Raw genomic sequence first — 72,089 nt, 5'->3', positions numbered from 1 at the left:
TTCTTGACAAGCCTCAAAATTAGAAGAAGGAGAATTAAAGAGATTACACAGGTCCGAGTTCAAAACCTATACAAGTGTAGAAACAATGGGTGAGTACCAACAACACGGTACCCAGCAAGCAACCTAATAAACAAGGCATCTAGCTAGAATCCAGTACTTCTTACACTCCAACTGAACCTCCTCAAAAAACTACAACATACACAAAAGTCATCCAACCTAACAGTTCTATAATACATGACTCACAAGGCCCAATATTCGCAGTTCAAATAGTCACAAATCAACAATCAAGTAAGTCAATCTCAATGTCAAGTGAATCAGTCGCACACAATAGGTACATCAATCACAATTACGAGCAATTCACACATAAGCATTAAATCCATCAAGTCACAATAATTAATCTCTCACTGGAACTATTTTCATCGGCACAATATCACTAGCCGCAACCATTTCCCATCGGCTTTATATCAGGTCACTAGCTGGAACTATTTTCCATCGACTTCATATCAAATCACTACACGAAATCAATTCCCATCAGCTTTATATAAAATCACTACCCAGAACCATTTTCCATCTGCGTTATAACAATATCTAGAACAATTTTCTAGTGGCTTTATATCACTCGCCGGTAATGACCTCGGCATCATAAACACTTGCCGAAAACGACCTCAGCATCAAACTATCACATGTCTCATCTTAGTGTTTAATAATAATTGCACATAAGCAATATCACACCACACGAAAGAGACAACAATTCATCCAATTCAAGTCCTCATTCATGTTATCAAGCATTTCATCAATCAATCAATAAGGGTCACAACAAGGTAATTCACATCATCATGTTTATCGCATGTCCTTTCCAATTTCAACCCCTTTTTATTCATTAAGATTTATCATGTGGTCAATTATCCCTTCACCTCATTTGCATTACTCTCAACACGCAATACAACGAAGAGAATACACGAATTATCCTAGAATACAAGGTTTAGGAGATCACTTGCCTTAAATCAATCAATAATCACTCCAATAGTTGAGTCTTTCCTTTTTGAATCACTTCCAAAGCCACACAATCTATATACAAGCAAATATTCACAATCACTTCTCAGAAACAACAATATCCACATCATTTACTTTGAAAAATGGGTTAATCAACTCAAAATTCAATTCTAAAAATAAAGTTTGGATTCAAAACTTAATGCTTCAAAGCATTACTCAAAGCTTTAGGAATTCATTGGGGAAAATCATTTCGAAAAAGGACTCAAAATCAGTTTAGTTAAGAACTTGAGTTCTTGAAAAACCTTGTCATTTACCAATCAAAATCCAATGTTTTGTTGTTAGAATCATAAATAACTAAAGGAAAATGAAGGTTTAGGACCATGAAAGCTTACCCACATAATTTAGTACAGGAAATCCTTTCAAAAAATCATCATCAAAGCTAATATCAAAAATTCAAAATGAGGCTTAAATCTCAAAAATTGCAGGTCAAAACCCACTCTGATGTCGCAAAAGCGACTCTGGGTTCACAAAAGCGAACCCTGCAAAAAGGCGTCTCTCGCAAAAGAGAAGCCCCTTCGCTTTTGCGAAGCTTGCTTAAGCAAGAGGCTTTTGCTTCTGTGAAGGTCGCTTCAGCGACTGACCTTCGTAAAAGCGAGACCTGCACACACCAGCAACTCTGTCAACTCTCAAAACATCAAAAAAACCCTCAGGATTTATTTGGAACCTCGACGTTCCAGATTCAATCATACTGTCAAAACATGAATCTAAGGTCTCCTTGACACGACATCTGTGGAAACCACAGGAAACTAACTCAACACCTAGAAGGGCTAAACCAAGACCTCACCTAGGCCTAAATTATCCCCCGAATCCAATGAAACTCTCGAAATTCTGATTTGAGCATCCGAATGCCGAATATTTGCCAAAGTCAACCCAAAGGCTAAATTGCCATAATTTTACAACTTAGGACCTCAAATCCTCAAATAGACTCCAAATCAGAAACCAATGACTCTCATTTATCAGATTTGACATTTTGGGACTATGAATCTTCGAAATTCTATTTCGACACTCGAAACTTCAAAAGGCACCGAAAATCACTTTCTTAACAACTTAACCTTTCAAACTGAAAGCTTACAAAATTCTCAACATTTTAGCTCAAAGTTCGAAACCAACATTTCAAACCAATCATAAAAGACTCGAGGGCGATATCAGGAGGGGTAAAACGGTAAACTCATAAAATTTTTCAAAAATGACCTACTGGGTCATTACATTTATTTATTTGATTTTATTTTCCTTTCTAAAATTGGGTAACACATCTTAAGTGGTTTGGATAGATAAAAATAATCACTATTAAAAAATTGCTAAAAAACGACGAGCAGTGTCGCTCCAAAAAGCGACACCATTTGCCACACTGTCCATCGCTTTTTAATAAAAATAATTATTTTACAAAAAGCGACGGACAACATCTCTTAGTCCGTCACTTTTTTCCGTGGATTTTTGCGCCAAATATATATAAAATTAATAATTATTTATTTAATATAAATATAGACGTTGTCCGTCGCTTTTAATTAAAAATAATTATATATAAATTTAACAATAGCCACGCCGTCTGTCGCTTTTGAATTATTTTATTTTACTAATTATTATTTTATGAAAGCGACGGACAACATCTTTAGGTCCGTTGCTTTTTGGTCAAATTATTTGATCAAATATTTTAAATAAGCGATGGACAGCGTCTCTGTGTCCATCACTTTTTGGTCAAATTGTTTGGTCAACTATTTAATGAAAAGCGACGGACTTAAAGACGTTGTCCGTCGCTTTTCAATAAATATCTGATACATATAGACATGATTCCCCATTCTCCCCCATTTATCATTTCTCAAATTCTCTCCTCTCATTCTTCACTCCGTCGAGCCGTCCGTTCGTTCTGTGCTGCTGCCGATTGGAGTCGATCGTGAGGAGTTGTCGCCGCCGCCTCACCTGTTAGAGTTGCTGCCACCGCCTCTTTCCCCTCTCTCTTAATTCTCTCTTTCTCCTGTAAGGTTAGGGTTTTATTTATTATTAAAAAAAATTCAATTTGAGCTCTATTTGGTTTTTTTTAGTTATTTAATTGTAATTAGTTTATTGATTGTTAGTTTGAATTAGGGATTATTTGATTGTTAGTTTGTGCTTCTTGATTGTGAATTGAAAATTTTAATGTTAGGGTTAGTTTGAATTAGGTTATGTTAGGATTTGTTTGATTTTCGGTATTTCTTGAATTAATTAGTTTGATTTTGAAATTGTAAGATTAGTTTGAATTAGGGTATTTAAGAAGTTGTTTGAATTTGGGTATTATTTGAGTTAGTTTGATTTTCGGATTTTAGGACTAACTAGAGTTTGAATTATTATTGAAATTTTAGGACTAATAGTTTGAATTTGGGATTAGGAATAGCTAGCTAGTTTGAATTTAGAATTTTAGCACTGGTTAGATTTTGGGATTTTAGGATTAGTTTGAATTTGTAATTTTAAGACTAGTTTGAATTCGGAATTTAGGACTAGTTTAACTTATTATTGAGATTTTAGGACTACTAATAGTTTGAATTTGAGATTTTAGCACTAGTTTGATTTTTGAATTCTAGGAGTACTTTGAATTTGTGATTTTAAGACTAGTTTAAATTTGAAATTTAGGAATAATAGTTTGAATTATATTTGATATTTTAGGACTAATAGTTTGAATTTGGGACACTAGCTAGCTAGTTTGAATTTGAAATTTTAGGGATTTGAATTACAACTTAATTAGAACTTATAATTAATTATAACTTGAATTTACTATAAATTGAAATTAATTAGGAATATGAACATGAAATGTTGTTGACTTTAATTTATTAAAACTTAATTTTTATTCTTATTAGAACTTGGATTTTATTTGAACTTAATTAGAATTTTGTAGTACTTGAAAATCTTATTGACCTTAATTAATTTGAACTTAATATACATTAATTAGAATTTTATTAAACTTAATTAATTTATAATAACTTGAAAACTTAATTAGGAATTAATATAAACTTAATTTTGAACTTAACTAGAACTTGAACTTAATTAATTATTATTCATTAATTAATTAAGCTTTAACTTTGTAGATCTTGAACTAATTGAACTTAATTAGAATTTGAATATATAACTATTATTGGATTTGCACTTTATATATAATTAATAACTTTTATAATATGAACTTGAATTTTGAACTTATTATAAATATATATTAACAATGAATTAATGTAGTAAAATTATTATTAAATTTAATTTATAATATAATTGAATATCTATATTTTTGTAGATGAATCATCGTTTGTGGATGTATAATATACATTATGAAACTGGTGCTGGTTTGAAACCTGAGTTTATTGACGGTGCTAGAGATTTTATTGAACATACAATGACACTTGACATTTTCAAGAATAATGGATTGGTTTGGTGTCCTTGTATTGCATGTAAGTGCTTAAATTTTTTTTAAACCAGATACAATTATGATTCATTTGTACCGTAATGGATTTAAGCCTAGATATTTTGTATAGATTGATCATGGAGAAAGAGATGGATTGAATGGTATATTTTATAATTCGATGGTTGTGGATGAATATAATATGCTTGCACCACATGATCAAATTAGGGTTGAACATGATAGGGTTCATGAAATGATGAATGATGCTTTCGGGGTTCAAGGTGGGATGGAACCCGAACAATATTTTGATGAAGCTCCTAATGAAGAAGCAAGACGCTTCAATGATCAATTAGAAGAATCTAGTAGTCCACTATGTGAAGGGAGTCCGCATTTTGCCTTGTCAGTTGCGGCTAGATTAATGAATATTAAATCAGATTGAAATGTTCCTAATGCGGCTATGGGCTCAATGGTTGAATTTTTGGGTGAACTAGTTAATCTAGAGTTTAACATACCTAAGATCTTCTATCAAGCAAAGCGTTTGGTTTCCAAGTTAGGATTGACGTATGATAGAATTCATTGTTGTGTTAATGGCTGATGTTGTTTTATAAGACAGTGAATTAGAAAATTGTAAGTTTTGTGGGTATGCTCGTTATAAGAGAACTCCGGTTGGAAAGATGGTCCCAGTTAAGGCGATGCATTATCTACCTCTTATTCCTAGGTTAAAGAGGTTGTATGCATTGATGAGGTCTGCCCCACATATGAGATGACATCGTGAATATAGAAGGTCATCGGGTGTCTTGTCTCATCCATCTGATGGTGAAGCATGGAAGCATTTTGATAATGTATATTCTGATTTTGCTAGTGAACCAATAAATGCTAGATTGGGGTTGTGTGCAGATGGCTTCACACCATTCTCTAATGTTGTTGCGCCTTATTCATGTTGGCCGATATTTCTTACTCCATATAATCTTCCTCCTGAAATGTGCATGACCAGTCCCTACATCTTTCTAAGTTGTGTTATTCCAGGTACCCGTAATCCAAAAAGTTTGATTGATGTCTATCTACAATCATTGATATCTAAGCTTAAACAATTGTGGTTTAAAGGCGTTTTGACTTATGATAAATAAACTAAGCAGAATTTTTTTATGCGTGCTTCTTTAATGTGGACTATTAATTATTTTTCCTGTATACGGTATGTTGTCTGGTTAGATGACAGCTAGAAAGCTAGTATGTCCGTATTGCTTGGAAAATAGTAAGGCATTCACTTTAAAGCATGACAGAAAAAATACATGGTTTGATTGTCATCGACAATTGCTGCCAATGGACCATGAGTTTAGAAAAATGAAAAATGCATTTACAAAAAATAAGGTTGAAAGTGACTACCCCCCACCTCCAATACTCACAGGCATCAAATTTGGGAGAGAGTTTCTCAATTACATAAAGTTACAGAAGCTTCACCTTCTAGGCTTCCTGGATATGGTGTTGAGCATAATTGGACCAAACAAAGCATATTTTAGGAGTTTCCGTATTGGAATGACAATCTGCTACGACATAATCTTGATGTGGTACACATTGAAAAAAGTTATTTTGACAATTTGTTTAACACTATGATGGATGTAAGGGTAAGACAAAAGACAATTCAAAAGCTAGAATGGACATAAAGGAATATTGTAGGAGAAAAGAGTTATGGTTGCAAGAATTACAGAATGGTAAAATAGTTAAGCACAAAGCTAGCTTTTCATTCATATTGGATGAGAAAAGTGAAATTATTGAGTGGGTTAAAAAATTGAGGATGTCGGAGGACTATGCTTAAAATTTAAGAAAGCGGGAAGATATGAATGAAGGAAAATTGATAGGTATGAAAATTTATGATTGTCATGTGTTCATGGAAACTTTAATTCCTATCGCTATTAGTCATCTACCCGAAAGGATATGGAAACCAATCACAGAGATCAGTCTTTTTTTTTAAAGATTTGTGTTCTGAAAAGTTGTTGGAGAGTAATTTAGACAGGATGGAGGAAAATATTCTTGTTACTACTACTAGGTTGGAGAAGATATTTCAATGTGGTTTCTTTGATGTGATGGAGCATCTTCCAATTCACCTTATACAAGAGGCCCGCTTCGGAGGTCCGATTCAAACAAGACGGATTATCCATTTGAGAGATATCCATTTGAAATATTCACGAAGTTATATATATTCACCAAGTCTTTTATTAACATATATCAGTTGTTCAAGGTTATATAAGGAGAGAAACTGTTGATTTTTATTCTTATTACTTTGGTGATGATGTGTCATGTAGGAGAAACAGGCCCAATCGCAATGATGAAGGCGATATTGATCCTTTATTTCCACTGATATCAAATTTTAGTCAAAATTGTCGAGGATCTAAAAAACGTGAAAAGCGAGACTTCACTGATATGTAAATGCAATCAGCTGTGACACATATTTTACTTAATTGTCCAGAGATTCAACCATATGTCAAGTAAGTGTTAAAAATATGTTATCAAATTACATACTGATAAGTGTTCATTAACTAACGATCAGCTTGTTCGTAAACACATGGGGTAATAAAGCCATATATACAAAATTTTCCAAATGGCTGAGGAACTATGTAAGTGTGCAATCACTAAGTGTTTAATAATATATTCATGTTATACTAAATTATATTACTTGAAATAACAATCACGTAGGGTTACAATGAATACGCAAGTGTCCAACATTTGCAATTAGTGAAAGAAGTAGCACTTGGACCTGAATCTTAAGTACTGACAATGAATAAGTATTGTGTCAATGGTTTTAAGTTTCAAACTGAAGAAGTTTCTAGGAACAAGAAAACAAATAATAGCGGTGTCTACATACAAGGTGATGTTGATGTTATTGGCCAAACTATTTAATATTATGGTGTCATTCATGAGATTATTTAAGTGAGGTATTAAGGTTGGCCTAACAAGAAGATTGTATTGTTTCGGTGTGAGTGGTTTGACCCATTACATAGAGGCACAAAGGTGGACCATCAACATAATATAATTTAAGTTAAGCACACCAGGAAATATAGAAGTTATGATCCTTTTATTATTGCACAAAATGCTAAACAAGTGTATTACGCTCCATATCCATCGTGTAGAGACAAAGCTGATTGGTGGGTTGTTATAAAATGTAAGCCTGTGGGAATAATTGAAATTGACAATGTCTGAGATATGGCGTATCAAAATGATGTTGTAATTGTTCAACAACAAGTTGATGTTGAATTGGAAACCACACTACAACATCCTCATCACATATTAGAAGAAGTATCTGATGATGAGATAATGAATATTGAGGAAGAAATATCTGAGAATGAGGAAAATGAATCATTTGATGACGAAGAATGGGATGATAATGAAAATGAAACAACTGAGGAGGAAGAATGATGGAATTGAAACAAGCGAGGATGAATAATGTAGAATGTATATATAATATATGTAAGTTAGTGTATTTTACTAATTTTATATAATTTATTATATATATATATTATACATATAAATTTGCATACAGATGTCATCAGGCGGTGACGGTGATGAACATCGCGAGCATCTTGGAGTTAGCCAGACTAAACAAGCTAAAAAGAAGAAGTCTAGGAGACCCATAGATCCCGAGGATATTGCAGGATCTATTTCTTCTGTACCAGAGCAGATCAACCATAATACTCATATATTTGTTGTTCCGTTTGGTACGGCGAATCCTTGGCAATATTATCCTAATTACCGTCGACGAGTCGATGCTTCCTCTACTTCATAGGCATTACCTCCATGACGCTACGAGAACCTACCTTTACAGGCTATTCGTCAAGCACGACCCTTATCGGCAGGTACTCCATCTTCCACAGGTACATCTCCTCAGTTATATGCCATGAGAATTGAAGATTCTAGTAGCGAGCAGTCAGATGCTATGGCCGGTACGCCTCCATTGACTCAACGTTTTGTGCATCCTGATGTATAACCTTCATCTATAACTAGACCTAGTGCTACACCAGAAGATGACATGTTTGCTCTAGCTCTTGGCCAGAAGAGCAGACTTAGTAGAGTCATGATTGAGCCAGATGGATCACTTAAGTTTGTTTTGTTATCTATTTGTTAGTTTATTTTATTTATTTCTTATACTTTAATATATTATTCATGAAGTAATATATTTATTATGTGTTTTGCAGGTGGCATCTTGCAAAGGATGCTGCTCGGGCTTTTAAAGACTGTGTGAGAACACTTTATACACAGGTTTATCACTCTTAGATCGAGATTCCAAACAGTATACGTCAGATGATGTTTAATGAATTCAAGATATATATTTTTTAGTTAAGTTTAGTATACTTTACTTTTTTATACTATCGATCTAATTAAAGCTATTCAAATTTTTTTTTCAGACTATGTGTACTTAGGAGCCGAGGTACAATTTGGTCATTACAACCACATTTGAGAGGAGGGCATCCGCCAGATTGTCTAGCTGGCTAAAGAAAGTTTGGAATAGTGATGAACGTCCAGATTGAATGTTGCCTCATGTTTTTAATGAACTGCGTCTATATTGGAACACATATAAGTTTAAGGCAATGTCAGAACAAGCCAAAAAGGCTAGAGGCAGTCTTAAGAGTGGCTCATTGCACGCCGGAGGTACAAAGACTGTTGGAGCAATTGCAAGAGAGATAGTAAGTTTTAATTCAAACTTTTAAATAAATAATTAGTTGATTTATATATATCGTTATAAATTTCAGTTTTTATTTATAGTAAAAAGATTTGGGGCGCACTCTCCTAGGACCGGAGGTTTTCAAGAAGACTCATGTCAGGAAGAAAGAAAAGGAGTCGGATCCGGATGTGTTGGTGGAGGAAAGGGTCGAACGAACTTTTGTAAGTTATTTAATATGAATAATATATATTAATAGTGAATATATTTATGATATGTATATATATTGATGTGAATTTTTATATTTAACATGCAGAATAAGTTTCATTAGTACGTCGTTGAGAATCTAGATAGTTCGGTCGAAATGACACCTGAAATGTCCATCCAAATTTGGAAAGAAAAAGTGGTAGGGGGACACACAAGGGTAGATGCTATGGTCTAGGCTCTTGAAACGATGTAAGACGACTCCAGTCAGGTTTAGAAGGTATTGGATCGTCACGTCAAGCCGAGGCACTTGACATTGTTCAGATTGCTGCTATGTCGGCTCAAATAACACAACTTACATCGGCACTGGCAGAGTCTGAGCGGAGAAGAGTAATTGAACAACAAAGCATGAGTGAGATCGTTCAGCAAATCAAAGAACAAGTGATGAACCTCACTCATCGACCTACTACTTCAGCTCTCGAGGACACCGATGACGCCAGTGATGAAGATGATTATGTAGATCCCACTCCCTAATTTAGATCTCTTTTAATTTATGAACTTTTTTAAAATTTTGAAACGAATTTTGAAAGACTTTATAAGTCTTTAAATTGTGATTTAGATACTTTTGAATGCTATTTTAAGTTTGTTGTTTTATGTTTTGTGTAACTTGTTTATAATGTTGTGTGTTTGATTGGACTGAATAGTGTAGAATTGAATTGAATTGCATTTGCAGGTGGGCAACAAAAACTGCCAGTTTCTGCTGTAAAAAAAGTTACAGAAAAAACGACGGACATCGTGGTTTTGTCCGTCGCTTTTCTGGTTTTTTTTTTAAAACCTAGAAAAGCGATGGACTGAAGGACACTGTCCGTCGCTTTTCTTGGATTTTCAAAAATAAAATTTCTAGAAAAACGACGGACTGCGTCGCCTTTTGGAAATAATAAAAAATTAAATTAAAATAAAGTGACGGAGTCCATCGCTTTTGTTAAAAAAAAAATTCATATAGCGATGCAGTCCGTCGCTTTTTGAAAAGCGTAGAGTTAAAAAGCGACAGAAGTGACTGCGTCGCTATTTCGTCGATTTTGACCAAAAAAGCTTTTTGACAGTTTTTTTGTAGTGAATATTGGACCTATAATTTAAAAATCTTAATGATTTTCAGTGAATAAGAACCTAAGTGTCAAACCAATCAAATTTATATTTTAGATCCACTTTTTCGTAATAGCACCTATCATCTCAAAATTTTGGATACACATCTACCATCAATATAGATCTTAACTGGTTGTTTCTAGTGTACAATAATCTCTACCCCCATCGTTCAACATTATTTAATAGTTGAATGATCTTTCATTCAACTATTTTTCTAAATATATTAAGGTGATAAATATAGCTGATGATATTTAATTTAGCCAAGTAAACTCCTCATATATTCTATGTGAACTTATTAAGCAAGGGCTAACTTCAGTTCTCATTAATTCCTTCAATTCTAGTTTATTTATTTTTTTTTTTTTAAAGAAAAGAGTAAAACTAGAATTTGTAGTTTGACTAACGTTTGCAACTATTAAACATCTTCAAAAGAACGAGAAGTAAACATCAATCAACACGAATAATATATTGAAGTTGTACGTATCCTTAAGAACTTATCACAATGTAGCTCAACAATCCTAGAAAGAAGTTGAGTCACTCATAATAATAATAAAACAAAACATAAATATTAAGTGCATAAATTTACAATTTTTTAATAAAATTGGTTGATAAATACACTTTATCATTTTGATATTCAAAATTATTAAACTAATTTCCTGTGTATATTTGTTTATAATAGTTAAATGAGATTTACATATTGTAACGACCCGAACCATCGTTAATTAGGAAGGACAAAAATCCGAGAAAAATCTGGGCCATTGACCCGCCACAGCGGACCATATATCGCTAGGGCAGCAGCGCCAGAGAGGGGTAAGTTGGCGCCAGAGCGGGATTGGCAAGGCAGAACGTAAATTACGAGAAATTCTATTTTCTTCACCTTTCTAAAATACCTAAATAAGTCGTAAAACACCCTAGAAACCTCAGAAAAGTTGCTCTAAGCTTGGGAAGGAAGGAGAAGGAGAATTCTAACGTGAGCATGACAATATCTTGCGAATTCTTGGCCAAATTCACCGTCGCAAAGCCCAGAAAACCATAAAAAAAGTCAAAACTCCGTGCATCTGCTTGGCGCCGAGGTAGGCTAGATTTTATGAATTGAATAGTTATAAATATTTGCTTACTACGTAATATATGGAAATCAATGGTAGGGTTGTGTGTAGACCTTCATGCACCAAGTAAATTTCATGAGCAATCCCTAGAAATCAAAGTACATGGGTGTATGCCTTGAAAAGAGGAATTGGTGAATTGTTAGGGACTCTAGAATTGTTATCATGGAGACAATTGGTTCAAGAATAAGACTAAGAAATCATGAATAGAACTAGATTTATGAATGCATGCTAGATCATAAATTGGAGTGATTGAATCGGGGATTTATGATGAATTGTGACTAAAAACTAGAAGGAAGTACTTAGATGATGAACTAGGGCTAATTATGGTCAAATTGATGTTTGTATATGAATATTGCATTGTTGATCACATTTGTTGTAATTGAGATGGGTAAATTATGATTGCCATGAAATCATGACTTAAATGTATGATTTTGAAGATATACTTGTGATTATGATTGTGATGTGTTGAATGGATCGGTTGTCACGTTTTGGCATAACTATTGGATCGATAACTTGGATCAGTTGCCACGTTTCGACATAATTAACTGTTTGGGTTTGGGTTCCATGAGTTCTAGGACCAATGATGTGATATAAAATGTAAAGTTGTTCGATTGTTCATAAATATTTATGATATCGTATATGTTGATATGTGCATGTGAGTTTATGTTGTATTGACCTGCTTATGTTGCACTTAGTAAGCACTTGTATGATGATGTATATTTGATTGCTCATTGTAATGAGCAAACCTGTTGGGTATAGTGGAAGGGTAAAATATTCAAAAGACCAGTAATAGATAGTAAGGGTTGTTCGTGTGTTGTAATGGCAAAGAGTATAGGTAGCGTGTGTGATAAAATATGTTTAGGTGGATTTCACCTTGGGGGAAAGAGATTGGGTTTAGTGTTAAGGGAGCGTGATGTAATGTATTATGTGACTATGGCTGGGTAATGTGACTAGAAGTAGGGGTATGACGTGAACGGTTAGTGGAAATGTTGGTGGTTGTATTTGGGGGATTCCTCTATATGGTAGAATGGTTAGTCTATGATCAAGTATCTGGTAGGTAGGTTGATTGAGAAGGGTGATAGTAGGCAGAATACTAGTGTATATTGGAGGTATTTTAAGAGAGGATAGAGGTGGAGAAGCGAGTGGTTTATTTCATGTTCTTACTAGTTATTTTCTTATGTTATGTGGTGGGTGTCGGGTTGACCGATGATACCTACCAGTACGCGTGTTTGTACTGATACGATTCTTGCTATGTCTTTTGATATAGTCTGGATGCAGGATTGGTGACGTTTCATTAGGTGAAGGTGAAGATGTCTCCAGCAGCTTCTATTCTTCCTTCCGGATGGTGGGAGTTGTGTCTTTTATTTATTTGTACAGTTGTACTCTTAGTAGCTCTTGTACCTGTTTAGACTAGACCCTTGGGAGTTGTTAAATTTCTTATCCAGTTTGGAATAAAAGTGTGTCTAAGAATATTGTTTTAAAAATCCTATTATTCTATTTATCTCGGTTTCTCTTAAATTTTCCGCATGTTTTAACTATTGGGATGTGAAGGTTCTCCTACTTAGGTGTTAAAGTGGGTGCCCGCATGACCCGGTAAGTTGGGTCGTAACATATATATATATACCTTATTATAACAATCATAAAAATTTCAAACAAATATTATCAATATAATGATGTGTGACTGTATATTCATTTAAAGGACACATGATATACGAAAAATACTTTACTCGTATGTGATTATATATAAATCAAGCAATGAAATATATTAGCAATTTTAAGTGAGAATTGAAATATCGTTGGAATAATAACAAAATAAGGTTCATCCACATGCTTATGACCCTCCTCTTCAACACTTATAAAACCTCACCATATTTGATGTATCAATATAGTAGTCGTGGGAAGGATATTGAGGCTTTGTTTATTTGCACTTAATGAAAATTTGAATGGTTTAAATCTTAAATTATTAAAAATCTTTATTTTTATTAATATTTAAGTACTTAATTGATTTAAATAGATCTTAATTATTAAGATCTTAAACAAAAAAAATTATATCATTAAACAATATCTTGTATAGTCATCAATCATGGCCACAAATTACCTCTACGGTCAAAACTATCACCATTCTTACCATCATTAACCACCATTCGCCTCCGTCATCACACCTATATATTACTAAGAACCACAATTGTTGCCAACCATTAACTGCTACTATTTGTACCTCCGTATCATTATGATTATATTCATTGTCACCATCATTATCACTGTCAATCACTATCACTACTGCAATCAATTCCTAGCATTAACATATTGTCAATCACCATATATTCTTCAGTCACTATCAGCACCGTCAATCACTACCACCTCCACCATCACTATCAACCCTATCATTACAACGGTTAATTCCTACTACTCCCTCCGTCCCTTTTTAGTTGTCCACTTTAGAAATGGCACACAGATTAAGGCAACAATGATTAGCACAGTGAAGTTACAATTTTACCCTTATGACAACTTTTCACTTCAAAATTACAACCACTTATTTGAATTCAAGTGAAATAAATTGGAGGGAAACAACATACACTTTTACAATTTTCAAGAAGTGTAAATAAGGGTATAATAGGAAAAAATTTGTTGTCCTTTCATGATTTGTCAAAATGGACAACTAAATAGGGACAACTAAAAAAAGAAATATGGACAAGTAAATAGGGACGGAGGGAGTATCAATTACCTCTATCATCACAATTAGCATCGCCGCCAACTACCATGCCAACACATCGTCAACCACCAAACATTCTTTAGCCACCACCAACTACTAACATCAACCAATTTCACAATCACCACCACCACTACTATTCACCACCATCATGACAGTCACTACAACATCAACCACCTCCATCGCAATTATCACTACCACTTTGCGAGCAACTAATTACCAACTATTACCACTATCACTATAAATCATCTCTGTCATCACTAGCGTACATAAATATTATTTTTTAAATCAAATAATAATAAATTTATATTTTTTCTCATATTTAATATGTTTACATATATTTAAATTTTTCACATTCAAAAATTGAAAAACAAACCTTCTTAATTATTCATTATTTATATCTATGATAAAAACAAATGAAGCTTTAGTGAAGCTAAATATTTTAGGCATTAGCCCCAACATGAATGCCAAGTTCTAAAGCACTTCAAGATTCAGAAAGACCCTCAATTTTTTAGGCAAAAAGCTCTTGGGGCAAAAAGGACCCTATAATTAAGTACTTCAATCAGTGAGACAGAAAGTGTTTTGGTTCAACCCCATGAACAATAAAATGGTACTTGTACAAAATAGGAAATCATATATATCAGTGGACTATAGGAAATGTAATTGTACAAAATAGGAAATGCGGTAAATTAGTTTAGGTTTAAAACCAAAGTTATCACTTTTTTTTAAAGATATATAAAAGAGTACTATATTGTGATGACAAATTTTGGGAGGTAAAATACTATCTATGTATCAAAGAAAATTCTATTTTTAGGACTCAAATGGGAGACTCTAGTTAGCAATTAAGACATATTTACCCCTCCACCTTTGTGATGGAGAATTTAATTTCTCTTGAATTGTGAGAAAAGCTGGTATATAGTGGCAATTAATTAAGATAGGAAAATCATTTCCTATTAATAAAGCGAAAGTAGTTCTATGTCAATCAATTTTATAATCTTTTATAAATTTGCTCTTAATTTTATGTCCTTTCAATAAGAAATATTTTATAACACATAAAAAATCTAAAAACATATTCTATTATAATTTACATTGAAATTATAAGGGATTATGTTCACTCATTTCCTCTGGTGCTGCTTCCTTTATGGTAAGATTGGTTGTAGAGCACAAAACAAAATAACATCATGATTTCAAGGCATAAAAGGGGCCGGTTGTAGGAATGCATTAGAAAATAATTCAAGTATTAGTTTTAGGATCACTAATTTTTTATTTGGTAATATAGATTGATATCTATTTAAAATCATTTTATGTATAATTAATACATAGCAAATCATGATATTAGTAATACAAGAGTTTTTATATATTCATAAGCATGATTTTAGACAGAATTGTCCCTAGAAGTGTACAAAGCTAAAGAATGTAGAGGTATTTTTGTAAGTAAAAAAAATTAGGCAATACATATTATTTTTAATACACAAAATTAAATACTCCCTCTGTCCCTAATTACTTATTCATTTTCCATTTATAGTTGTCCCTAATTACTTGTCTATTTTGACAAATCAAGAAAGGACAATTTTTTTTTACCTATTATACCCTCAATAAAATGACTAATTACTTTGAAAAATACAGAACTTTTCATTCACTTCATAATTAATAGGGGTAAAATGGTAAACTCGCATGTCATTAATTGATTTCTTAATAGGTGTGTCAATTCAAAAGTAAACAAGTAATTAGGGACAGAGGGAGTAGTAAATAAAATATAATGTCAACATAACCAGTTCACAAAATCAAATAGTAAATAAAATATAATGTCAACATAATTATCTCTCTGCCTTACTAATATACTTACGTAATATTATATTACTATTTTTATACATTCTACTAAACGACTCTGAAATGGTCCAATTCTACGAGGTTACTGAAAACCGAAAAGAACAAAACTCGACGTCTCAAGTGCAATAAATATAGGAGTAATAACAAACTGAAAGAGAAAAGAGAAAGTCAATGAAATTACTATGTAAACATTACGTAAAGCAAACAGGTACTGCCTATTTATACATTCAATAAGGATCTGTTTTATAATACCCATAAACCTGTATTCTTATTTAAATGGAAAAAAAAGTAATGCAAAAAAGGAAAAGCAAAGAAGCATACTAAATATTAAATAATATAGCAGAATTTTATATAAAGTCGAGCCCAATTATATATATATTAGTACCATTTTAACGAGGAGAAGAATGGTCCAAATGGTTCTGTCAATTATATTATTTAATATATATATGAGAGCTTTTCCTTTTGTCTCTAATATAATATAATAATAGAATAAATGAAAAGGTAACTTGAGCTCTGATCATCAGTTTAAAATTTTTTAGTGTTTGACTACTTTGAATTTAGCGGGAAAAAAATATTTATGTAATATAAAAATTATAACTCTTTTTTTCAAAAAATGAGAAATCATCAATCAATCTGCCATCTGGTGTAGGATTAGGTATTTTTTGTGCCACGGTCCATAAGATAGGCCCAAATTCATCCCAATAAACTGGGCCTGAACTTTGCTATTAATGGCTATCTGGGTGAAACTATTGACATCGGATAGTTCAAGAAGCTTAAGAAATAGTACAAAGTCCAGAAACCTCAATAATTTAGGCGTTAATTACATCTTATCTGATTTTTTTTTTAAATTACAATAATTTTGGATTTTTCAGAACTTGTGGATACATTGCTCCTTCGCTCGATACGTAGCAAACGATACATATGTTATGTATAAGATATATACGTTATGTATCAGCTACATAATTATAAACCGGATTCATACTGATTTAGATTTAAAATAATTGGGGTTATGTATCAACAATAACATTTGTACCAGATCATTGTACACAAACAAAGTTGTGATGTATCTCATAGAGGTCGAGTGATGTATACAGATGTTAGAAGAGAGAGAGAATGAAAAAGGAAATTTTCGTAATTAATTCAAATGATAGGAATTTTTAGAAATTATAATATCTTAACTTGTGTAATTATGTAATTTTCTCTAATTTTTTTTTATTATTGTTTTAAAAATAATTTCATTTCATAATCTTTTTCAATCATTTCATTCTGTGTAGAGCCGTCAACATGGGCTTAGCCTATGGGGCCGGTCCAACCCAACCCATTATTGGGGTAGGATTGTGATAGGATTTTTAAGCCCATCTAAAATTAAGGCTTATAAGCCCTTGCCCCTTGAGTCTTGATCGGGGATGGGCCAGGATCGACTCATGGGTCAAAACTATTTATTTAACGGTAACTAACAGTAATCTCACCAGTGTATGAGGTAATTACTTAGATACACGCTATGTTTACAAATCTTACTAGATTTTGGTGCATCCAAATACATGAACTCAAAATTAGGTGTAATTTGTTCTAGATACACTCAATTCAAGTGGATTTGCATGTATCTAGGATACATAAACAAATTCCACGCTCTCGACTCCCACCCATCTAGCTCGCCATTCTCTTATCTCGCTTGCGTATCTGGGATGCATTACGCCAGATACATGTAGCTCACGTATCTAGTATCCTAGATACATATTAATCACACTAAATTTTTCGCTAGTATTACTGAAACAACACCATTGTTTGTCATATTTGATTTGAAAATAGTCTCATTTGATGTTATAGAATTTTAAGCTTGAAAGGAAAGAAAAAAAGAAGGGCTAACCCGCCCAATCCATGGCCCTTCTAGGGTTGGATTGAGCATTTTCAAACCCTTTCAAATTCCTTGGCCCGCGAGACTTGGATCGGGTGGGACTGGGCTAACCCTTTTTTACAACTCTAAATTTATGTGTATGGAAATTATATCATTGTTGAATAGAAAACGTATTACTATTATGGTATATGCATAATGAATGTATCATATTGTTATGTATAGATAAAGGTGAATTCACGATTTGCACTAAGGGGTTTCAAAAAGGGGAAATTTCAAAAACAACAAATAATAAGCCTTAAAAGGATTTCATAACTATAGTTTCACTAATTATGATTCATAATAATATTTTGGTTTGCTACACATTTATATTTTTGTATTTTTTTTCGCGGATTTTGGAGAAAAGAAATACAAATACAAACAAATTTGTATCAAAATGAATACATATTAAGAGGAGGGAGACGAGCGAGATCGAGAGAGGGAAGAAAGACTCGAGCGAGATCGTGAGAGGGAGGAGAGAGGATTGTATTTTATATTTATTTTACATTTTATTTTGTATTATTATTTAGTGCATAACTGTTTTGTATTTTGTATCAATTGTATTCATCCTCTCTTTGATTGGGTAAAATTGATACATAATACATTTAAAACTGCCATATTTATACAATGTATTTTTTACCAAGTTGGTTCAAGTGAGCACCCTCACTCCTTCCTAAATTCGACCTTGCATATAGAATTGTATTATTGTTGTATAAAATATGTATCCCTAGAGTATGTATATAGAAGATGAATCATTGTTGTATATTTTGTGTAAAATATGTAATAAATGTATAATCAGTGTTGATCGGATGATAAACACCATTCACCTCCAACCTTAAGGTTGTCAGCTCGAGTCACAAAAGGGAAGTAACTAGGGATTAGTAAAAATAACTAAATAAAAAATATATAGAATCAATGTATAATGTATACACACTAATAATATATCTTATACAGTTCTTATACACTATTTATACACATGCATGCAAGAATTATCGGAGGAAAAATGAAGAGCGTCAAATAAGTTTATCAAACCAGTTAGTTCTATACCAAACGATCATAGATTTGATGATTTTACGGTGTTTATATAAACTCCGGCGAAATCACGTGCTCTAAGCAACTGCTTAAGCTCAAATGTCAATCTCGTTGCCCCAAATATTTAGGTGCCCATGTCAGTTTTGTAACTGCCAGGGAACCGAATCCTCACCAGCAATAAGAAATCAATAAATTATTTGTATGTATTTGCTGAATTTTCTTAGTTTACATAAAATCCAAGTAAGACCTATTCGGTTTCCAGGAACCCATACATTACACTACAGATCCGCCCCGCTGCTGACATTGCTAGACAACAACTAAACCTTATGGCGAATAGCAAAAGTCCAGTAGAAAAATCACTAAAATGGCGAATAAGTAGTATAACACTACATATTCTCCCTCTCTTCCCTTTCTTGATGGGACATCGGTGAAATAACCTTCAAATGAAAAAAAGAATGAAGAAGATATGGCTTGATGAATTACAAGTCTTGCAAGGGGAAGGATCGAATATTAGCCGACTCAAGTGACCAAATCTTGACGGAGGCAGTCACGCTAGCCCCTGTGGCATTGTTGAAAACGAAGAGTCGTGCTGCTCCATTCACTGCCTTTGTTGGGTAAATTCGTGATGTTATGACTGTTCTTCCTCCTTGAGCAAAGCTCTCCACAATTGAGTGGTCCACCTAAAATTCAGTTTATAAAACTTTTACTCAAATGCAACTGCCAAGTACTTTTATTATTGTGAACCAACTAGACTACAAGAATTGAATATAAGCTTGATATAAACAAAGGTAAATAAGGGAATCATCATCACTTACCAATAATCTCATCGAATGTTTTTCACCGTCCAACACGGGTACTGAACTACCATAAACTTGTTTAGCAACTCCCGGAGCCACTGAGGATCTGCATATATCAGATCATAATGCGCTACTTTTATCCATCTCCATTTTACAAGGACTATTACGACAAATTAATTGTGCCAGATAGAGAAACTAGAAGCAAACCTAGTTTGATCAGCACAGAAGTGAGTCTCAGCTCGACCATCAGCTCCTTTAGAAATGTAGAAGTAAACTGGCGTTAGCTCAGATAGCGTTTGATCAGCAATTACAACGACACCAAATGGTCCCAAAATGCCTCTGCTAGCAGCACCTCCACTAGTAGAGCAGCTGAAACCTACATGATCTGCTTCAATTATTCCCTGGAGCGTGACTTTGTCCACTTCAAATGAGGCTTCTATATCCAACTGCACAATAGCCAACAAGTTTTAAGACTGCAGATTAAGCGCGTATAAGTATAAACTTTGTAATTTTAAACAAAGTCACGCAACAAACCTCTGCAGCTGAGTCAACATGGAGTAGCTCAATTGAACCTGGTTGAAGATTGGCTTGCTTAACAATAGGATCACCCGCTCTTAAGCTTTCAATTTCTTCAACTGGCCACTGAAGTAGCTGTGTCCCTGTCTTCTTGTCGTAAAGCACTGTCCTTGGAATACTCTGTTATTATTCGTATTATGAAATTATTAGAGATGTTTTTCATATATAATTGAGAATATACTTCAACAAAAATTCCAATTCACTTCACCAACAAATGCATTGATTATACAACTTTTTTCTAAATAAGAAATTTCCCTACTGATAGATATAATTTCGCACGATTATTGTGTATGGTGCAAACTAAAACAACAAAACAATGTGTTAATCGAAGTCCATACCTGTACAGATGCCCATCCCTTCTGCAGGTCAGCAGATTCACTATCAGTTTCCCCAATCCATCCCCACAGTACTCTTCGTTGTTTCTTCGGGTCATAAAATGTCTTTGATGCATAATATTTCCCATAATCCAGCTTCAACCCAATTCCACAATCCAATTCCGGGTTATCGGGTGTCCATTTGTTCTTTGTCAAGTCATACGTCCCAATAGCATAGTGATCTTGCTTATTGTCATCTAAGCTTGCTTTCAACACATGCTTTACACCCGGGCCGTTATATGATGTGTCCAACCCGTTTGTTTTTTCAGTCGATACCGGGTAAAAGTCCACACACTCCCACATACCCGTACCCGGAACCGCATGCAGCACTTCATCCAATAGCTTAAAGCTTGTGAAGTTGGAAGTTTCATAAACAAGTGCAATACCCGTTTTACCAATCTTAGACCCGATTGTTAAAAGCCATTGCCCATTTTGGGGTCCGGTCCAAGCAGTGGTCGGGTCTCTAAAGTCCTTGACACCAATGCCGGGTGGAGGAACCAGAACCGGGTTGCCTTTGTACTTGACCCAGTCTAGAAGGAGAGGATCAGATAAGTTGGCGGGGTAAGCAAGATTTTGCACTTGCACATAATCATCAGTGTCACCAGTATAAAGCATCATGATCTGACCATCGGGTAGGATAGTAGCGGACCCAGTCCAGACACCGTTAATATCGTACCATTGATCAGGAACCATGGCAAAAGGCAAGTAGAGCCAGTGGATCAAGTCCTTGGATACGGCATGGCCCCATGTGATATTTCCCCAAATAGCTGAATCTGGATTGTATTGATAAAAAAGATGATACCATCCCTTGTGGTACAATGGACCTGTTAACCAATTTATTCACGTTAGTAGAAATTTCAAAGTAATTATGTATTTTACTTGCATAGGTAAGACTTTTCTATGCAATTCAAATTGTAAAATACTCTACGAAATCTCAATATGTTCCGTACCAAAATTGCTATGCTTTTTGCGGCAAAAAGATAACGTTCTTTTATTAAAAATTTCGCCACAAGTTATTATTTTTGACTTTTGGATAAGATTATCTTCAACAAGTTACGTAAACAAATTTTACTAGTGATATGTTACTATGTTATGTTCTCCTCCCCTAAAATTTAAATAAATAAACTCATGAAATTTATGTTATATATTTTTATCCATATGATATATATTGATTTTTTTAGAGATGACTTCGAAATGGTAATAGTAATTGCTAAGCGGCCAAGATAACCTACTCCATTTCAAAAAAAAAAAAAATGACCAAGTGGAAAGATGGATAAATAATTTGGGTGGGGGCCCAACTAATGGAATTATCCCTTATTACATTATTACTACAAAAAAGTATGACCCACATAACGTGATTGGTTTCCAAACTTGTGTAAAACAGACCAATCATGTGTTTAATTTTTATTGGAAAATTACCCAAAACCAAAAAACATTGCTGTCACATGATATCATGTTAATCCCAATTATATTGGAACAACAAGCCTAATTCATCAACTTGTCGTGTTTATTAAAATTTGTTCAACCAATTTTTATGAATATCTAGAAAGGTTAGAATACACTCCATCTAGAAAGGTTTGACTTGTCGTGTTTTCTTAAAATTTGTTATTTCAAAATACTTATCCATTTACAAAAATAAGATAATTGATTCCTCCCCTATTTCATCCTTAGTCTAAACAATGTATAGTGAAAATGATTTAACTTAATTATTTTCCTAATTAGTACTCCCTCCAATCCAAAATTGTTGATATTTTAACATGAATTAATTGTGACTAAAATATCTGTAATTATGATTTTCTTCTCATATTAGATTTGGCATATAATTATAGGGATTAGGTATATATCAAGGGTAAATTTGAAAAAAAAAATTAAACATCAATTATTTTGGACGGAGTAATAGTTCCTTTTGAGTAAAAGGTAAAAGGATTAACCGAGATGACATACATAAGCACCCGAATTAATGATTTGCTCATACATGGATTGGTTGGCACTTATAGGCTTAAATCCAATAAAACCATAATTACCTCATGAGAGAATTTTACTGCCTTTAAAGTTTTAATTCATGGTTTAAGAATATAACTAATTAAATACTAACAGAAAATAGTGATGATAATTAACTTTGAACTCACCATTAGGATCTGCAGAATAGCATCCAATCAGAATCCAAAAGATACCCCAGCAGATCAATAGCCATAAATATCATTAAGAAAAAAAAACTGGTATAAGTATTTATAATTTATTTCAATTTTAAGATCAAATAAATAGGAAATTACAGAAAAGTCAAAATAAGAAAGTTAATTACCGTTCATCCAATTTTTTTGAGGTTGAAAATGGTAAGCAGTTCTTTGCCAGCTAAGCATAGCATTGGACCACGCATATGAAACGTGACTAGCATTGACGACATCTCGAAAAGTCTTATCGGAGACTCCCTGAGAAACACCTCTTGACGGCGGCGCCGGCGAACGGGCGTTACTTTGCAAGTCCGGTGACTGGTTGTTGAGGATCGGAAAGAAGACTAAAGAAAGCAAAAGGAGAGAGGAGAGGAAAATGCCGGAGATGATTTTAAGGGATTTCCGGTGGCCGGAATCGTGTTGATCCGGGAGGAATGTGTAATGGGAGGCGGAGTTTTCCGGGTCATAACTTGAGTGGTACTGGGTGGCCATAATGGAAGACAGAGGAATGGGGGAAGCAACTAGTCTACTGCTTTATATATAGGGGATGAACACAGAAAATGACAAGGGGCAACTGAATTGAGTGAGAAAAGGCTTGTATAGTTTGAGGTACACTTGGGATTAGAGAAATGACCAAATTGATCCTTACTGTTTGGCAAATTCTTTATTTTGGTCCTTAGGCTAGTTTGGTTTGAATTCAAGTTATGAATTATTTTTTATTGAGTGTTTGGGTTTGTTGTATTCAAAATAATAAATTTTAAGAACAATTTATTTGTTTATAAAAATGTCTTTCATGAATGTAAAAAGCGATGTAACAAAAGGGTTGAAGGAGACATTTTTGTCATTTACCTATTTTATCCCGAAACAAGTTATCTCGAAATTACTATACCACCCAAGGGGAGGGATAACTTATCCCGGTACTAATTATTAATCCCGGGATAAGTTATCCTGAACTTGCCAACCAAACAACAAATTAAGTGGTACTATAATTTAATCTCAGGATTATTTGGTATTATCCTTCACACCAAACGACCCCTTAATATATTTCACTTTATTGAAATGGTCTAAAGTATATAAAATGTGTTTATTTTGGTCCTTAATATATTTCACTTGATTGAATTGATTATTAATGTATAACAAAATAGGTTCATTTTGGTTCTTTGTCATAAACCTAATAGATTTATCAAAAATATATATTAAATTAACCGTGGACCGTACGAGGCCAACAAAATCACCATTGTTGTCTTCGCTTTGTTAGCTCTAATGAAAGCTCCATGAAATCTAATGTCATTGTTTCTACTTTCTCTAATAAAATTTATTATTTTCTCTTGCTTAAAACATAAATGAGTATTGAGTCAGTGGAATGATATTTTGAAAGAGAATAAATTTTGTTGAAGAAAATAAAGAAAATAGTGTTAGATTTTATGGAATTCTTTTTTTGGAGCTAACAAAAAAGATAACAAATGGTGAATTTTGTCAGCCACATATGGTCCATAGTTGAATTTAACACTTTCTTTTTTGTTAAATCAATTAGGCTTAGGATAAAAGACACAATGAACACTTTTTGTTATACATTAAGGAACACTATAATCAAGTGAAATATATCAAACTAAAATAAACACCTTTAGTATACATTAAGAACTATTTCAATTAAGTAAAATATATTAAAGATCAAAATAAAGCATTATTCATATTAATAGGGGTGTGCGAAAATCGAACTGACCAATAAATCGAATCGATAAAATGTTATTTGTTTATTGTTATTGGGTTATTGGATTATTGGGTTTTTAATGGGTTTATAGAAAAAAGTTATTGGGTTATTGGTTCGGTTTCGATTTTTCCTATTGAGTTATTGGATAAACCGATAACTCAATAAGACGATAGTTATTTATTACTTTACCTTTCCTAAATATTAAATATTAATAATTTAATACATAACTAGATACTATAACTATATGTCTATATCAGATTTTCAATATCCAACTTACCGCGTTAGTCTTTACTTTTTACTCTAAACCTAGAGAGTAAAATTAGGGTTAGCAACAATCCAAAGGCAACGGCAATGTTTGCAACAACAACGATAGTAAGGGCTAGGCGACGGTGAGAATTTTCTACCCTTTTCAAATTTCTCTTCTTCTCTAATATCTATCCTTGTATAATTTCTAGAACCGACCAATAAATCAAACCGATAAAATGTTATTGGGTTATTGTTATTGGGTTTTTAATGGGTTTATAAAAAAAAAGTTATAAGGTTATTGGTTCGATTTCAATTTTCTCTATTGGGTTATTGGGCAAACTAATAACCCAATAAGACAATAGTTATTAAATATTATTAATTTAATACATAACTATATGTCTATATCATATTTTTAGTATCCTACTTACCGCGTTAGTCTTTACTTTTTACTCTAAACCTAGAGAGTAAAATTAGGATTAACAACGAGCCAACGGTGGCGGCAACAACCAACAAGTTTCCAAGGAGGGTTCGCAACAACGACGATAGAAAGGGCTAGGCGACGGTGAGGATTTTCTACCCTTTTCTAATTTCTTTTCTTCTCTAATATCTATCCTTGTATAATTTCTCCTCTTTTGTAATCTCTATGTTTTTCTTATTTCTCGTCTTCTACATACTCAATTCCTCAAAAAAATTGATTTCACTCTTAAATAATGTACCCGATCAGAATCAAACACCCTAATTTAGGTTAAATCTGGTAAGCATATGATTATTTTTCTTAAGAAATTACTTTTCCTTTTCAGCAATATTGAAGACTTCCATTAAGAAATCTCTTTAGTTTTTCTTTAGTTTACCTTAAAATTATTTCATGATTGTTGCCTGATTATCGTCTAAATCATATTTTACAGAGTCATACATATGGTTGAAAATATTTCAACTAATGAGGTGGTGCTCCTGGGTGATGAAGTATTAATTCAAATGTTATGCGTCAAACACAATTTGTTCAGCCAAAGGGTACAAAAGAAAGAAAGAAAAGGTCTCGAGTATGGAATCATTTTGGATTATTTGTTGATGAAGAAGGGATTAAGAAATCAAAGTGTAAGCATTTCGGTCAAGATTATTTTGCAGATTCAGTTAAAAATGGTACGAAGGCAATGCTTACTCATATGTTAACATGTACAAAGATGCCTAAAAGTGTTGATACAAGTCAAACTCAAATAGGCTTTCAATCTGTTCAATGAGAAAATACAAATGATGTGGTTGTTGTTTATTGGAAATTTGAGCAAGAACAATGTAGGAGAGCTTTATGCCGCATGGTAATTGTGGATGAACTACATTTCAAGTTTGTCGAGAAGGAAGATTTTAGAAACTTTATGAAAGTAGCGCAATCTCATTTTAAGATTCCTTCTCTTACCACTGTGACACGTGATTGTTTCAAACTTTTTTATGAAGAGAAGAAAAAGTCGAAGGGATCTTTCGGAAAAGCATGAGAAAGAGTATGTCTGACAACTGATACTTGGACCTCTTTGCAGCGGATTAATTATATGTGTATCACTGCACATTGGATCGATAATGAATGGATTATGCATAAGAGGATAATCAACTTTTATCCAATTTCTAGCCATAGAGGAGAAGATATGGCTAATGAGATTATTAAGTGTTTGTGTGATTGGGGCTTAGATAAAATATTTACCATCACAGTCGATAATGCTAGTTCAAATGACGTGACTGTGAAAGAGTTGTCTAAGATATTCACTAAACGGGAGATCAATTTCATGAACGGAGAACACTTTCATGTGAGGTGTATGGCGCATATTCTAAATCTTATTGTTCAAGATGGTTTGAAGGTGTCTGTTGTGTCTATTGAATGGGTTAGAAAAGCAGTTAAATACATAAGGTTGTCTCCTGCGAGGTGTAAGAGGTTCAAGAATAGTATGAAGATGTTGATATTAGTTGTAAAAAATCTTTATGTTTGGATGTTTCTACGATATGGAACTCCACATACTTGATGTTGAATAGGGCTATTGAGTTTGAAAATGTATTTTTCCAGTTATGTTGTTCGTGATATTGACTTGTTACATTACTTTCAGTTTGTTGAGGATGAAGATGGAAGCGTTGTTGGTGCCCTTTTGAGTGTTGACTGGGATAATGTAATACTAATTTTCTTTAAATTTTGTATGATCTTACCAGAGAAGTATCTGGATCACACTATGTTACAACAAACTTACATTTTCTTAAAATTTGTGAGATTTCTTGTTATTTGAAACAATTGATATCGTGTGAAGATGATAGTGTTTGATCTTTTGGGTAAAATTGTTTCGAATATGAGAGAAAAATTTGATAAGTATTGGGGTACTCCAAAGAAGATGAACATGATGATTCTTATTTCTTGTGTTTTGAATTCTCGTCACAAGTTTGTTTCAGTTGGCTTTGCACTTCAAATGATATTTGGGAAAGGAGGTCAGAAAGGGGTTAGAGACTACATGGATTTGTTGTTTGGTGAATATGTAAAGTCCCTTTTTACAGATAAAGGTAGTGAACACTCTTCATTTGAAAATTCTAGTTCACTACTTTCAAGTTCAGGTAGTACTGTCCAATCGATAGGATCTTTAGAGACATTCATGGGTAATCTAATGAAGCATAAAGCTGAAAATACAACAACTATCAAAACAGAATTGTAAAAATATCTTCCTGAAGAAAATGAAGTTGAAAGCAAGAACTTCAACATCTTGTCTTAGTGGAAAATAAACTCACCTAGATTTCACGTTTTTGCTAAGATGGCTCGGAATGTGTTAGCTATTCCTATTTCAAGTGTGGCATCCGAGTGTGCGTTTAGTACTGATGGACGTATCTTGGATTCATTTAGAAGTTCATTAACTCCTAATTGGTGCAAACTCTAGTGTGCCTTAAAGATTGGATTCGAAGTGAATCATGACCTATAAGTGTTGAGGAAGATATAGACGTCCTCGAACAGCTTGAACAAGGTAAGGATATTTTAATTGTAATAGTTTTAATTATTATTATAAATAGACATTAACATTTTTTTGGTTGATTAACATAAATTCTCTATAGATTTGGCTAATACTAGCATTCTGGATGATTAATGTGGAGTTGAAACTCTTTTTTTGCTCGTGAATCTCTGGACATTTGGTAAGTCATTCTAGCTACAGTTGCTCTAAGTCATGTATTTGCTTGGTTTTCAATGTTAAGCCTTTTGTCAAGAAAGTAAATTAGGATATGAGGCCAAATATTGCATATTTATAAGCTTAACTTGCTCAACATTCAATACATATTTACTAATTAGAAGTGTTTAGAGTCAATTAAGGGACATGATGATACTATAAATGGATTAGTTGCTTATAAAAATGGAATTGTTAATTTAGTGTTTATGCCTAATAGTCTACATGACTATAAAATTGGGTTTAATTTGATTGTGAAATGATTTTGGAAAATTATTTTTTAAGAGGATTCTTTGTGGCATCTAGTGATGAGACTATATTATTTTGTTTACTTCCTTCTAATTAAATTGTCATTTGACCGTATTCATTCGAGGGTGGGTATTATGTATTTATGGTGCCTATTTCATTAAATATGTTCATCATTAAAGTGAGTTCAATCTAGATTTCAAAAGCATTTTGTCATCAAATGTAAAAATGCTACAGTAATAATCGATTAAACTAGTGGTTGTCTTTTTCTTATTCAAGCTTTGTGATTGTCTTGGTTAGGACCTTGGCGAGATTTTTGTTGATTATCTGGTGGATCAAGCAACTGTTCAAGATTGTCTTGTTGAACTATTTGATTTTAGTTTTAGTTTTAGTTTGTAATTGTAGGCTGTAGCTTTTGCAAGTTTGTGAATGATAGTAATTTGATTAACATCCGAAGTTTCATATTATGTTTTGGCGGTAACATGTAATTATAGCCTTCGTACTATTTTATATTATTTTATGGACATTTTCTTATTGGGTAAATCAAAAACCGAACCGATAACAATCAAAAACCGATAAATTGAAAGCTGATAAAAAATTTCTTATTGATTTGTTATTGGATTAGCATATTTAAAAACCAAAAATCGATAAACCGAATCGATAACACGTAAAACCGAACCGAACCGATCGATGAACACCCCTGATAATTTCTCCTCTTCTGTAATCTCTATGCTTTTCTTATTTCTCCTCTTCTCCATACTCAATTCCTCAAAAAAATATTGATTTCGCTCTTAAATAACGTACCCGATCAGAATCAAACACCCTAATTTAGGTTAAATTTGGTAAGCATATGATTATTTTTCTTAAGAAATTCTTTTTCCTTTTCAGCAATGTTGAAGACTTCCTTTAAGAAATTTCTTTAGTTTCTCTTTAGTTTACCTTAAAATTATTTACTTCCTGATTATTGTCTAAATCATATTTTACAGAGACATACATATGGCTGAAAATATTTCAAATGATGAGGTGGTGGTCCTGGGTGATGAAAGTATTAATTCAAATGTTATGCGTCAAACACAATCTGTTTAGCCAAAGATTACAAAAGAAAGAAAGAAAACATCTCGAGCATTAAATCATTTTGGATCATTTGTTGATGAATTGAAGGGAATAAGTTATCAAAGTGTAAGCATTGCGGTCAAGATTATTTTGTTGATTCAGTTAAAAATGGTACGAAGGCAATACTTACCCATATGTTAGCATGTACAAAGATGCATAAAAGTGTTGATAAAAATCAAACTCAAATAGGCTTTCAATCTGTTCAGGGAGAAAATACGAGTGATGTGGTTGTTGTTTTTTGGAAATTTGAGCAAGAACAATGTAAGAGAGTTTTATGTTGCATGGTAATTGTGAATGAACTACCTTTCAAGTTTGTCGAGAAGGAAGGTTTTAGAAACTTTATGAATCATATTAAGGACTATTTTACACATTTTCTCCTTGAGATTATATTGACCATCATAATTTTTGTTATAGGTTAAATTGAAAAACAGTAAATGCACAATTTTTTTTGAAGGGTTCAATATTATTTAAATATAAATAGTGTAACTTTTCATATAATGAGATTTGGATAAAATCCTGCTTGGAAGGGATTTACAGGCTGATTTGGCTACATCAAATGCTTTGTTGGATACAACAAAATAGACAAGTTCCTACCTATATAAAGATAGAAATTTAAAAAGTTTAAATCCTCTATATCTTTAAGAAAATATTTATAAAACCCAATTAGTTATAAAAGTTATTTTTATAGGATGGTGTTTAATTAGAATGAAGCTTAAAAAGGAAAAAAAATTGAAACTTGTGCACTAAGACAAGTTATATGTTTTGGTCATAAATAATTTTAATAAAGGCAAAATGAGAAATTTTATATAGAGAAAAAATATCATTCCTTTTTGGGATATAATAAAAGTAAAAAAGTATCACAAATGAAAAGATTAATTACTTAGTGATATTGATAACCGATCATTTGTTGTTACATGTTAAAAATAATTTATTTGACTGCACGATAGAGTTATATAGGAACAATCAACCTCTCGATAATTGTCATTCGTTATAAAATTCTTTAACATATGTAACGATCACTCGTACAACCTCTCTATAATGATCATTTGCTATAAAAAATTTCAACCTCTATAATGGTCATTCTACAAACCTCTCTATAACAATCATTTGTCATAAAACTCTTCAACCTCTATAATGGTCATTCGTACATACTCCTCTATAATAGTCATTGTTATAAAACTCTTCAACCTGATCTATAACGATCATTCGTTATAAAACTCTTCAACCTCTATAACAATCATTTGTACAAACCTCTCTATAATAATTATTCGTTATAAAACTCTTTTATCTCTTTAACAGTCATTCATATAAACATCTCTATAACAATCATTCATTAGACATTCTTTATAAAACTATTCAATCTTTATAACCTCTCTATAACAGTTATTCGTTATAACACTCTTCAACCTCTATAACGGTCATTCGTTATAACACTCTTCAACCTCAATACCGATAATTCATTATAAAACTTGTCAACCTCCAAAACCTCTCTATACTGGTCATTTGTATATAACTCTTCAACCTTCAGAACTGTTTTTCATAATATATCTTACTTCTTTATAACAATAATGATATTCATTATAGCACTATACTCTTTTTAATATTACTCCACTATAAGAGATTAACAGTCATACTCAAAATATTGTATAATAATAATATTTCGTAAGAAATATTTTTTATGTAATTAAAGTCATTTACAAATATTGTTTTTCCTCTTACAACTTTTCATGTCCTTTTTGGTACAATAAAAAATATTAAATAATGCATCTTCCCATATTTAGGGGCGGAGCCACTCTTTGGTCACGGTAGTCATCTAAATCCCTTTGATGAAAAAATATACTCCTATTTATATGTAATTAAAATATATTTTTATGTAATATATGTAATATATATGAAATTCCCTTTTGCTAGTTTATGCTTACTTCTCCATATTTTGATAATGAAAATTTTGACTCCATCATTATCATACTAGTAAGTAGTAAATATTCTTTATATTTGTGGTCCTCATTTTCCGAAATGTTATCTGAACATTATTTGCCGCCTCCAAATTAAAAGTGTTATGTATACAATAATTGTGTATTGTCTTCTAGTAATTATTTACAATCTTCAATAATAGCATTAAGAGAATGGCATTGTATGCCTTTTGACTTCAATATTTTATTTTATTTTTATATTTGGTAATAATGCAACTAATCATATTTTTTCAATAGTTATTGTAATCGAAAATAATTATCTATGAAGAAAAATATTTTTTACTTTTCATATATTCAAATTACACTCTCTGTTATTGTGCATCAGTGCAATGTATGCAACTGATTTAATTCAGTATGTTGAGGTGACTTTGAAGATTCAAATTCTACATACATGCCTTGATTTATTTTTAAAATTTCCTTTGACTAATATGTGCTAACTTTTTACTTTTCAATAATTTTGTTCTAACTAGCCCAATTCATCATTCTTAATTGGAAAATCACTTTTATATATGAAATTAGATTCATTATGAAATGTAGGAGGAGATTTTTATTTATCATACCATAGCAAGAATTTACTTTCAAATATATATGAAACTTTGCTCAAAATTTTGTGTATGAAAACGGTACAAAATTAACTCTTCAATTAAATTAGCTTCCCTTTGTTTTTATTTTTTTAGGATTAATTACAGAAATCCCACGTTTTAGTTTACTTATTACCATTATCCCCTATAAGTTTTACAAATCTCCAAAATCCCTCATTTTCACGCATCAGATTAGTGTATCTCGCGCATCAGATTAGTGTATCTCGCGCATCAGATTAATGTATCAACGCATAAGATTAGTGTATCTCGCGCATCAGATTAGTGTATCATATATAAAATGTACATCAGATTAGTGTATCATGTATAAAATGTAATGTATCTTACTTAACGATTAATGTATCTCATGTATCAGATTAATGTACCAGCTTTTATATTATTGTATCCATTTGAGGAATTTCTGTAATTATAAACTTTTAAGGGATATATTGTAATTTTGCCGATTTTTATAATTTGCCTTTTTTTATAGTTAATTAAGTAAAATATAATATTCTCATTGTTTGTTTTATAGATCTACGTGTTGACACCTCATATTGTATTATCCAAATTGGAACCACTCAACACGTAATCCAAACACTATCGTCTAGCAGTCATTCTCATAAATTCAAAATGAGTATTTTACAAGAGATTAAATTAAGGGATAATCTATGGTACATTGAGCATTTTGAACATTTGAAAAAAAAATCATTTTTCTTTTTTTCCCCAGTTTCCAAGAAAAGCGAGAATCTTTAAATTCAGTAATTAATCAAATTGACAATCACTTGATTTCACTGAAGGTAACTCAATCACTAGTTATAAATGATTATTCGGTTATTGAGAAATTCAGTAATTTAGTTATTAATCATGCACAAAAATTAAAGAAACAATTCATTCAAAAGAGGAGAAAAAGATAACGATTCGTTCAAAAAGAAAAATAGGTAAACCGTATGACATTACATAACTTTTAATCATTGAATTTACTGTGAATAATTAAAGCTTCAAAATTCACCATTTTGACTTTGACGAAAGAGACAGTGACATTTTTAGTCCCACCAAGAATTGTCATAGACATTCATACAAATCAAACCAATAAGATAAATGTCCTCGTCTTTGGCGATTTTGCTTTCATAAATAAATTATGAATAAATTTGATGAAATTATATGTAAAATATTTAAAATTATTGATAAAAATAAAATATTTTTTATGAATAATAATAAAATATATGTATATAATTTGTCGGTTCGATTCGGTTATTTTTTTGAACAAAATCAAAATCAACCCAAATATTATCGATTTTTAAAAATCTAAATCCAAACCAAACCAAATACAAAAAAAAATAAAATTATTTAATCAGTTTGATTTGAATTGATTTTTATCCAAACTGTGAACACCCTTAAATTAATAACTATTAGTTGAGCGATTACATGAAATTAACAAAAACACAAAAAAAATATTAAAAAAGAAAAGAAAAAAAGGAAGAAGCCATAATGGAAGAGGGAGAGGGATCTAATTTTAATTTAGGTAGACAAAAAAACATTCCTATCTGGCTATCTTATATATTTGGGTTGTATTAGTCAACAAATTAAAATAAACGGAATCAAGTGACATCACCTATAATCAAACTTATAATGATAGTACTATTTTATTAAACTAAACTGCGTGGCATCACCAATATCATACAAATATATTATAAGGTCACCTTTGATTGACAACATGAGCAACTATAATTAATAATTACACCCAAAAGTTAATTTTATGTGATGTACAATACAGTTACACTTTTCTATATCACCAGTTTTGAATTTTTTTTCTAGTGTTATAGTGATTGATTATTATATATTTATAGTAATATTTAATTGTTATAGATAAAAAAAAAATGCACAAAATTTAATTTTTCTGTTTTAGTGTTATGAATATAGAATTTATCTAATAAAATAAAGTAATTTTCAATTCTTTCATAATTGTATCACATGGAAATAATGCATTCGTAATTCGAAATGATAGGATAATTTGGGTCCCAATATAATAGGCCAATACCTTTTCCACATGTTTTGTTCAACATGCCTTTTTTTTTTTTTTCTAAAAACCATTGGCCATAACTTTCACCAATAAACATTTACCTAGAAAAAACATCACCACATAAATAGTGAAGTTTGAATTAGTCTAAGCACATTACAATCATGTTATTTAATTTTATTCAAAGCAAAAAATGCTATCAAACATGATACTTATTTAATATTTATAGAATTTAATACATGAATAATTTACACTCTAACTCGTTAGCAAATGACCCCTAAATTAATAGTTGGTGTTATGGGATTCGTCTGATTGAAAATAGTCGACTCAATTATTTAAGTTAAAATTATTGAATTGTGGAACTATCTTCCTCAATATAAAAGTAAATGATTGAACACTCAAATCCAAATGGAAATCATGATTTCTCATCTATTTTCTACTAGTTTCCATCCAAACAAGACATTACTAGTTGTTAAACTAATCTATCAATGGACCAGACAGTTAATAATTCATTTTTGTGTCTCCAGGTTATTAAACCTTTGTATTGCCTAACTAATAGTAGGAATCAACAAGCTCAGTGACATGGAGCCAAAAAATTTACTAACAAATGTCAAAATATAAAAAATTAAATTCATAAAAAAAATGAAAAACTGTCAATATGTTATATTTTAATTTTATCTAGATATATAATATAATTTTTTGATGAAGGAATATTGATTGACACCCCTCGAGTACACTGGCTCCACCCCTGAACAAGCTGAAATATGAGTTATCTGGAATAGTATTGGAAAATGGGGGAGGAGTGGACAATCAAATAATTCAAATTATTCTTGAAGACAAGTGGAGAATATATTTTATCATCAAACTTAACTTACATAAAATTACTATAGTGCGTAGATATTCATAATAATACTTCTAGCATACATATACTTATTTCATATACATGTATCATAATTAATTTAATTCTAAGCATTTTCCTATTCCATAGTTACTAAACAAAAAAAATACATGCACTTTAGCACTAATTGTCTAATATATGAAATAGATTAATTCATGTATCACAAATAACCTTTTTTTCCTAGCACAAGATTCAATTTTTTAACAAATAGAGTATCAATATTTTAGATAATCATTCAACTATGAATTTTTCTCTCAAAAAAATCACTCGACTTTGATCTTTAATCAAAAAGTCACTACAAGAAAAGTGTGGATTATATGGAAATTTTCTTAGGGATTGTATACGAAAATTCGCAGGAAACTAAGTTTCTTGTGGATTTTCCTATCAAAAATAATCCGATGGTAATACCTTCGTATGTAATTATTTTTTGCGAATTTCAAAATCCGCAAGTAATTTACCTAGGAATTTATATTTCCCATGTAAATTACTTGCGGATTTTCTTGCAAAAAATACTAATTATATCCTAAATTTTTTTGGTAAAGTAACAAAATACGAATTTTCTTACAAATTTCTTTTCACAAATAAAGCCGCATGAAAAATATTCTAATAATTTTTTAAGAAATAAATTATTATCTCCTAATTAATGATTTAGTTTATAGAACCTCATGCACATATACACTGGCTCCACCCCTAAACAAGCTGAAATATGAGTTATCTGGAATAGCATTGCAAAATGGGGGCGGAGTGGACAATCAAATAATTCAAATTGTTTCTCGAAGACAAGTGGAGAATATATTTTTTCATCAACTTAACTTACATAAAATTACTATACTGAGTAGATATTCATAATAATTATTTTAGCATGCATATACTTATTTGAGAGAATGGTCAAATGCCCCCTCAATCTATTATCCGATTCTCAACTACACATCAATATTTTAAGGAGGTCCTATTACCCCATTGAAATATTTTAAATGAAGATATTGACACCCTTAAATGGTGATGTGGCATAGAAAGTATATTCACTTTCCTATTAGCAAGTGTGAGGAAAAAAAGAAAGGCAAAATTAATTAATTTGATAGCTGTCAATTCTTAATTAGATAATATAATAATTAATAAAATTAATCAACTAAAATCACACACACAAATACACACTCTCTCTCTCATCTCTAACCCTTCTTCAACTTAGTCGGCTGCCATGACTATCAATACAAGAAATAATTTTATCTTTTCATATTTTCATTTTTAATTCACAAAATACTTTTCAGTAGCAACACCATTAAAATCTTCCCCTAATTTTAGACAGAACAATAAAAGAAAAGAAAAAAGAACACTTCAGTTTCTTCACCTCGGCGGAAAATATTTTTAGTTCAACCTCAAAAGATAAAATTGCAGCTTTCATCGGAGACATCTTTTCGTTTACAGTAGTAATCGAAGTTTCTTGATTGCAATTGAAAGTGGGTATTAGAATTTGGGATTTTTCAAGAAAAATTTCATTTTCAAATTCATCGACAAATGCAATTGAGAACTGACGAAAAAATAACTATCTTCAGAGATAACGATGATAGCAAACTTATAAAATTCAATAACAATCAATTTTGTGCAAATAGATGATTGAAAAGACATTGAAAAAAAAGGGCAAAGGTTGGTGTATATGGTGTGGTGGAGATGAAGGAAATGAGCCATCTGAGAACATTTTCTAGGAACAGTGAAGAAAAAAGAAGAAAGAAGACTTAGGAAGAAGAGAATGAAGATGTGATTTGGTAATGGTTATTAGGGCAAGAATGGTGAAGAAAAATCGGAATGATTTTTTTATTATTATTCTGAAAAAATAGGCGTATGTATTACACTAGGCAATACAGATTTGGGGGTGACGTTTCAAGGGTGTTAAAATATTTCAGGAGGGTAATAGGACTCTCATAAAGTATTGATGAGCAGTTGAGAATGAGATAATAGATTGAGGGAGCATTTAGCCATTTTCTCTACTTATTTCATATACATTTATCATAATTAATTTAATTCTAAGCATTTCCCTATTCCATAAGTGACTAAACAAAAAAAATACATGCATTTTAGCATTAATTGTCTAATATATGAAATAGATTAATTCATGTATCACAAATAACCTTTTTTTTCCTAGTACAAGATTCAATTTTTTTAACAAATAGAGTATCAATATTTCAGATAATCATTCAACTATGAATTTTGCTCTCGAAAAAATCACTCGACCTTGATCTTTAATCAAAAAGTCACTACAAGAAAAGTGTGGATTATATGGAGATTTTCTTAGGGATTGTATACAAAAATTCGTAGAAAACTAAGTTTCTTGTGGATTTTCCTACCAAAAATAATCTGATAGTAATACCTTCGTATGTAATTATTTCCTGCAAATTTCAAAATTCGCAAGTAATTTACGTAGGGATTTATATTTCCCATGTAAATTACTTGCGGATTTTCTTGCAAAAAATACTAATTATATCCTAAATTTTTTTGGTAAAAAGTAACAAAATACAAATTTTCTTACAATTTTTTTTCCACTAATAAAGCCTCATGAAAAATATTCTAATAATTTTTTAAGAAATAAATTATTATCTCCTAATTAATTATTTAGTTTATAGAACCTCATGCACATATACACCTCTTCTTGGTTACCCCGTATTTATCCACCCATACACAATTACACATACACACCTCTTCTTAATTACCTATATTAAATACCATTGTCTACCCATATTAAATGGGTAACACTTAATCCCAACCCAAATTACCTAATATTTATTAAATTCCATTGTCTACCCAGTGCCCACCCATACATAATCGCTCCACTCTTTCAATATTCTAACTCTTAGCATTATATATCCTAATTTCTTAGGGTCTTCCATCGATGTGGTACAAGAAGTAGCAAAGATATTACACTAATTTTTTTTGTGTTCTTCTCCGATTTGATTAATTTTTAAAGTTAAATTAAATTAATTAAATATTAAAAATACGATTTTAATATTCATAAATTACACAAAAAGAACTATAAAGTCATCTCATATTAATATGATAACGAATTACATCTTAAAATATTAGATAAAGTTCATGTAATTTAACTCTTAAAAATGAAACATGAAAATTATTTATATATTTTAAATAAATCATTGCCACACAACATAGCATGAAAATTTTATGCTTACACTTTTTATGAGATAATATCATAACTAAGCATATTAAATATAGAAAAATTTAAATTACACATACAAAGTTCTTATAAATAAATAATTGAAAATATAAATTTATTTATAAGTTTAATGTGCAAGGAAGTTATAATCAATAATTATTAGTATATCATGTGTGGTATTTATAATTTAAAGTTATCTTTTAATAATTATATTTTAAAATACTTAATTATATATTTAGAAATAAATATCATTTAATAACTTGCTATAGAGAAATTATATAATTTTTAATGCTTGTAAAAAATAATATATCAATTTGATATACAAGTAAAAAATATTTATTTTTTTATTTTATATAATTCTATCAATGAGGAAGTAATTAAACTTCATATTAATAAGGTATATACTCGAATTTTTCTACTTAAAAATAGTGCTTAACTTATTTAATAATACACAATTTACTATAAAATAATTAAATCAAAATTAATTATAATTATGATAGTTATTTTACAACGTTATGGAAAAATAACTAACCATATAATTTCAATACTTTGCAACTTTCAAATAAAAAATCAAAATAAAATGGTATATATGATTTTTGGTGATATTAAATATTAATTATATATTAGCTAAAAATATTTATCTTGACATCTGTGGTAATATTTCACCTTATTAGATTGATATTATTATATCATAATTTATTTAACCTAAAAGTATAGTAAATATTTAACAATAAAATTTATTCTAGTGTCATTGTCATTATTTATATTATTATAATTTTTAATTTTGGCAAATATATTTTTATAAAAATATTTCTCGAGGACTCCAAAATTTTAAAGATAATTAGATTTCAAGTAAAAAGTTTCACTTAAATTATATTTTAAAAATCAAGTTGCACAGATCCAAGCAAATCCCTCAAAAAATCTCCAACTAAATTCACAAAAATAATTTGTTAATTTTTAAAACTGTAATAATTAATTACTCATTAATATTTTGAATTGAATAAAGAAAAAAAATTCAAATAATACAAATATAAAGGTAAGGATGGAAGGAAAAAAAATTGTTTAAATTTTTTTCACTAAATCTATAGTTAGCAAAATCTCTAGAAAAAATTTCAAAATTGTTTAAATTTTTTTCACTAAATCTATAGTTAGCAAAATCTCTAGAAAATTTTTCAAGTCACAAAAATCCTACGCAAATCGCCAAGACAATTTCCAGATAAATTCATCACAACAAAATTCCTCAATATTTTCCAAAGTAATAAATTTCATAGGTAAATCCCAACAATAAGTCTCTAGCTAAATCTGCAGCAAATAATCCCCCAATATTTTTCCAAGTAATAAATTTTATAGGTAAATCCCCAAGAATATGTCCCCAGCTAAATCCACAACAAATAATCCCCAAATAATTTCTCAGGTAATAAAATTTCACATAAATTTCCACCAAAATATCTCCATGTAAATCCATAGGATAAATTACCTAGAGATTTTTTTATGGATAAAAAAAAAGGATTTAAAAAATATATATATTTGTCCATGTACCTGCGGATTTACGTAGAGATAATGTACTGCCGATATATTTCCCCAGGTGATGTCGCAAGTACAAAATTTGCGCAATATGGCACCAAATTAACCTGCGAAATTTGTTGGGAATATATAATTCACCGGTAATATATCCTAATAGTATGGAATTTAAAATATTTGCATGAAAATCCACATCTATTTTCTGCGAAATATTTTCCTAGGTAAGATCTCCATGTAATTCACAGTTTTCTTGTAGTGAATCATTTAATTATGAAGTTTTGTCTTAGAAAATTACTCAACTTTGATTTTAACCCAAAAATCAATCAATCAATCTATTTAATTGATTTTTTATTAAAATTTTCCAAAATGATATTTTTATTTAAAACCAAAATTTTAAAATAGAAAAAGATATGTATTTAACTTTAATAACTCAACTCACTAAAAATACAATATAAATTTATAATCACTCAAACATTTATAACTTGTTACCACATGTTTCAAAAGTCATTCTTTTTTCTCATGCAAGACACATCATACGAATTGAGAGTACAAGTTGCATAATTAGGTCCCAAATTAAAGGTAATGTCGTGAATAAATTATCTTAAAGTACCGCTAATTATTTTTCTAAAAATAGGCTTGAACTTGGAATGCTATGTTTTAGGGACTTGTCAACAATTGAATTTTCTCAACAAATTTATGAAATCCATTGCTTGAATTGTGGCTTGTGACTTGTAAGAATCGAACAAAATAAAAAGATGCTAATAAATGATTGAATTAGCATGTTCTCCTAAATTATAGGCAAAGAAAATGCTAATTTCAAAGAAGAAAAGTTCAGCAGAAATAAAATGACGAATATTATACTCCCTCGGTCTCTAATTATTTATCCACTTTTAATTGACATGCCTATTAAGGAAATAATTATTGACATAGTGAGTTTACCATTTACCCCTATTAATTATGAAGTTGATGAATTAAAAATTTAAGATTTTCAAAAGTTCTACCTTTTTCAAAGTAATTAATTGAGGATATAATAGGTACTTTTTTTTGTCTTTTCTTGATTTGTCAAAATGGACAAATAATTAAGGACAACTAAAAAAGGAAAAGTGGACAAATAATTAGGGACAGAGAGAGTATATATTGAGCAACTTTCTCATATAGCAAATACAAAATCACATTTGTATGATATAACTATAGTTTGCATAATTGCGCTTCATAGCAAACATAAATATGTATATTTCGTTATACATGTATAAAAGAAAACAGTTGTATATAATATGTTTCTGTTTTGGTATACATATACAAAAGATTAATTGTATAATCTGGACAGGAATATTTATATTATATAATTATAAGTGTATAGGATGAAGATATATGTATTTACATGTGTATATACAATTTTCTCTCGCTTTATACAAACAAAAACGCAAATTATACTTTTCTGTTTGTATAAGCGAGAGAAGCAGGGGAGAGATTGGCGAGCGAGATCTGGGAGAGGGAAATGAAAATATATGTATATATACAATTTTCTCTCGCTTTATAGAAACACAAACGCATTTTATACATTTGCGTTTGTATAAAAGCGAGAGAGGCGAGGGAGAGAACGAGAGTGATGGCCGAGATTCACCAGGAGAGAGGCGAAATATCAACAATTTGTTATGGGGTACAATTAAATCAAACTATGTTTATAGCATTTAATTTGAATTAATAGTTTGCTATTATATACAATTTTCCCTATATTTTAGTGGGTTGAGTCATTAAAATAGTTTAAATAGATTTTTTTAATTTTAAATAAAAATTAAAATCTATTAAAAATTCTAAAATTTTAAAAATAATTAAATAAACTGAGTCACTTTATAAGTGACATTTCTAAAATTTTAAAAATAATTAAATAAATTGAGTGACTTTATAAGTAACATTTCTAAGTGATTTTTGATATAAAAATAAAAGTTAAAGTAATTTTTACGAGGGAAAAGCTTATTGGCCATTTGTTGCTTAATATGTGTTGATGTAACAATTCCTTTACACTTCAATGTCTAAAAGTTGAGCATTTTTTTTCCTTTTTATCAAATTAATACCTCAAAAATCCCTTATAGTATCCAAGTTTTATCAATTTAACAACTAAACTATAACATTTCTTATTTAAAACCTCTTACAGTGCCAAGTAACATAAGAGTGACCTTACTTTTTTTTATTATTATTATTATAGCGAAAAAATAGGTCAAAAAAAGAAGCATTTACCAGGCATTTTACATTTGTTTTAGAATGATTTTTTTTTTCTTTTGGTAGACTCAATTAAAAAAGACACAATCCATAACATGCACAACATTTATTTTAAGTATGTTTTAATAGTCAAACTTTTCAATTAGGTTTGTTATTCAAACTTTTCAATTAGGTTTGTTATTCAAACCTTTCAATTAGGTTTGTTATTATTGAGTAGATTTTTTTCCAGTTCGCAATTAGGTTTACTGTTACGAGTTTACAATTGAATTTATATACATATAAAACATTATTGGATTTTGAAGAAGAAGAAAAAGAAATAAATAAATATAGTTAAGCTAAGAAGTAAGAACAAATAAGAAACAAAATTTTGCATTAATGTACAATTTTTTTTTGTTAATTTCTTATTATTACTATTATTTTAGAGTAATCCTTTTTTAAAAAAATTGAATGCACTGTTATGATAAAATTTGCTCATGACTTTCTAACTAAATTTATCTTTTTGATTATTTTATTTTTATATTACTATAATTTTAAGGTTATGAGTTCCAATTAGTTGTTATTAGAAAAGATTTGGATATTTGAAGAGTAACAAATGAACAAGAAAAAACAGAAATAACAAAAAAATGTAAAGTGGCACATATGTTTTCATTTTTTTTGTTTTTTTGTCTATTTTCTAGCTCCACATTCTACAAAGAGAGTGAAGCCATTCTCCAAGTCACATGCATTTTAGAGAGGTTAGGCTTTAAATAAAAAATGTTACAGTTCAAAAGGTAACATTTAACAACAACATTCCATAATTTAAGTATTAAACTGAAAAAAACATGATAATTTAGAGGAGTTTTATATATATTAAAATGCTTTGAAATAAATAATCCTAAAGTTTTGGAGAGGGAAGCATAATACAAGAAGGAAAAAGCTTAATCTAATGCGAAAAGACAACTTTCTGGTAGATTTCACTTTTGTTGATTAGGACCAATAAGTTTAAAAGTAGAAAAGATTGTCACTTGTCTGAAAGGAAAGTGAGGAAAAAGAGAAAATAAAATGTGATCTTTAACTACCATGCTTCATGTTTTGGAATCCAATTAATGCAAATTAATGATTTCTAGACTTTAATTTAATAAAACTCCTATTAGGTGTTAAGTTGTTATGACTCTCGTGAGTTTGTTCCTCTCATCTAGTCTAAAAGTTGCATATTCATGTGGCTACTTTTTGCTTCATGTCTTTTCCTCTTAACTGGCCCAAACGGCAAAGCATGTACATTCTTTTTCTAGTTAAAGTTTGATACTAAAAATAAAATTTATAAAAATAAATTTATTTTTTCATTAAGTTGTATAATTAATTTAGTAGGATGGTGACTTAAAATTTTATTTTTTAGAGATCAATTGGGAAACATATAAGAAATTGTATTATTTTTTATTGAGCCATTTTCATTTACTATCTTGAATATTTTAGTACTTTAAAGAAATTATTTTAATAAATAATACTCTATCACTCTTATTACATGTGAAAAGTTAAAACTAAGTTTGAACCCACATAAAATCACATATACCCGCAACCCGCCCCGCATTAATTTTAAAAAAACTCACTTCAATCCGCCTCGCATAGCCTTAAATCCATCCCGCCCCATTGCCATCCCTAAAAGCATGGGCATTAAAAGTTAGATTGTTGTCTACGAGACTACGAGTGGTGTTCAACTTAAATGATTGATGAAAAAAAACTAAATAATTAGATATACTTCAATATCATACATACTATTATTATCTATACTTTCAAATTATTGCATATTTTATTACTAATAAAGAGTTTTCTACATATCTTACACTTAGATATATGCATTTTGCTACCAGATACACAAAAATAGGGAGAGAGGCGAGTGAGATTCGCATGTATCTCAGATACATGTGAATCACACTAGATATACACTAGATACACATATTTGTATGAATTTAGAGTGATTCGTATGTATCTGGGATACCAGTCACATGAACGAACCCACGTAGTATGTTACGAGTGCTCCCATTGATTTTGACTAGAACTATATATATATTTAAGTAGAAAAACACCAAATTTATTAAGTATATAAATAACAGTGAGCACCCATAGAACAAAAAAGCTTGATGGGTGCTTTGGTTTAGAGGATAAAACTAAGGCTCTTTTAACTCAAGTTTTAGGAAGGTGGGTGAGATCAATCCTCCGTCTTGAGAAAAATTTAGAAATAACAAACATAATAGATATAATATGGCTTTATACCTATAATTTGGATAATTGCGCTCTATAGTTATAGTTTTGTTTGCTATGAAATTGCGGTTTGTATATTTCTACCCGTTTGTATATTTCCCTTGAGAATATACAAATAGGGTAAATATATATAAATTTTGAATACATTTAGGAAATTTTTAGAACTCCATTTGTATATTTCGTTTGTCAATATACAAACATGATAATTTATTATGAATTTTTCATAAATCGTATACAAATAGCTAGGCAAGCATATACAAAATTCTAGATGTATACGATCATGATACAATTATACAAATTCTGAATTTATACAAATTAAGAGAATTATACAAATCAGGCAAATAACAAGAATTGCGGAAACTATAGCCGTGAATTACAATCTTCTTAAACTATAGCTATAGTACCTAATATAGGCTAAATCATATTAGCGCTCTATAGCTATAGTTTTGTTATTTGCGCTCCATAGCCAAATTATGTTTGCTATGGAGCATATGATTTGTATATCGCGGCGATTTGTATAAATCGAGCGCTAATTCGTCTGTGTCTATGAAAATTGCGTTTGTATATGTATATGTTCTCTGTGTTAGGCTAGAGTGGCGAGTGTGATTGGGAAAGAGATGAGAGAGACGAGCGAGAGAGGGCATAGAATGGAGAGATGAATTGTATATGTATATCGGTTAGATAATTGTATATATGTAACTGCTATATATGTATATGTATCAATAATTGTGTTTGTATAACTGCATAAAATTTGTATTCGTATACAATTGAATCGAGTTAAAACATTTGTATTTGTATATCAAAGATCTCTCTTCTTTATACAAACACAAATTATATATTATATTTGTATAATTTGTGTTTGCATAAAGTGAGAGAGAGAAAATTTCAAAAGAGAACTGGACAGGGGAAGATTTGTATGATCATAAATGTATAGAACGGAGAAATATGTATTTGTATTTGTATATACAGTCTCTCTCGCTTTATACAAACACAAACACAAATTATACATTTGTGTTTGTATAAAGTGAGAGAGGCGAGGGAGAGATGACTGAAAAAGAGGTTAGTGGCGAGCGAGATTCCAGAGAGAGGGGAGAGAGGCGAATGACAAGAAGTTCGATGCGAACTGGAATTAAATGAAACTGTAGCTATAACATTTATTTTGAATTAATAATTTGCTATAATGCACAATTTCCCCAATGAATATTTACACCTAATTACCTAACTGATATAATATTTCAAATAAATAAATAAAAATACTTATCAATTTAGGAAAATTGGGTTCTCTTGATTTTAGGCTCATATGTTGAACTCTCTCTACCACCTAACTCTACCCTCCTTTTAACCACAAGAAGACTAAGATGTGGACATGGAGGTGATAAGGTGGCTAATCTATTTGCACATTTTCTTATACTTTATTTATGCTTTCTTAAGGATAATTTAATAGCCTTAAACTAACTTGATTTGATGAATTTCAAGTAAATGAGCTTAAAGAAGTGATCAACGAACACGATGAGCAAATTGGATGGAAAAATGATAAAGTTGGAAGCATAAAATTTGAAGAAAACTCAAGAGAAGAAAGCAGGGAGTTCAGCTTCACGAAGACCTTTCATGCACAACGGCAAGTCTCAAAATAACTTAATGGGTCGTTATATGCTATTTTTGTGTTTGTTAAGATTTTTTCATACTTTGTTTTATTATTTTTTGGAGTATTCCGTGTCTAGTTTCCTATGATGAAGATTGCTAATTTCTTGGTCGTGTGTATCGATTTATGTTTGTAGATGAGTAAGATTGGTCGTATTTTTCTACTCTTTCTTCAAAGTTGATGACTATTTATAGTTATTAACTTGACAACAAATAAAAGGTTGGTAAGCGGTTTTGAACATCTATGTATCCTTGTATATCCTGTTGTATACTAGTGTATCCATTTAGATATTACTGTATATCTCAAAAAGTTTGTGTATGATACACTGAATATACACATGTGATTTACCCTATCAAGATGATGTTCAGATCCGAGTTTAATTGGAATTTTGTCACGACCGAATTATAAGAGTCAAGTAACATGAAATGGAGGGAGTAGGTATTGAGATGGTGTCATTTTTGTTGTTGTGTTAGGCATTTATCATTTTGACAAATAGATCTCACATCTCAAACTGGTCACCTTATTATCTTCTGGAAAAAAGATTATCTTTCTGTTACAAACACCAATCCCCGATGTTACCAATTGGCCTTATGAACAATGGGATCGATCACATATGACTGTTAAAATCAATTTGGATTAATCTTAATATGGGCTATTGAAAAGATCACATGAGGAAAATTACATGCAATTTTCAAAGCAGTGTGATAGAATAGGGCAATAAATAAACTCTTGAACATAAATTACTAGATAAAGAGGTAGACTCTCCCTTGGGGAGAAGTGGCAGGCAAAGTTAAAAAACAAAATATGAAGATCGATGAGTATTACATTGGCTGGGCTAAGGGCATCCTTGATGCAGCAATTACGAAAATGAATTTACAAAGAAAAGCTCTGAGCAGAAACAGTAAATTAGAATATCCTGAATCTCGTCACTAGAAACTTTTACTAAGCACCTCTGCTCCCTAAACCATCCCCGCAACTAGTCATTCCATCTTCATATGAAAAGAATCCAACAAAATGGGGGTATTATGTGTTCCATAAGTTAACTTGACTTCTTCCATGATACCAAGCACTTGAGGAATTCCATCACCTAAAACCACAGAAATGCAATCTCTTTAAAATCTTTATAGTAGTAAGAATGTAGGTTCCCCAAGCAACTTCAATTATCTATACATACAATTGAAAAAAGACTTTCATAATACCTCAGATGGATCCCTCAGAGAGTAGAATGCATTGCTTTCTTTTGGAGCAGAAGAAACTAAGATTCCGTAACCTTTATTTCCCTCTCTCAACACCTGTTAACAAGCGCATTTGACAACTTAGTAAACATGGTTGATGATCCCACAAGGAAAAGAGGGTCTGTTAAACTTTACCTTAAATGCATCTTCATCTGTACGATCATCTCCTATGTAAATGGGAAGAACATCATCACAATTATTCAACCCTAAAAAAAGAAAAAAACCATGCACTTGTGTTAGTTTTTAACTGTTGGAACATCCTAAAACCTTCAGTAACTAGTTCCATAAAGCGGTCAAAGACATCACTCACCCAATGATTCAAGTAAGAACTCAACAGCTTTCCCTTTGTCCCAGTTAAGCACAGGCCTGACTTCTAAAACCTGAATAAGGTTGAGGAGAAGCTAGTTAGAGGAGTAAAAAATACCAAGGCAGTAACTTTCCTACTGCCCTGAAAAATGCACTGCAAAAGCAGGCTCAGATGTGTACCTTCCGGCCATGTGTCAATCGCAGACGGGGGTAGTGTTTTAACAATTCATCAACAGATTCTCCAATGGTTGACCAACTCTGTAATAATTTAAGCAAAGCACAATACAAGGGATGAGAATTTTCTGACAGGTAAAGTTGCATAATCTTTTTTTAAAAATCAGTGAGAAAAGTAAAGAGTCTTTTATTTTGACTTTAACCAAAAGTATCTATTCATACCTTCTCATCTACATTACGATAGTGTACTGAAACACAAAATTTGTTGTTCTCAACTTTTGCTCCGCTGATGTCTTTTGTGAGCTCAACAAGAGATCTAAGAACCTGTTTGAGTATATATTAAAAACACAGTTTTGTACTAAGCAATGTCACAAATAGAAATAATAATCTTATAGCACAAAACTCTTATTTACCTCCTTGATCATTGGTAAGAACTCACTAGCAGGTTGGAAAAGATTAACTTCCTTGCCCTGTGTTCACAGAAGTTGATTGTTGTCAGTAGCTCATAAGACAAGATGGCTGGATGTCCCAATTTTTTCAATAAAGATCAGATTTAGCATCATTACCTGCTTGTCAGTAGATCTAATACAACTATAGTCATTAGAAATGGCTCGAACAGGGCTCATTATATCCATGCCGTGACTACCAGCGTAGTAAAGTTCAGATAGTCCGACAAAGTCATATACCTAGACAAGAGAATATCCAACCAATAAAAGAAGAATCTTGTAAGCCTTAAACATAGTAATGATAATATTTACACATAAAAATGAAGTCTTGTTCAAACACACTAAAATGAAAAACATTGGTAAGCACCTTATCACGACTTCTCCCACTAATAATTGCTGTGGGAAAATATTTAGCCACATTCCTCACAGCAGCACGCATCTGAAAAAGAGTGACTTAGTGTAAAAAAGGAATCCTACAAGTGTCGCACAAACTTTCTCCCATTAAAAAGTTAAAATACTCACAGCACTAGACATGAAAGCTCGATCTGGATCATCTACAATTGGTGATAAAGTCCCATCATAGTCCAGAAAAAGTGCTATTCTTTTGCCTTTTGCATAATTTATGATTTGCTCAAATGATGAAAGTGCCGAGGGATACTTGAGCTGCAAAAGCATAAAAAATATTACAACACTTCTCTTATATTCTTCCGCAAGTAGGATCCAGGCAAAATATTGACTAAATTAGATTACAAAGAACATAAAGAGCATTACCATCCATATGCGGTAAGCAAGATCATTTTCATTTGATGCTAGTTCAGCAGTGGAATCCTTAGTTTTCTTTCTATGTGTAGGAGATGAAGATTTCATGGCATCCACCAACCAAGTGTTTGATCTAACATCATCTAGAATTCCAGGCTTCTTCCTTGGGATAGTAAGGAAGAGTGTGGGAGAGAAAGTTGGCCCAACCGGAGGGTATGGCATCAAAGCTGAGTGGATGCCCAATCTGGACGGAGTCAGTGGGGCAGGATCGGTGACAACAGGGGATGTATTTGATTTCAGGTCCATTGTGCCCAGTATCTTTTTATGGCAGAAAACAAGTTTTAAAACTATGCAAGCAGTTGGCAATGGTTTGAGTAACTCTGCTCTTAAATGGTTTCACACACTTCTAACCAACCCTTTTGTCAATGAAAAACCACTTCTTCAAAGTAACCTTATCACTGCAGCCAGGCGTACGGTCCATCAAGCAAAAGAGCCCTGGAAACTGACAATCACCAGACAATGAGTGAGTTACGGAAAGAATTCAATATCAAATTCATAATTAACAATCCAATGTAAATCTTACTTGCACATCTTCCCACTTCTTAGCCTCACTTTTCTAGTCAGTCAATAAACTGCAAAATATGGATCAGAAGGATATATGTTAAGAAGCTGTATGTCTCAATATCACAGAGATGTAATAAACAGATGAAAGGTTAAAGTGATGCAGCATCTAGAATGCAACAGAACGTCTAGAAAGTTTGTAACATCAAGCAATTTGCATAATAAGATTAAGCACAACCAGGAAAAGGGAAAAGGTCGCACCCAAAAAAGAAAAGCAAAGTAGAACAAAACTTGAAAGAATTCTATTTTAAAGAATCTCAATCAATACCATACACATAAAAGACAAATCAAGGCTTCTGTAGATTCCATATAGCATACAATTGGAACACTGCATGACTTGCTGTGAACCTATTAAAGGGCCTAACTACTAACAAACAATTATTAACATTAATGAAACAGATGCATTCTCGAATTACCTTTGAATGAATAAAACAACAGGTTATATGAGAGGTCTCATAAATAAATTAAACTACTGCTTCAAATACTAATATTTGGTAAGAAAATTTGACAATTGGCAGTAGTTAGCTATTAACCTCCTCCCCATAGCCCACAAACTGAGAGGAAAAAAACAGTAGATGCAACCACATATTATGGTCCTACAGAGAAGCATGGGGAGGCATTAATTATGGACCCCTCCCATTAAATTCTAGTAATAGAACAAAACCATGACATTGAAGATAAACCAAGAATCATGCTAAATACATATTTCTCCATATTATAGTTGCTTTCATACACCAACTTGGTGACCACCACCAAGAAATAGAAATATTTGGACATAACGATTGCCTATCGAACCTTTTATTTTCAAGAACAATGTTTTATCTTCAAAGATAAAAAATATATATCCATCAACAGTTGGATACAAAGATATAATGGCTATATCTGTGAGAAAAAGATCAACAAATGTATCGACTTAATATTATTACAGCAACAATTAATCAAGGTTTGAAAATGATTTTCAAAAAATTGACAGATGAACAGGAAATAACAAAAATAGTAGACTTATGGTAACAATATCTGAAGAGAAAAAAAAAACGGAAATAACCGAACTTATCAATCACTTGAAACAGCACCACAGATTTTACAATATAATATCTAACATTTCTATTCAAAACAAAAAAAATAAAAAATCATGATATACTTGCGCGAAACAACCAAAATATAAAAAATAACTTTTGCAAAAAACAGAGGACACAATACTCAAAAAAAAAAAATTAATTATCAAAACATAATTTCTAATAACCGGATTAGGGATGAACAATTGAATGCACCTGATTTACAAGAGGAAACGTGTAAATGCAAGGACGCCTAAAATGTTGTCATATAAAAGCATTATTAACAGAGCCAACAAGCTCGAAGAACAAGACGATAGGAGATGACGTCAGCTTACCTCCGGCAACAACGAAACCCTAGAAGAAGAAGAAGAAAATCACGGAGAACGAGAAACTGGAAATGTGGGTAAAAAAATAGAAGAAAATTTTCGAGGGGAAAAAGGAGAAAGAAGAAAAGTTATGGGAGGAAGGGTTGTATATATAATGAGAGACGTGGTGGAGAAGGCAAAGAGAAGGGAAGTTCCCCGTTTGTAGTTGAATTCCAACGAAATCAGAAAACCCAAGTTTTGAAAGCGCGGTTTGACCACGCTTTTCATTTCCCCATGGCGTGCGTGACAGTTGAAAACACACCAACCACCAAAAATTTTAAATGCCAATTTACTTTTTCAACATCTTCCATACTTTAACTTGCTCCTCCCTCCTTTATTAATGTTTTAAAAAAAAACAAAAACCAGTGTCACTATTTGGTACTCCATGCATTGATGTTAATGCAAGCATTACTAAAATATTTTATTTAACATTATTCTTTACACTCTATCAAATGATTTCTAAAATTTTAATCAATTCAAACATATATTTGACTCAGGTAGTTCAGATATAAATGAAAAAGTTAAAAAGGATGTTAAATAGGTTTATAGTTATTTTTTATAACAGATGATTGTAATTTATTTTTTGTGATTTATGAAATTTATGCTTCAAATTTAAAATTTATATGGAACAGATTTGTATATTGAAATTCAAAAAATAAAATAATTTTTTGGCAAAACATGTCTAGACATACGTTGGGTGAAACATAAAACGATTTGAATATGCACTTTGTATGCAAATTTTCAACTTCAATTTATGCAGTACATATGTCTAAATTGTTCCTAAATACAGATAAATTTGATGGAAAAATATTTATTATAAAATGGACTTTAAGTTAAATGGTGACCTCAAAAATGAATCTTTGTGCATTTCGCCCTTTATTAAGTGATGTTTGGATTTAGTTACCCCTATAAATTAATTCGAAACAAAAAATGCAGAATATTTTGGGGAAATTTTTGTGTTTGGATTATCAATAAAAAATAATCATGATGTTTTTATAAAGATACGATGAGATTCCTACAAAATAATTCAATCTCAAAAGTTCCTATGATAATCTGAACTTTTTTTTGAGCTTTTTATAATTTTAAGAACTTATTTAACATAAGTTAGAAAGAAATGGAAAATGATTCACTTAACACATTGTCTTTTACTAAAACACCAATCTTAATTGTTGTTATTAGTCACTATTAGCATGATTTTGACGATTTAATAATAAGTTTAAAATATGGGTTGAAATTGATGCATGGAACATCAAACTTTCCCCTCTTAGACATAAGTTAGAAAGAAATGAAATTGCTTGCCCACCCGATTTAACAATAACTCAGGCTCCACTAACATTTTTCCTGCCATCACTTGAATTGACCAGTAGGGGGTCGTTTAATAGCGGATTAAAATTATGCACGTATTAATTATTTCTATAGGTATTAATTGCATATGATTTAATTTTTCATATTCAAATTTTTATTCTGTTTAAATTAATAATATATAAATTTTCCATATATTAGAGTTTTAAATTAGGGAAAATTGTATATAATAGCAAATTATTAATTAAATTAAATGCTATAAATATACTTTGATTTAATTGTACCCTATAGCAAACTATTGCTATTTTCACCACTCTCCCTGGTGGAATCTCCCTCGCCACTCTCGTTTGGTGACAGTCTCGCTCGCCCTCTCTTGCTTTTATACAAACACAAATGTATAAAATGTGTTTGTGTTTGTATAAAGCGAGAGAAAATTGTATATATACATACCTTTTCGTTCCCCTCTCTCCCCTCTCCCAGATCTCGCTCGCTACTCTCCCAAATCTCGCTCGCTACTCTCCCAAATCTAGCTCGCCACTCTCCCAAATCTCGCTCGCCACCATCGCCTCTCTCACTTATACAAACAGAAACTAAATGTATAAATTGTGCTTCTGTTTGTATAAAACGAGAGAAAATTGTATATACATATGCAAATACATATATCTTCGTCTTATACACTTATAATTATACAATATAAATATTTTCCTGCCCAGTTTTCTTTTGCCTTTCTCTCTTTCTCGTTTTATACATACACAGATTATACAATTGATCTTTTGTATACAACTACTTTCTTTTGTATATGTATAGCAAATTATACAACTGTCTTTTTTGTATATGTATAGTGAATTATACAACTGTTTTTTTGTATATGTATAGCGAATTATATATATATATATATATGTTTGCTATGGAGCGCAATTATGTAAATTTTATTATAACATATAAATATAAATTTTGTGTTTGTTATATATGAAAGTTGATATTTAAATTACAAGCTAAGCAGGGCCCCGAAAATGTTGAGAAGGAAAAAAAAGAGGCAATGACACGTGGAAAAGAGACTTTAATGTTGAAGAAGGTGAAGGACACCTGTGATTGTGTCAGGATGACGTGGCCACGTTAATTGTGGGTCCCAATGACTTAGTGTGGTCATTTTCATGCCAGCTGGGCGGTTAAAAAACTGGTGGCACAAAATGTTCAAATAGGAAGGACCCATTCTATTTTACCCGACCCATCATGCCAAAATACTACTTACATACATTTGAGAATGTTTTTTTGATAAAATTAGGACTACTTTTAAGTTTTAACATCTTACCTTCATTGTTTTCTAGCATACACTGGGTGGGAATGGGACCATAAAATTGAAATACAAAGGAAACTCTCACCAACATCATTAAAAGAGAGGATTATGTTAAAGAATAGTACACTATAATTTATATTTAATTTTTTTTATTGAATTAGAGTTTAATTAATTAATATTTTTTTGAAATAGCTTTATGATATTGTATTATACTTTTACTATGAATTTCTGCTTATTTGATAAGATTTTATATGAAAATTGAGATTTTATTTTATAGTTTTCAAAACATATTGAGTGGGGGGGGGGGGGGGGNGGGGAGATTATATTTATGAGCAAAATATACCGTTTCTAAATTGCATGCTAATTTTTTTTTTCAATTTCATCTCACTTGGCCAAACGTCAACTAAATACTGGTCAATAATAAGAAAAAGTATATGGACCGACTCATAAAAAGTGGCATATAAATTAAAATAGAGAAAATAATATTTTTTATCAAATATTAAACACAAAAAATAAATAAATAAAAAACTCACTTATTTATAATAAAAAAATATTTTTCATACCAAATACATCCTACCTCGCTTTAAAAATAACTTTGATCAATAAAATATGACATGTCATTTTATTTAATTTACATAACTTTTCTTTTTCCAGTCCACATGGCTATAAACCACAATTTGGCCAGATCCGATCTTTTTATTTTCAGTCTTATAATCGTTTTGATAAAAGCATAGTTTAATGAGGGATAATCAATTTTTTTTTATTTTTCATTCCGTATGAATGTTCACATTGAAGTTCTTAAATTTCTAATTAAAAATAAAACAGTTGGCGACACAAACTTAATTACAGTTGTATAAAAAAATAAATTCAACTTGAATGTTAATACAAGTTGGATTAGTGGATAGTACTCACTTTTGTTGTGCCTTGTGCTGATCTGATTACATGAATCTTTGATTGATTGCTGGTGCTATTTGTGGGTCCCATCCCAGCTGGCAATGAGTCGTAAATAGAAACCTATAGGTCAAACAGAAGGATAATAAATAGCGACAAAGCGTTTCATCTCGGATCAAGTTATATTAAAATTATTATTCTAAAAATTAATTTTTTTTAATTAATTTATTTAATAAAATAATATTAATTTGATAAGATAAAGTGAAATATATTAAAGTTAAGTTTGGAATCATATTTACACGTTGTTAGTTGAAAATATGAATTTATCATGAAATTAGTTTTATCTTTAATCAAACAAAATATAAATTTAATCTTTAGATATCTCATGAAATAAAATTTCTGAAAATCGTTGGGTATGAGAGATAAGAATAATAATTAATTCAAAAATAAAATTTAAAATTACTTTTATTTTATGCTTGATTTAAGAAATTAGCTACTCTTGAAATTATTTTATCTTACTACCTATACTAAAATAATAAAATTACTATCGCATATAAAAGATAAAAATAAAAAATCTAATGATTTATCGATGAGATAGGAAATATATTAAAAGAAAGAAAAGGGTTAAGAAGTGAGATTTTGTATGCAAGTACATGTGGGGTCTCACTAAAGATCCTTTCATGTTTGGTTCTTTTCGGAACAGACGACGCATCTTTTTTTGGTCATTTTCCGCCGAAACTATTCTTTTAGCAATTCAATTAAAATTTATGAAAAAACATAACTCATTTTTTATTTTTTTGCAACTAGTTCTTATATTTGTAAAATTACTTTTTTAAATTATATTATTATAGTATATAATCTAAATTCATGTGTAAATCAAAAGGAGTGATAGATAGTATTACGATTGTGCCAATGCAACTTGTGTTGCAGCCAAAAGAAGCAGGTGGTGGTGGTGGGGGACTAATATTCTATTAATTATTAGATGATACCATGATTGGATGATGACGCGAATTGCAGTTTAATTAATGGGTAGAAAAACTCGTTGTTATTCATTGGATATTCACTGGATAAATTAGTTCATAATAAATAGATATAAATTGCATTAGATAAATTCTACGTGATCAACTGGCAAAGAGACCAAATAGCACCACTTTTTGGAACATCACACTAATCGTACCAAACTCAGCCGACTAAGAAAGATTAGGTGGAACTATATCCTTGATCCTACCTTATAGAATATTCTTAAACTCAGTCGCCATTCTAATTAACGCTTGTTTAACTTAGATCCCTTTTTATAATTTCTCTCCTGAAAATTACATAAAAATGGGTACCATCATTGTTTAAATTGCATAATATTATCCCACCAATTGGAAGAAATCAAGTTTGGAACGACATGTATCACATGCAATGCTATTCATTTGACAAACGTTACAGAGAAAAAAACTGTATTGGCTATATCAAATGTAACAACTATATTCTAGAAGAAAGTTTTGAAAAATTTGGAATATGGATCTAAAATGCTTATGAAACTTGAACTGAAGATACTTTGGACAAAAAGAAAATAAAATGTTGGAGAAAAGTCAGAGTCCAAATGTAGGTAATGCATGCGTGTCGCCTACTTGGATGCGTACAAAGCTGAGTCTACTCTGAGGCATCACAACTCACAAACCTTTCTTGTGTTTGAACAAATCCAATCTTTGATGGTAGAAATTAAAGAAACTTGAATAGTCAAATTAATATTCCACTAAATTAAAAAAAAACAAAAGAACACGTCTGACTGAGTTATAGGTTCAATGAGGTAAAATTGTCAAATAGTCACTTTTCAGTTTATGTACTTGTGAAATAATTATTACCAGGGGTAGATCTATATACAAGTTTGTGGCTACCACGATATTTGGATGTTTCAATTGAAATTCTAAATATATATATTTAAGAATTAGTATAAATAGAAAGTATGACACCTAAATATAGTGGCAATGACAAAGATTCATGTTTTGCTCTTCGGGGTCGCAAGTTTGAAAATGTTCTTCAACATTCTTTTGACAAATATTTAAACGAGACTTTATTATTGTTTTAAAAACAACTACTATCATTTAGTAAAATTTGAATTCAAGACCTTTTGTGACTAGACATGCTCAAATCAAGAAGTCAAGACTCTCCCTATATATGGACTAAAGCGATATAAATTATTTATGCCCTTTGTTGTAAATATTGAAACCACACTATTGTTTAAAGGGCGTGACACCAAGAACTTCAAAATTCTAGATTCACCTCTAGCTATAATCCCAAAATTTAACTTGTGGAATTGAAATGTAACAATGACTATTATTTATATATAGTAATAGAAAGTGTTCATTGGATGTTATTTCATCTTTTTAACATGTTATCAAATGTAATGAAGAGATAAGTGTCTAATAGACACTATTTCATCTTTTTAATATGTTATTAGAGTCTGATTCATCTCAATTCTTACTTTTCATTTTATTAGGCCCCATATGTTTGTATGATGAAAGGAGTGATTGGGGAAGGTGGACAAAAAATTCTTAATCTAGGGAAGGTCGAATCGAAGGAAGTGAGGGTGGACCAAACATAATTTAGGTATCAAGAAAGAGGCAGTGTGCACACAGTATGAACGTAAAGGAAATAAATGTGACAGGGATCCAAATTATCATTCAACTACAGGTTATTATTATTGTCACTCTCCTAACTGGTGGGGATTCATTATTTTTATGAGTTGTCCAATTCTGTCACTGCCATGGGACAACGACGTAGATGAAACGGGAAAGGGTTAGTACTATGAGAAATAGCTTAAATATAATTCTCGTTATATTTTTTTATTTAAATATATTTCTTTTATTATACATTTGGTTTAAATATATCAGTATTGTGAGAAATAAGTACTAATTAAAGAAAAAGCTCTTATACACTTGAATTGTTACATATTGAATTGTATTGTATTGTTTTAATAAATATATTTGGATATATTACATTGTTCGCCATCATCATATATGTCACACATCAATAATTTAAATGATAAACCTATGAGAAAAATAGAATACGATATGTTAGGAAAAGACAAAATGAGAAAAAATATATTAAAATAGTGATGCGACACACCAAATAAGTCGTTGCAAGATTTTTTGTTGTCACCTAACAATGAATTAATTGTACTATATGATACAATAAAATTTAAGCATCAATCAAAGCACATATTTTATTTAAATTAACAATACAATACATTACAACATGTAACAACCATCCAAACAAGGAACTAATTACAATAACAATTTAACATACTTATCGATATCACTGTCTATGAAAAATTATAATGATATTTACTAGAATATCTTTCGTACTATATTTACATCCATTGATTTTTTTAATAAAAACAAAAGATCGTACTATTATACGTGCAATACTGATAAAGACTTATGTTCCTAGTTGTTTTGATGATCTTCTCACAAGTGCAGGGACCTGGTCCTCTGCAGAGTATGAATACTCGTCCAGTGTCAAAGTGCTGAACAGCTGTAAAGCTGTCCGCGTCAGAAAGTTGGTGAAGCTGCAGAGTACTTCACCAATCAGAAGCGACGAGGTTGTTTGTACGTTGGATAATGATTCCTCATGGTATATATCAAACAACAAACAACATCATTCATTCATTCATTCAAAGAGAAATACTTTCAAGCTTCAAAACAGCAAGGGACCTGATAGAAGTGCTTCTATTTGCTTTCAGTACCCATTTGTCTGCTTGTAATAGTGCTTATATTGTAAGATTCGTTTCACTTGTGAAATAAACGTTTTAAACTTGTGTGAATCATTGTAAGAACTTGGTTAAGGGTAACAGAGTTTCTTACTCTAAAGTCTATACTAATCGGTTAAAATTAGTATAGTGGGCAGTGTTGTATCTGCTCTGGCTCAGCTAAGTAATAGGAGATATTGCTTAGATTTGGGATTAGTAGGCTAATCTCAGTTTGTAAACTAGCTTTTACTTTTGCTTAAGAAGATTAGTGAAAGCAGTTTGAAAAGTCCTAGTAGGCCAGGTCGTGGTTTTACTCCCTTGAGCAATGAGGTTTCTACGTAAAGTTGATTGTCATTCTTTACTTCCAGCATTTGTTCTTTACTATTTATTTGAGTGTGTTAAGGACCTGGTCCCATTTACATAGGTGGACGCATAGAGCTTGACTTTTCTGTTTGGTTAACACCAAGAAAAGAAAAGATTCTGAAGGAATTACTGCTTCACCCAATATGGAGGAAGGACAATCTTCTACCAGGCCACCTCGTTTCAATGGCCAATACTATGGATGATGGAAGAATCGAATGCATGATTACATCAGCGCTGAGGACTCTGAGTTGTGGGATATTATCCTTAATGGACCATACATTCCTATAAAGGAGGTGAAGGATGGAGAGCTTACCACCACCGTTGTCAAAACCAGAAAAGACTACAATGAGGCAGACAGGAAAATGATTGAAAATAACTATAAGGCAAAGAAGATTCTGGTATGTGGAATTGGAGCATATGAATACAACATAATATTTGTCTATGAGACTGCAAAAGAAATTTGGGACTGTCTTTAAACAGCCTATAAAGGAACCCAGCGAGTGAAAGAGTCCAAGGTTGATATGCTCACCACTCAGTACGAAAATTTCAGCATGAAGGAAGGGGAAACCATCTTTGAAATGAACTCACGATTCACCTCTATCACCAACGAGCTGAGAGGCCTGGGTGAGCCTATTCCTGTGAGCAAGCAAATTCGCAAGATCCTTAAAGTGCTTCCTAAATCTTGGGAAAGCAAAGTGGATGCCATAACAGAAGCCAAAGATCTAACGACTCTTTCCATGGATGAACTAATTGGGAGTCTTCAGACCTACGAGATGAACAAGAAGCAGGGGATGGCTTTAAAGGAAAGAAAGAAAGAGAAATCCATTGCTTTGAAAACATCTTAAAGTAAGGTGACTACGGAGGAAGATGAGATGACGTATGTTACTAGAAGATTTCAAAAGATCATAAAGAAACATGGGGGTTTCCAAAAGAAAGCCTTTACCAGTAGAACTGCTACTGCCAATGATATGTGCCATAAATGAGGGAAGCCTGGTCACTTTATGAGGGACTGCCCCAGTCAAAGGCAAGAAACTCATGACTTCAAACCTCACAAGAGGGACCTGGTCCCAGACAATGTTCGAAGAAAGGCTCATGCGAATCAGTTGGTAAGAAAAGCCTTTGCTGCATTGGGAGATAATTCAAGTGAGTCAGAAGAAGATGCAGAAAGCCATGAGGATGTATCAATGATGGCCATTGATGATGATGAAAATGTTTTCAACTCCATTTTCTCCATGATGGCTAAGTCAGATGACGAAGAAGATCCAGATGAGGTAACCCTCTTTGATCTTAAAGATGATTTAGAAAACTCTCCTGAGGAAACTTGTTGCCCTACTTATTGATTCCGTTGATGAACGAACCACTGAAAACTTAATGTTAAATGAAAAATTGAGTTTGTTTGAGGATGAGAATTCAGCTCTCATGTCTCAAGTTTCTGAAATGAGCTTAAGGATATGTCCTCTAGAAACTAGCAATATAGTTTCTAAGGGGGATCCTGGTACTTCAAAGAGTGGAAAGAGAAAGCTTAGCATCTTTGATGAAGATTTAGAAGAAAAACTTAAAATTTCAGAATCTAAGCTAGTTGCTTCTCTTGAAACTAATTCCCAACTGAGAAAGGATCTAAGTAGGATCAAGGAGGAGCTAAGACACTCTCTAACGTGGATTGATTCCTCTAAGATACTCTCTAACCTGTCTAATCAAAGTTTCAATGGAAAGAAATGGTTGGGATGCAGACCAATAAAACCTCCCTATAATCCTCATAGCAAATATGTGTCTATATCTGACAATCTGTTATGTACTCACTGTGGTCGTAATGGTTATCTAAAAGATAAGTGTGAAAGTTAGAGAAGAACAAAACAAAAACATGAGAAATTTGTCAGATCAGAAAACAATGATAAAAGGGAACACAAGGGACCTGGTCCCTGTTATCGTTTCAATAAGAACACCTTGCCCTCCTAGACAGGAAGGTTTCTTATTAAGCCTTTTGATAGCTATTAGGAACTCCGTTTGAAGTGAGTTCCTAAATCTAGCAAGTGATTATTATGCAGAAGAGATGAATGAGTCAGTGCTGGTACATGAACAATGGATGCTCAAGGCATATGACTGGAGACACTTCAAACTTCCTTTGTTTGAAAGCATACTAAGGTGGTGGTGTGTCATTTGGTGGCGGAAAGAAGGGCTCTATCCTTGGTATTGGCAAGATAGAGATCTATTGATAATTCAATAAACAATATACACTATGTGGACGGTCTAAAATACAATCTTCTGAGTATTTCACAAATCTGTGATAAAGGAAATGAAGTCAAGTTCATGGCTGATAAATGTTTGGTTACAGGTCGCATTACCAAAAGGGTTGTTGTGACTGCTACTAAAGTTAAAAATATGAATGTTGCAGATCTGGATTCCATTGAGGGAGATGATCTGTCTTGTTTAAGTGCTCAAACCGATGATGCAAATCTGTGGCATCAACGACTGGGTCATGTGAGCACTTCATTACTGAACAAACTTGTTACAGGGGACTTGGTCCGTGGATTACCAACACTAAAGTTTTCAAATGTCAAAGTCTGCGAGGCATGTGCTAAAGGGAAACAGACTAAGTCATCATTCAAGGCCAAAAAGAGACTCAGTACAACGAGACCTCTAGAGCTGCTCCACATGGACTTATGTGGACCTATCAGAATCCAAAGTAGAGGAGGTAAGAAATCTATTCTTGTCATTGTTAATGATTTTTCCAGGTTCACTTGGAACATGTTTTTGCGAACAAAAGATGAGACAGCTGGACAACTGATCACATTTGCCAAAGCCATCCAATTGAAGCTAAATGACAAGATAGCCAGTATCAAATCTGATCATGGAACGGAGTTTGAAAACTATCTGCTTGAAGGGTTCTGCACTGAAAATGGAATCAATCACAACTTCTCAGCATCAAGAACTCCTCAACAAAATGGAGTGGTTGAAAGAAAGAATAGAACTCTAGTGGAGATTACTAGAACTATGCTGATCAATTTAGGACTTGCAATGAATTTTTGGGTTGAAGCAGTTAATACAACCTGCTATGTGACAAACAGGTGTCTTATCAGATCTATCATCAAGAAAACTCCTTATGAGCTATTAAATAACAAAAAACCTTCAATTGCTCATCTTAGACCATTTGGGTACAAATGCTTTGTGTTGAATAACGGAAAGGATGATCTAGGCAAGTTCGATGCCAGAAGTGATGAAGGGTATTTGTGTTGGGTATTCATCTACAAGCAAGACGTACATGGTGTTTAACAAACGAACTCTTTGTGTAGAAGAAAGCATGCACGTTAAGTTTGATGAATTGGGTACAAGAAATGAGAACAATGAAGACTATGAGATTGAGGAACTGATGAACAAGCAACAGGATGATCAGGGTACAAAAGATAAAGATGCAGAACACTCAGGAGGACCTGGTCTCTCAGGTTCATCACAGGAAACAAAGTTTCAAAATCTTGAAAAAGGTGAAGGTGATTCTGATGCTACAGAGAAGAAAAGATTACTATAAAGTCCGAATGAAAGCATCAATCCTCACATTCAGTGGACAATCTCATCTCTCCACTTGACTCTGGAATTTAAACTAGATCTAAATCAAGAAATCTAGTTGCTCACTCAGCATTCATATCATCCATTGAACCAAAGAACATTAAAGAAGCATTGAATGATGTAGACTGGGTAACTTCAATACATGAGGAACTTCATCAGTTTGAAAGAAGCAAAGTGTGGCACTTGGTCCCCCGACCAATTGATAGAACTATTATTGGGACTAGATGGGTCTTCAAAAACAAACTTGATGACCATGACACCATTATTAGAAATAAATTAAGGCTTGTGGTACAAGGTTACAACCAAGAAGAAGGGATTGATTATGATGAGACCTTTGCCCCTGTAGCTAGAATGGAAGCCATCAGAATCTTAATAGCATTTGCAGCTCACATGGAGTTCAAGTTGTTTCAAATGGATGTTAAGAGTTCTTTCTTAAATGGAAATCTGAAGGAGGAAGTATATGTCAAACAACCCCAGGCTTTGAAGATGCAGACCTGCCCAATCATGTGTTGAAACATGACAAAGCTTTGTATGGGCTAAAATAAGCTCCCAGAGCTTGGTATGAACGCCTAGCCAATGGGTTCAAGAGAGGTAAAATTGATAACACCTTGTTCCTGAAATCTAGAGGTAAAAAATTGTTGATTGTGTAGGTGTACGTTGATGATATCGTATTTGGAGCTACTTCAGACCCACTGTGCAAAGATTTTGTTATCTTGATGAGTAGTGAGTTCGAAATGAGCATGATGGGTAAACTCACTTTCTTCCTAGGCTTGCAGATTAAACAAACCTATCAAGGGACTTCAATATGCCATGAGAAGTATATCAAGGAGCTGCTCAGGAAATTTAACCTTCTTGAGGCAAGGTGTTGGACACTCCTATGAGCACAAGTGTGAAGCTTGATAAAGATGAAAATGGCGTGGAGGTAAATTAGACCATGTATAGGGGAATTATTGGGTCACTCATGTACCTCACTGCAAGTAGGCCAGACATAGTGTTCAGTGTAGGGATGTGTGCAAGCTTTCAAGCAACACCAAATGAGTCTCACCTGAAGGCAGCCAAACGCATCTTGAGATACCTGAAGGGAACTAAGGACCTGGTCCTCTTCTATCCTACTGGTGACTCTTTTGATCTTATAGGTTATGTTGATGCTGATTATGCAGGTTTTCTGGTTGATCGAAAAAGCACATCAGTCATGGCACACTTCCTGGGATCAACCTTGATTTCATGGGGAACAAAAAAGCAGAATTCCGTGGCATTGTCTACTGTAGAGGCAGAGTATGTGGCTGTTGCATCATGTTGTGCACAACTATTATGGATCAAGCAGCAGTTGGAAGACTTTGGTGTACTCACAGACACTATCCCTTTCATTTATGATAACACCAGTGCCATGAACATGGCTAAAAATTCTGTCCAGCACAAGAGGACAAAGCACATAAATGTGAGACATCACTTTCTAAGAGACAATGTTGAAACGCAACATGTGGTGATGAAATTCTGCAAGACTGAAGATCAATTAGCTGACATCTTTACCAAGCCTTTGAGTAAAGAATGCTTCATAAAAAATAAGATGAGGCTGGGGATGCACAAGATCATGTAATTCCTTGATAAGTTTGCACAAAAATCCTCCATGTTGATTATGTTAAGGAGGACATGTATCTATATTTGTTTTAATATGTGTAATAAAAGAATTCATTTCTAGTACCTTAATGCAGGTATACACTTATGGTTTGTCTAGCTGAAGGGAAGGTTAAATCACACAAGCAGAGTTACAAACTGAAAGAAGAAACTGGTTCTCATGAGGTTAGTAGCATTAATAGTACACTGTCTAAACGTTAACATCATTGTCACGTCACTCTCATATTCATCACATTAGTTTCAAATGTCCCATCATTTTAAAACTAAAGGTCGCCACTTTTGGGACCCGATCCCTTCCAACTTTAAATCCTAATTCTCTTCAAATTTCTCTCAAAATTCAAAATCAAAGGTTGTCAATCCTAAACCCTCTTGTAAAATCTCAAAATTTCTCTCCATATTCTGTCTCTCTCTTCTCTTCAAGATGCCTAACTCTGAGTCATCTTTAAAGGCTCCACTCTCCCAAGAAGTTGAAAACCCTAGTTCATTTGACTTCTCCATTCCTATTCCTGAGGATTCTCCCTCTACCCCAATCTGTGGGGCTGGTGAAATGGATGAGTCTTTCTCTCCTCAGACTGAAATCATAGCCTCCCCTGTTCCTCTGTCTGACGAAGTTTTGGTCTGTTCTCCCACCCTAGTGTTGTTTGGTGACAAATCTCAGAATTCAGAGGCTCAATCTATAGCAAAACCTAGTGCTGAACTTCTTTCTGAAGAAATAGAGGTTGGGTCTCTGACTGTGTCGTCTACCATATCTGTAAGGCTGTTTGAAGGAGATCTGCCAGAGGGAAAGGGTCCGGACTCTTGTATACTAACAACGGGGGCAGAACTAGCGTATGATTGTATGTTTAAATTTTAGCCTCATTAAGAGGAGATACTCAACCCACTTTGTTGGACCAAAAACTGAGGTCACCGGATCAGGTCCCTCACAGAAAAGAACCTATCTTCGACTAAACACCAAAATCCTTCGATGTTGGGAGCGATAAGGAAGAAGAAGAAGAAATTCTATTGAAATGGAACTCAAGGGTAATGCGAGGAGGAAACAAATCTCAAGAATATGTCCTTGAGTTGGAAACAGTTGAAGGCACCCTTAGTATTAGCATTGTTGATGAATCTGCTAAACAAGAAAATGAGCGACAGAGAAAAAAAAAAGGAAAGTTGGTACTGACTCATCCTAAAGGAGACAATAGAAAGTACGTTATAAGAAGTAAAACACAAAAGGTTATGGGGAATGCGATTGCGGCAATCAAAGCCCAAACTGAGAGAAATAGGAAGAGGATGAGAGAATGGGTTGAACCTGAACAACCTGCCTCTACTCCTCTGTACATTAAGAACAGTGAAACTGAATCTGAGGATGTTGCCAAGTATGTGGCAAAAAGGAGAAGCAAAGTTGAGGAAGAAAGGGTTAAATCCAAGGGGAATCAAAAAGGGGGGGGGGGGGGGGNAAAGAAATCACCTGCAAAGAGGGTGAAAATTACAAAGAAAAAAAAAGAACAACTCATAAAAGGACCTGGTCCCAGGGTTAGAGACCAAATCGAAGAAAAAGAATTGACCAGAAAGGAGCGGATAGAGAAAATGGAGCAACAAAGAGTATTGAATGGTAGAGTCTTTGATCCAGACATGCTAACAAAATTTGGGATGGCCAATCTGGTTGACGTCGTCATCATTCAATGATGGAATCATCTTTTTGAATCACCAGTTCCATACTTGCACGAACCTGAAGTGTATGAATTTTTCTACAAGATAGAACTACTGGAGGTGAAATCAAAACCATTGTCAAGAATGTGGAGATTCATCTAGATGAAGAGACTCTAGAAATCATTCTTGGAGCGTCTGTGGTAGGAATTCGAACTATTGAGGGTTGTAAACCAACTGGTGATTTCTCGAAGCTTGCTACCAAATGAGGAGATGACAAGCGTGCAGGGCTCCCCACGAAGTTTCTTAAAGGGGAGTATTCGATGATGTTCGAGTTCATTAACAAAGTAATGATGCCCAGGACTGAAAAGAGAACAGTGGCTTCTGCTGCCGATCTTTTCCTCATGGAAAAACTTGATGAGCTTGAGGAAATTAACCTCCCTACTATTATGCTGGAACATATGCATAGAGTAATGACATGGAAGAATGCCAAGCACGACATTCCCTATGGGTATTTGCTAAACTTTGTCTTTAATCATTTTGAAGTTCCAATGGGAAAAGGGTACCTGGTACCACCAAGCAGATATTCACTATGTCTACTCTACTAGAATGTGAGTGTATTGAGGGACAGGCTAGGGGCAGATCTCAAGTGGCAGATGTACTAGAGCAGCAGGTTACTCTTAAGAGGGAGGTGACTGATCTCACCACGATTCTGAGCGACAAGGAAGTTGAAATCACAAGGCTCAAGTCTAATTGTAGAAGGCTGTTTCCAGGGGACCTGGTACCAGTGAGGGTCATGAGCAGGTGCTCAAAGAGTTGAGGGATGAAAACATAGTGCTGCTGGAGACAAATGCCTCTCTCAATGAGGAAATTAAGTCCCTAAACAAGCAACTGATACAGGCCTATGAAAGTGCAAACGAGCGCATGATGATGTTGATGCGCACTTTTAATTCCTCCCATCCTCCGTCCTAAATGTGTCTTGTCTCTTTAGTTGTTTTTTGTTCCTTCTTATTATCCTAAACTCTTGTGGCTTAGTGTTGTTTTGACTGACTACAATGGTCAGTATTTGTGATCTAATGCTACTTATGTCTCTGCCTTGTTCATGTGTAGTTTGATTATTTCTTCTTGCTGTCATACGCATGTTTTGTGTGGCCTATGGCTCTGAATTCTTGCATGTATCGCATTTTAACTTGAATACTTTTACTGTTCCACCTTTTTAATGATGTCAAAAGGGGGAAACTTTTGTTTGCATCTTGTTAAGGGGAACACCTGATTAAGGGGGAATCGGTTAAGAGGGAACACCAGTGATTGAAATTGAATGATGATTGTTCACTCATGAGGAGTTAATGAAGAGTGTTTGTCATCATCAAAAAAGGGGAAATTGATAAAGACTTATGTTTCTAGATGTTTTAATGATCTCCTCACAAGTGCAGGGACCTGGTCCTCTGTAGAGTATGAATACTCGTCCAGTGTCAAAGTGCTGAACAACTGTAAAGCTGTCCGCGTCAGAAAGTTGGTGAAGCTGCAGAGTACTTCACCAATCAAGAGCAACCAGGTTGTTTGTACGTTGGATAATGATTCCTCATGGTATATATCAAACAACAAACAACATTATTAATTCATACATTCAAAGAGAAATACTTTCAAGCTTCAGAACAGCAAGGGACCTGATAGAAGTGCTTCTATTTGCTTTCAGTACCAGCTGCATTTGTCTGCTTGTAATAGTGCTTATATTGTAAGATTCGTTTCACTTGTGAAAGAAACGTTTCAAACTTGTGTGAATCATTGTAAGAACTTGGTTAAGGGTACCATAGTTTCTTACTCTAAAGTCTATACTAATCGGTTAGAATTAGTATAGTGGGCAGTGTTGTATCTGCTCTGGCTCAGCTAAGTAATAGGAGATATTGCTTAAAGTTGGGATTAGTAGGCTAATCTCAGTTTGTAAACTGGCTTTTGCTTTTGCCTGAGAAGATTAGTGAAAGCAGTTTGAAAAGTCCTGGCAGGCCAAGTCGTGGTTTACTCCCTTGAGCAAGGAGGTTTCCACGTAAAGTTGATTGTCATTCTTTACTTCCAACATTTGTCCTTTATTGTTTATTTTGAGTGTGTATACGACCTGGTCCCATTTACATAGGTGGACGCATACATTCCAATAAATACACACCGTCGTATGCAAGTTAGTGGACAAAAGTAAGACAGCACATATAAATATACACGCATCATTTCGTATTATACAATTTCACTTGAAATAAGGAAGGCAACGTGTATACAAATTAGAAATTTCTATTTCAGAAGACATTGTGCTAACCTATAAATTAGTAGTAACATATTGTACTAGCTGGATTTGAACTCAGGTCTCGTGGATGGATCTTCTAGCTTGTATCAGTAGCACAATGACACTCCTATGCTTTTCATTGGTGCACTGTTAATTATATCCTAATTTTTGTCAGTTCTCAAGATAGATATACATATATACATTATTAGAAAACAATACATAGGCATAATAATAGATTAGAAAAAATAATTCTAGACAACATTAAAGTGATGTATTGGTAAACTTCACTTCCCAAACGTGTCTGCTGCTTGGGGTTTGTTAATTTGATGGGCTGGCGGAAGTTGAGACCTTGACCTTGAGTTCAAGCTAACATATTTTGACAAAATTCATATTTATATGAAATATGTACAAATTATAAAAATATATATTTAAAATTCATAAAGTAAACATTCCGACCCCACATATAAACTTGGTGCCAAGAAACGTGTTATTAGTTGGAATAAATTATTTCTTTTTCTCATATTTACACTTCTGTCATTTAGAATCATTTACCAATTGTCGTAAGTTAAATACTCAGCATTCTTCGAAGTCGTGTTTTCCTATATCTAGTTTCGTCAAAATGAGACTCTGAAACTAGTATTATAATATTCCATGTTTTTTTGCGACAAGTTAGAAAATTATTATTTGGGAATCAAATGAAATATTATAAATTATAAAAAGAGAGAGAAAGAGGTAGTTTTGATACAAGTCAAATTGGAAAGATTGAGGAAATCTCTTGGAACTAAAATATTATTATTATTATTATTATTATGAACTTATTGTGTATGTAATAGTAAACTTATACATCACGTTATAGTCGGCGCCTAACTCTTGAATTATTAATTTTTTCTCTTAATTAATACACATTTACTCTATTGATTCTGTATTCCGTCTAGAACAAGAAAATTATGCAACCAAAAAAGGCACATGAAATGTCTGCAATTATTTGGTGGTTATGACTTATGTGGCAAACAAACTACTTTTTTTTTCCTGGTACTAATGAAAGCGTTTCTCAAATGATTTGGTCAAATACAAAATTTTCAATTTTTTTTGAAGGTATGCCGAACTTTTTCCTAAGTTGGGTTTAAGCTCGAAGCCCAATCCATTTGCAACCTGCAGGCTTAGACTAACAACAGATCAATTGACTAGCACTGGGCTGGTGATAGGCAGGCTTCATATTATTTTGTGTGCATATAAATACATACATTTAGCTGCTACTCATTTCATAATAATAAGGTAAGCATTCAGCTGTCGATCCACAACTACTGCTTCAAGAATCAACTGAGCATATTAGCTTCCCAATTGAAAAGGAAATACACATTTTTTCCGAACTTAGCTGGCCAAACCACTAAATTGTAGGTATTGATATTTATTGTAACGAAATAGATTCTTATCTAATTCAACCCCAAAAATTAGCTTATGAGGGAAATGATTGCCCAAAAAGAACAAAAGTCGTCTATGTATTGATCACTGGACCTGCCCAGGATCTGAAAGACAATTGCTGGTCTGTGTAGCGCACCTGCCTTGGGAGAGTATAAACAGCATTATAGCACACTAGTTAACAAATCCAGTCTTAGCTACATTACAGTGTACGTGCATCAGAACATTCTGTAGAGTTTCTACATCTGCATCAGCACATTACCATTCCCCATTTACTGAAGAAACAAGGACCAAAATTACAGTGGAAAGTAAGGTGATTTATATCCTTTTTGTGTTTTTTGCCCATGCAACACCAACTCACGAATAATGTATTTTCACTCCTAACCAACTATATCTATTGTATGTGCATGGCTAACCAGGTTGAGGTAGGGAATTGCCTGTCTAAAAGCTTTTACCCGTGATATCTAACTAATTTTTGCAACCTGGTCTTACAACTTAGCTAAGTTGAACGCAACTACACAACATTAGCATTCCCAACGAGATTTCAACAAATCTAACGTCAAATTGGAATCACGATTCATGTTTTCCACATTATTAATAACACAAAGAGATGCTAGTGCACAATGCCGGAGCACGAGATCTACTAAACATGATAGTAAAATGCAAGTGATTTACAAAGGAATAAGCTACGTACAAGTGGGCCAGCCAGTCCGTCTGGTAATTGATTCTGTATTCAAGGTAGGCTATTTCGTCCTAGCTTTTCAATTTCTCTGTCCTAACAGCGTTCGAAGCCTAACATCCTTGCAAGCTTTGGATTCTTTCCTATCTCTGACCGGGAAAGAGGTTACCAAGCAAGTGAAACTGTACTCGCCTCTTCTCCTTCTTGTCCTCTTGTACTTCCGTTTTTCTTATTCTTGTATCCGGAACCGAAACAAGCTCTTCTTTAGCAGTCTCGCTTTGTTAGCTTATTGTTAGCAGTACTAGTTTGTAGTCTTTATTGACCTGGAACACAAGCTTTACCAGCCAACCCGATCTGACCTTCAAAACTCTCTTCTCATACTCCTCGTTCGTCGTTTTAGGCATACTCCAGTTAGCTCTTCTCTTACAGAGTTGCTTCATTAGATAAAGCGTCTTCGTTAATAGATAGAGTTGGAGTATTTAGTGAGAGTCAAGGTCAAGGTTGATTGATGAGTTCAGTGGACAGAACGATCGATGTGAGGCCTAGGTCAAAACTGGAAGTTAAAGTGTGACTTCTCCCGTAGTTGGGGGCGGGGGTTAAGCGTCCGATTCGACAATGAACACTAAATGAAAGAGGCAAATCCATTTTCTCACCCGCGAACGATTGATTGGAGACTTATTCAGTAGGTCCTCCTTCCCTACAGAATTGAATTCCAGGGCATCTTGCTTAGATCACATTTGCTTTCCCTTACTCCTGAATAGTGAAAGATTGAGCCAACCCAAGTGTTGGAGTTCCAGAGCACACTCTACCTTTGCTTCCTCATTCTTCTATTCCAAGAATGATCCAATTGAATCTTTTGAAACTGATATGTAAAATCTCAAGGGCTCAGAAGAGGCTCATTTATGCTAATCAAATTAGTACTCGTGCGGAAGTATTTCCCCTATCATAGAAGGTGTGAAGCAGGCGGGGTCTTTAAAGCAAAAAAGCAAAGCAAGTTCCAGGGATGCGGGCAGAGGGGGGTTTCTCGATAGTCCAAAACTAGTGATCTAGGCTTCTCCAGCAAAGAATCGACGCATGCCGAGTAGACTACACTTTGTGGCACCATATCCTACCTATCCCGAAGGGAAGTCTCCAAAGTGGGATTGTATATTAACTCAGTCTCCGACGAAGAAGGTTCAGGCATGCTTCGACTTAGCCCTATGATCCGCTAATTAATCTCTCTTTCTGGTATTCCGCAAAGGAGGTGGATAGGGTCAGCGAAAGAAGTGGCGAGGGCAGAAGAAAGGGTTTTCAATTCAAGATTCCCGCTCCTGAAAATGGGTATTAAACAAAGGACATAGTGGGTTAGGTAAAACCTATTTTGAGAGGAAAGATCTATCAAAGCAGAAAGTCCAATGCCAAAGGTTTTTTTCAATGCGTATGCTTTAAAAGTCAGACTTGGAATACATTATTTATCTGTACTTTATTAATGGGATATGAATTCGTAGTGGGACGTTCATTTCATAGATCCTTCGAGCGAGAAAGGTGTTGCGCCGAGGCCTCTTCAAGGTCATTCGGAACCACTTTAAGGCTGTTTATTGACCATAGCAACACAATATTCAGTGGTGGGGCAAAGCACTAGCGAGAAGCTTCCCTTGGGATTGTTTTCCCAGGCAATTTTCCTTTTTTGCTCTTATACGCTTTTCTCTGTCTTTGATGTCAAGCCCAGTCCCAGTGACCCATTGGATTAGATTTCTCCCTTGGGCGAACTCCATATGGGGATAACTTGTTACTTCTAAAGTCCAGGAATGAATGCTTATTAAGGAATTGGTAAGCTGATGTGCCATTACTAGGTTCCGTCATCTGAAAATTATCGACTCGGGAATGAACGAAATCGCTTCACTTCAAAGTAGAGGTTTGTGGTAACGGTGGACTGACAGATCAACTCTAAGTCCTAAGTGCCTAGGTTGTAGTGGTAAGAGTCGTTGTCGATGAGTTCCAGCTGCTAGAGTCTTCGATAAGAAAGAGGCGTATGAGTAAACAGAAGTGAGATCTTCCTATTGATACTAGCACTAGTGGGACTAGCTCCCGGGGAAAGGGAATTACACTAGATCTTGGCAATGGTACTCCAACAAGCTCGGCAGGGAGATAAGGAGAAGAGGAAGTACGACGAAAAGGGTATGAAATAGGTTACTTGTAGCGATTGCGATTGCTTATTTGGTTGGGATTACCAGCCTGACCAAAGAATAAGATAAAAAGAAGAGTTCCCGCCTACGACTACATGCCCATTAAGAGCTATACCTGGAGTCGAGCTAACTGCATAGGCAGAGGGGAGCTTTCCTAAAAATCCTAATAACAATTAACCGCATTGGAAACGACGAATCACACTCTGAAATGAGGCTCCCTCCCAATAGATGTCAGGAGGGAGCAAGGCGTGATTGCTCTGTCATCCTCCGACCGCCCCCTTTCCACCTCTAAGTAGTGGTGTTGGTGTGTCTCGTTGCAATCATTCCGGTCAATCCCTTTCCTGAACCATAGGTAAGGGATGACAGGAGATGACCCCTATAGCAAAATAAACTAGCCCCTCATTTGAGAGAGTAAATAGAATAGTGTCGGGCTTACGACAGTCCGACTTTTGAACAACTAAGCAACTACTAAGCTCCCGCCCACCCCAACTAATTAGGGTAAAGTGTTCATTCATACTTTCAACAACACCGAGATATTGGC

The 72,089-nt window shown here is 32.7% G+C and overlaps 2 protein-coding genes across 6 annotated transcripts; both read right to left on the bottom strand.

The window, feature by feature from the left end:
* Nucleotides 1–19,160: 19,160 nt before the first annotated feature.
* On the bottom strand, nucleotides 19,161–23,402 carry LOC125859703 (acid beta-fructofuranosidase). The gene is made up of 7 exons (XM_049539503.1): nucleotides 23,025–23,402; nucleotides 22,852–22,860; nucleotides 20,687–21,546; nucleotides 20,307–20,468; nucleotides 19,980–20,218; nucleotides 19,791–19,878; nucleotides 19,161–19,655 (listed from the first exon to the last, which is right to left on the bottom strand). Exons 1-7 carry the CDS (start codon nucleotides 23,383–23,385, stop codon nucleotides 19,455–19,457), a joined length of 1,920 nt encoding a protein of 639 aa, XP_049395460.1. The 5' UTR covers nucleotides 23,386–23,402; the 3' UTR covers nucleotides 19,161–19,454.
* A 22,927-nt stretch (nucleotides 23,403–46,329) lies between these two features.
* Nucleotides 46,330–50,708, bottom strand: LOC125859688 (trehalose-phosphate phosphatase A-like). Of its 5 annotated transcripts, none has more exons than XM_049539483.1 (13): nucleotides 49,593–49,774; nucleotides 49,139–49,187; nucleotides 48,568–49,057; nucleotides 48,319–48,459; nucleotides 48,164–48,235; nucleotides 47,917–48,036; nucleotides 47,764–47,820; nucleotides 47,573–47,674; nucleotides 47,357–47,434; nucleotides 47,181–47,250; nucleotides 47,006–47,076; nucleotides 46,835–46,927; nucleotides 46,330–46,722 (listed from the first exon to the last, which is right to left on the bottom strand). In XM_049539483.1, the coding sequence occupies exons 3-13, from the start codon at nucleotides 48,859–48,861 to the stop codon at nucleotides 46,675–46,677; spliced, it is 1,146 nt and encodes a 381-aa protein (XP_049395440.1). In that variant the 5' UTR covers nucleotides 48,862–49,057; nucleotides 49,139–49,187; nucleotides 49,593–49,774; the 3' UTR covers nucleotides 46,330–46,674. The 5 variants fall into 5 exon arrangements, with proteins under 5 accessions (XP_049395440.1, XP_049395441.1, XP_049395446.1 ...); XM_049539484.1 differs by lacking the exon at nucleotides 49,593–49,774 and adding an exon at nucleotides 50,567–50,708 and having other exon boundaries at nucleotides 46,675–46,722; XM_049539489.1 differs by lacking the exon at nucleotides 49,593–49,774 and adding an exon at nucleotides 50,567–50,708 and having other exon boundaries at nucleotides 46,675–46,722; nucleotides 48,568–49,050.
* Between the last annotated feature and the right edge of the window lie 21,381 nt (nucleotides 50,709–72,089).

The sequence above is a fragment of the Solanum stenotomum genome, chromosome 3, assembly GCF_019186545.1.
Source record: "Solanum stenotomum isolate F172 chromosome 3, ASM1918654v1, whole genome shotgun sequence".
NCBI lineage: Eukaryota > Viridiplantae > Streptophyta > Magnoliopsida > Solanales > Solanaceae > Solanum > Solanum stenotomum.
This window is presented reverse-complemented; position numbering and strand designations above follow the sequence as displayed.

What these genes read in the sequence shown, in the direction of transcription:
- LOC125859703 (XM_049539503.1), bottom strand. Translation starts at nt 23,385, where the DNA reads ATGGCCACCCAGTACCACTCAAGTTATGACCCGGAAAACTCCGCCTCC. An exon ending in ATGTTGACTCAGCTGCAGAG is followed by an intron (nt 20,219 to 20,306) that starts GTTTGTTGCGTG and finishes GCTATTGTGCAG; the next exon opens with TTGGATATAGAAGCCTCATT. An exon ending in TTCTGTGCTGATCAAACTAG is followed by an intron (nt 19,879 to 19,979) that starts GTTTGCTTCTAG and finishes TGATATATGCAG; the next exon opens with ATCCTCAGTGGCTCCGGGAG.
- LOC125859688 (XM_049539484.1), bottom strand. Translation starts at nt 48,861, where the DNA reads ATGGACCTGAAATCAAATACATCCCCTGTTGTCACCGATCCTGCCCCA. An exon ending in TCTTACCAATGATCAAGGAG is followed by an intron (nt 47,675 to 47,763) that starts GTAAATAAGAGT and finishes ATACTCAAACAG; the next exon opens with GTTCTTAGATCTCTTGTTGA. An exon ending in CAGATGAAGATGCATTTAAG is followed by an intron (nt 46,928 to 47,005) that starts GTAAAGTTTAAC and finishes GCTTGTTAACAG; the next exon opens with GTGTTGAGAGAGGGAAATAA.